Source organism: Helianthus annuus, chromosome 9 (assembly GCF_002127325.2).
Source record: "Helianthus annuus cultivar XRQ/B chromosome 9, HanXRQr2.0-SUNRISE, whole genome shotgun sequence".
Classification (NCBI taxonomy): domain Eukaryota; kingdom Viridiplantae; phylum Streptophyta; class Magnoliopsida; order Asterales; family Asteraceae; genus Helianthus; species Helianthus annuus.
The window spans coordinates 74,390,459-74,462,547 of record NC_035441.2 but is presented as its reverse complement, the minus strand read 5'-3'; the positions used below and the strand labels follow the sequence as shown (position 1 = coordinate 74,462,547).

The 72,089-nt window shown below is 37.6% G+C and overlaps 2 protein-coding genes and 4 long non-coding RNA genes across 9 annotated transcripts in view; 2 read left to right on the top strand and 4 right to left on the bottom strand.

Moving 5' to 3' along the window:
* The window catches only part of LOC118481730 (serine carboxypeptidase 1-like), a 5,843-nt gene extending 4,083 nt beyond the window's left edge, over positions 1 to 1,760 (top strand). Inside the window, exon 8 of the mRNA XM_035976948.1 lies at positions 1,441 to 1,760. Coding sequence (XP_035832841.1) covers positions 1,441 to 1,584 — 144 coding nt within the window. The 3' untranslated portion in view covers positions 1,585 to 1,760. The remainder of the gene's footprint in view (positions 1 to 1,440) is intronic.
* A 13,206-nt stretch (positions 1,761 to 14,966) lies between these two features.
* On the bottom strand, positions 14,967 to 15,828 carry LOC118482002. The gene is made up of 2 exons (XR_004866677.1): positions 15,462 to 15,828; positions 14,967 to 15,347 (listed from the first exon to the last, which is right to left on the bottom strand). It is a non-coding gene; the product is annotated as an uncharacterized LOC118482002 (long non-coding RNA).
* Positions 15,829 to 53,011: 37,183 nt separating this feature from the next.
* Positions 53,012 to 56,226, bottom strand: LOC118482001 (L-type lectin-domain containing receptor kinase IX.1-like). Its single transcript, XM_035977390.1, has 2 exons — positions 54,380 to 56,226; positions 53,012 to 54,270 (listed from the first exon to the last, which is right to left on the bottom strand). The coding sequence occupies exons 1-2, from the start codon at positions 56,224 to 56,226 to the stop codon at positions 54,264 to 54,266; spliced, it is 1,854 nt and encodes a 617-aa protein (XP_035833283.1). The 3' UTR covers positions 53,012 to 54,263.
* Positions 56,227 to 57,221: 995 nt separating this feature from the next.
* Positions 57,222 to 60,252, top strand: LOC118482000. Its single transcript, XR_004866676.1, has 2 exons — positions 57,222 to 57,584; positions 59,697 to 60,252. It is a non-coding gene; the product is annotated as an uncharacterized LOC118482000 (long non-coding RNA).
* A 914-nt stretch (positions 60,253 to 61,166) lies between these two features.
* LOC118481999 lies at positions 61,167 to 63,089 on the bottom strand. The gene is made up of 2 exons (XR_004866675.1): positions 62,518 to 63,089; positions 61,167 to 61,392 (listed from the first exon to the last, which is right to left on the bottom strand). It is a non-coding gene; the product is annotated as an uncharacterized LOC118481999 (long non-coding RNA).
* A 2,344-nt stretch (positions 63,090 to 65,433) lies between these two features.
* Positions 65,434 to 69,617, bottom strand: LOC118481997. Of its 4 annotated transcripts, XR_004866674.1 has the most exons (9): positions 68,363 to 69,617; positions 67,746 to 68,101; positions 66,795 to 66,866; positions 66,642 to 66,710; positions 66,486 to 66,551; positions 66,358 to 66,396; positions 66,147 to 66,252; positions 65,911 to 65,988; positions 65,434 to 65,634 (listed from the first exon to the last, which is right to left on the bottom strand). It is a non-coding gene; the product is annotated as an uncharacterized LOC118481997 (long non-coding RNA). The 4 variants fall into 4 exon arrangements; XR_004866671.1 differs by having other exon boundaries at positions 66,358 to 66,551; XR_004866672.1 differs by having other exon boundaries at positions 66,358 to 66,551; positions 66,819 to 66,866.
* Between the last annotated feature and the right edge of the window lie 2,472 nt (positions 69,618 to 72,089).

Sequence of the window (72,089 nt, the reverse complement as noted above, 5' to 3'; positions counted from 1 at the left end):
TAGTAGTGTACATGTTTAATCCTTCTACTTTTATTCCTTTTGGTGATTGAGCGTGACTTTTTGTATCTTGCTTTTAAAGCTTCAACTTTGCTAATATACGTGTTTAGCCCCTCTGTTTTTTAAAAAACTAATCCTTTTTATTGATTAGCTTTGTTCATATATGTGTTTAGTGCCTCTGATTTAACTTTGTTTGTTTACATGTTTAGTCCCTCTACTTTTATTTCTTTTAGTATTTCATCTTTTAGCCTTTTCCCCTTGTTACTGTGATGAACCAACCTTGGGAATAGTGACCGTTTGCTATTGGTGGACAAATGCTATTACTCCTGGACTTTAATAAAGTTACTCTATGATGAGCGCATTTTTACCTATGTCTCTATGTAATTTTTTTATTGAGATAGTGTTATGAGTAGTTATGTTCAAGTAACTAAAACATAGATATATATGTTATCAAATTGAGATATATTCTACTTACCACTCCACAAAGCGGGCGGGCCATAACACTAGTTATTGTATTAAAAAAGAAAAAATCATTTTGCAGCATCAAACCATAAAACCAGTAGCTACGTCTATTTGGGCTATCTTTAATTGTTATGTGTGATATGCATTAGTGTTCTATAAGATGTTGCCTACTATGAAAATCCACAAAGTCTCCCAGCTCATATATGTTTTAAGTGGCTTGTATATGTAAGACCCTACTGCAATATTTATGTCCCTAAATATATCTAAGACCATACTGGCAATATCTTCTAGAGGTCTTTAACCCTAATTCTATGACTCCAGATAGGACTTCATGGAGGCATAGAATTAGGGTTAAAGACTTCTGGAAGTTATTGCAGTAGGGTCTTAGGTATATTTAGGGACGTAGATTTTTTTTATCTTTTAAGTGACTTTACATGTGATTGCCTTCTTGTGTTTATACCCATACGATGTTGTATGCTATCATACATGTTATACATTATATTGTCTCACTCTCTGATCACTTTCTTGGTATGTTGGTATGTTGTGTGTTGTTATACTCTCTGACTTCTTATTTATATATTTATATATTTTTTGTGACTTGGTGCGTTGGTATGTTGATGGTTTAGAGCCGATGGTTTTAGAGCCAGGGGTCTCTCTGGAAGCAGCCTCTTTTCCTTAGGGATGGAGGCAAGGTCTGTCTACATCCCACCCTCCCCAGACCCTATAAATAGCTTTGCTATTTATGGGATATACTGGGTATGGTTGTTGTTGTTGTTGGCGGCTTGTATGTGTAAGTATGTGAGAATATCAATCTGATGTCCAACCATTATTGATAACTTTTTTGGTACTAATATGTGTGATTATAGGTAAAGATGTACATTAATAATTATAATGCAAAATATGGTTTTAACCATATAACAAAAGTTAATTTTCATAACAACATATTTTTCCATGGCCTCCTAAAGATGAAAATGTTAACAGGTTGGAGGGTATTTAGAGGAATACAAAGGATTGCTTTTGATAACCGTTAGGGGCGCAGGCCATGCTGTTCCAAGCGACCAGCCACAACGTGCATTGGCCTTGTTCTCATCGTTCCTCGAAGGAATACTCCCATCTTCCTCATAGACATGTTACTGCTTTTTTAAGGTTTTAATATACTTTTACTTTTCCCGTGAGCAAGTTTGACAAGAGCTTAGATTTCAAATGGTGTCTAAAGCTGACCGGCTTTTTTACTTGTGACTTCTAGCACCTAGCTAATGTAACGAATAATAATATGAAATTCGAGCTCCACATGAATTTAAACGGTGATACTTTCTTAAGTGTATGTTTTTTCATTTTCTTATGGTGTTGCCATCTAACTCAACTCGATTTTCACCCAGGCAGGCATTTTGAAAATTTTTCATTTTTGGTTTTGTTATTTTTCATATTTATTTTTGTTATTTTCATTTTAACTGTTGTGTTTTTTTATATTTTTATGTTATTTTTTATTTTATTATTTCTTATTGTTACATTTTTCATCATCATCATTTTAGCCTATCCTAGTCCGAAACCATCTTGATCCAAGTCCATCTCAACCAAAACCCATCTTAACCCATAATCAAGCTGCCCATTTTGTCACCTGTAAGTGGAACCCATGACTTGTAGAATACCAAACCAATGGCTTAACAAGTAAGTTTGTTATATAATTTAGATGCTTAAATCTTACCGAGTCATTACCATACCAACTTCTTCATACAAGGTTTACCCAAAACCCTAATTCACCAACCCACGTATATTCACCCGTGTTCCCGCTTGTAGAATTTAGGGCGCATTTGGTTCGCAAGAATTTAAGGGAGTTGGAATCTGAATTCCATCTCTTAGGATGTTTGGTTTACAGAATTTGATAGAATTGGAATCTCAATTCCAATTTTTATGTGTTTGATTGACTATATAATTAGAATTGGAATTGGAATTTAGCATGAATTCCTTCAAATTCCTTTAAATAAAGGAATTCAAAATTCTTCCTACATGTGAAGTAACTAAAGTAAATTCATTGGAATCTTGGACCGTTTCGACCTGCGCCGTTTTGACTCGAACGTTTTCGACCCCGTACTTTTCCGATCCAAATAGTTTCGACTCGTACTGTTTCGGCCTGTCCCGTTTCGACTCTTTGGATGATGTATGGTTTCAATCTATGCATTTTTAGTGTTATAGCTTCATGGGTCAAAATGGTTTGTAGTGTATGTTATCAAATGTATCAGCTTCTTGTATTTGACTTAATGGTTCAAAATGGCTTATAGTGTATGGTTTCAATTGTTGTATTCGTTGACTTCATTGGTCAAAAACCATACACAGTTTGTGTGTATGGTTTCAGGTTGTGTCACAATCTTTCAAATGGGTCACTTAAATGTTTTCAGGTCTTTAATGGACCCAAAATTAAACAACTCTTAAATGGGTAAACATTTCAGTCTTCAAAATAGAGCCACATACTTCATTAAAGTAAACATAGTCTTAAAGGGGTAAACATTTCAATCTTCCAAATAGAGCCACATACTTCATTAAACATAGTCTTCATACATTAGCAAAATGATTACATTATCACATTCTAATCTCAAAAATGCATACTGAAATGATTGCTGCTCAAATACAAATCAAATACAACATAAACATAACCCAGCTGCTAAATAATGCAATTTTCAGCCTTCCGTTTTGTATTGCTAGTGTTCTTGTCATTTCTTCGAGATTGTTTTGGATTGCAATAAACCATGTTGTAAGATTAAATATATTACGTATTAATATTTAATCTATAGCCATCATAATCATTTACATTATAGAGATCAAAATATATTAGAACCTATTATTTAATTAGTTGGTAATTGTTGATGGACCATATTACCCTTAGTAACTAATTAGGTTTCCTCCTGGGTGCTTATATAAGGAGAGTTATGTGGAGGTTTAGGGGTTACTCAGTTACACAATTACACCACCCCACTAGCCATAACATCATCACGAAACCTCCTCTCCTAACCGATACCCTTTTCGGTTTCTAAGTCCCCATCATCAGTTAGCACCCTAAGGAGGAACCAGATCACCTTGACAAAGATGTCGAACTCCATGTCGTCTTCTCTCACTGGATTCTCCTCTGCACTGTCTGCGGTGACAGGTATGTTTATATTGTTTTCCTTCATGCACAAACAGAACTGAACCAACATGTGGTATCAGAGCATATGTTGATTAGTCAGTTCAGTTTTCGTATCCATAATTCTGGGATTGAAACTTGGAAAACGGAATTTTGAAACCTTATGAACTTAACAGCCGTTTCGAGTCATGAACATCGACTCGAGATCTTTGTTTTCGGGAAAAAGAATTAATTGTATGTTCACCGATTTTAACTGGGTTTATGTTTTACAACCGAAATCTGTTCAGGAGTCTTAAAAGTTTCAGGTTTCGGGTTCCAGAATTTTATTTTTTATGATTAGGGTTCATCATGTTCATGTGAAAATTCGAAAATTCTGTTATATTTTGGAATATGATTCGGATTATTAAGTGTTTTTTCCTGTTTTGATCTGATTTTGTCTTCTAAAATTTCCGAAAACTGTTAAAAGATAAACAGATTATGATTTACGAAATACTTGATAAAATTAGATCATTTTAAAACAGGAAATAATATCACAAAATCCCTTAATTTCGAATTTTCGGTTATGATATCACAATTAACAGCTGTAACAGGAAGTTTCGAGATCATCAGGTTGCGACTCGAGACCGTGGTTGCGACTCGCAACCATAACGTCATTACTCGAGACCGTAGTTGCGACTCGCAACCATAACGTCATTACTCGAGACCGTAGTTGCGACTCGCAACCATAACGTCATTACTCGAGACCGTGGTTGTGACTCGCAACCATAACGTCATTACTCGAGACTGTAGTTTCGACTCGCAACCATAACGTCATTACTCGAGACCGTAGTTGCGACTCGCAACCATAACGTCATTACTCGAGACCGTGGTTGCGACTCGAAACCTCATCATTACTCGAGACCGCGCTAACGGGTGGTTTGCTATTAAATAAATGGTTTTGTAATTTACTTAGTTAACAAATCAGAATCAGATAATGTTTTTGCAAAACCAGAATAGCTTAACTTGAATGAGCTTTTGATATATCATTTCTGGCCAAAGCTGACTTGATACATCTACTTATCATTTAAGTATTACGAAAGCTATGCTAAGTGTGCATCATAAGCATGAATGTTTTAATATCTGGCCAAAGCTGATTTAAGTCTTTCATAGATGGCATACTTAGCAAGTGCATAACTAAAGTGACTGTTTCAATTTCTGGCCAAAGCTGATTTGTTACAACCACTTTGCACATATGCTTAAATGATTACACTTCTGGCCAAAGCTGTTTTGTCTTCGTTTAAGTAGAATTTTTAGTTAAGTCTATTATTTTGATGTTAGTAATAGACATTATCACAGCTTCATTATGTAAAATGGTCATTATTTTGCCTGCCTTAGTTTAACGTGCCCTTAGATCACATTAGGATTTCTTCCTTAGTATCATAACTTGCTCATCTTATTTCCACTATCAGCACCCAACTGCGGGATTCCACCTTTGACTGGTGATAACTTTGCTGCATGGAAGGATGCTCTCATGCTTACTCTCGGATTGCTTGATTTTGATTATGCTCTAAGAGAGAAAAGCCAGCGGACCTTACCACTCAAAGTACTGCTGCTGAGCAGTTAACTCATGAAAAGTGGACTAGATGTAACCGCATGTCTCTCATGTTTATGAAGCAATCCATAAGCAATGCAATCAGGGGAGCTATTCCTGATTCTGAAGATGCTAAAACCTACTTGGAACATGTGGAGGCACAGTTCAAAGGGACGTCTAAGGCGCACGCTAGTACTCTTATTCTCAAGCTGGTGACAACTAAGTATGATGGGAGGAGCAGCATTCGCGAGCACATCATGATGATGAATGACATGGCCAATAAGCTAAAGGGGCTGGAAATGGAAATCAGTGATGGTTTCCTTGTTCATTTCATCATTACTTCGCTTCCTTCATCCTTTGAAGCATTTAAGATCAACTACAACACTCAGAAGGAAAAATGGACGATGAGTGAGCTGGTCGCCATGTGCGTACAGGAGGAAGAGCGCATGAGGATGGATCGCACTACTGATGTTGCCAACTTCACCACCTCCAACTCTAAGAAAAGGAAGAACAATTATCATAGGAAGGATGCTTCAAAAGTCCAAAGGCCTAATCCCAACTCTAATACAAGTACACCTTCCAGTTCTAAGAACTCCTTAGGCAGTATCCGCTGCAAGTTCTGTAAAAAGACAGGACACATGCAGAAGGAATGCCCTGACTTTAAGGAGTGGCTGGCTAAGAAAGGTAACGATTATTTTATTATACTTGAGTCCTATAATTTAAGTGTTCCTGCTAATTCTTGGTGGTTTGATTCTGGTTCTATGGTTCATGTTACCAATTCTACTCAGGGATTCCTTTCAATCCGGAAGCTGGAAAGAAACCAAAGAACGCTTAAGGTTGGGGATGATCGAGAATTAGAAGTGAAGGCCATTGGAACATTACAATTAGTTATGAAAACTGGTTTATGTATTAAACTTTATGATACCTTATATGTTCCTGAGGTAACTCGGAACCTTGTATCAGGACCAAAGTTAGACATGGACGGTTTTATTGTTTCCCATGGTCATCGCAAACTCTCTATCCATTATGATTCTGTTCTTTATGGTACTGGTGTTCTGGATGGAGGTCTCTATAGATTAGAACTAGATGATGGCTTTTCCAAATCTTTGTTGTCATATAACATTAATGAATCACTCACAAAGATGGACGAGAAACGAGACTTAGAGACTTCATCCATGTTGTGGCATCAGCGTTTAGGCCACATTTCAAAAGAGCGATTAAATCGTCTCGTAAAGGATGAAGTCTTACCTCCTCTCGATTTCTCTGACTTTGGAACATGTGTCAAATGTCTTAAAGGTAAAATGACATTAGCGAATAAGAAAGGTGCCACTAGGAGCTCTAATTTATTAGAACTCATTCACACTGACATTAGTGGTCCCTACCAAATCGCTGGCATAACAGGACATACTTCATTTATCACTTTTATTGATGATTATTCTCGTTACATGTACTTGTATCTTATTAAGGAGAAATCTGAATCTCTAACAACTTTTAAAGATTATAAGGCTGAAGTTGAAAAGCAATTAGATCGTCAGATTAAAGTTGTGAGATCAGATAGAGGCGGTGAGTATTATGGAAGACATACTGATGTGGGTCAAGCTCCTGGTCCATTTTATGAGTTTTGTAAGGGCCAGGGGATTGTGAACCAATACACCATGCCTGGTACACCTCAGCAGAACGGTGTCGCTGAAAGAAGAAACCGTACCCTTATGAACATGGTGCGCAGTATGTTAGCCAACACTAACTTACCATTATTCCTCTGGACTGAAGCGTTAAAAGCAGCTGTTCATATACTCAATAGAGTTCCTTCTAAGTCTGTCCCTAAAACTCCTTATGAACTTTGGACAGGAAGGAAACCGAGTCTTAAATATATGAAAGTATGGGGCTGCATTGCTGAAGCAAAACTTTACAATCCTAAGGAAACTTGACCCTAAGACTACCTGTTTCTTTATCGGGTATCCTGAGAACTCTAAGGGTTATCGTTTCTATTGTCCTTCCCATGTCACCCGTATTGTTGAAACCAAGCGTGCCGCGTTCCTGGAGGATTTCAAGGTCAGTGGGAGCAGTACCAACCCTTACGAAGAATTGCAAGAAGTACAAGACGTGGGGGGGAGAGATTCGTCGCTTACCATTACTCCGATTACTCCTCTTGTACCCAATGCAACTATTGTTCCTGAAGCTACTGCACCAACTCCAAATTCACCTCTACAATCAGAACCCATTATACCTCATGACGAAGGCACATCAAACGCTCAAAACCAAGACAACGCTGAACCTGATAATCCACTCAGGAGATCATCCAGGCAAAGAAGGCCTCCTAACTGGGATGATTATGTTACCTACCTGACTGAAATGGATCCCGGAAAGCTCAATGATCCTATCTCTTACAATGAAGCCATTAGCAGTGATCAGTCTTCTGAATGGAATAAAGCAATGATTGATGAGCTTGAATCCATGAAGAAAAATGACGTTTGGGATTTGGTAGAATTACCCAACGGAGTCAAACCCGTAGGATGCAAATGGGTGTTCAAAACAAAACTGGATCCGAATGGTAACGTTGAACGCTACAAAGCAAGATTGGTTGCAAAGGGCTACACTCAGAAAGAGGGAATTGATTATCAAGAGACGTTTTCACCTGTCTCTCGTAAAGATTCATTAAGGATCGTCATGGCCCTAGTAGCTCATTTCGATTTAGAGCTGCATCAGATGGACGTTAAAACCGCTTTCCTTAACGGAGACTTGGACGAAGATGTTTACATGAAGCAACCTGAAGGCTTTGAGCCTGAAGGTCAGGAGCATCTAGTCTGTAAGCTGAAGAAATCCATTTACGGGTTAAAACAAGCATCACGTCAGTGGTACCTCAAGTTTGATGAAGTCATGAAGAAGCAAGGTTTTATGAAGAATCAAGTGGATCAATGCACCTACCTCAAGATGAGTGGGAGCGACTTTACTATACTTGTCCTTTACGTAGATGACATTCTATTGGCAAGTAATAGTTTAGACATGTTGCATGAGTCGAAGCGTTTACTCTCGCATAACTTCGACATGAAGGATCTCGGAGATGCATCTTACGTCATTGGCATCGAAATTCACCGAGATAGAAACAAAGGGATCTTAGGATTGTCCCAAAGGGCCTACATAGATCGTGTCCTTACACGATACAACATGCAACAGTGCAAACCCTCCGTCGCTCCAGTAGTTAAGGGAGATGTTTTCGGTTCGTTTCAGTGTCCGACAACAGAGGTTGAGAAGGAGCAAATGAGCCAGATACCTTACGCGTCAGTAGTTTGGAGCTTGATGTATGCTCAAGTCTGTACTCGTCCAGATATCGCTTATATTGCTGGAATGCTAGGCCGTTATCAGACTAATCCTGGCTTAGATCACTGGAAAGCAACTAAGAAGGTACTTCGATATCTGCAAGGGACGAAAGACTATAAGCTGACTTATAGAAGAAGTGATCATTTAGAAGTGGTGGGCTATTCTGATTCTGACTTTGCCAAATGCAAAGATGACAAGAAATCCACTTCGGGCTATATCTTTATGTTAGCAGGCGGCCCTATCTCTTGGAAGAGTCATAAACAACAGTTGACCACAACTTCCACAATGATGGCGGAATACATTGCTGTCTATAACGCAACCTATCATGGAATGTTGATTAGAAACCTGGTCACTGGACTCAAAATCGTTAATTCCATTTCTAGACCATTGAAGCTTTACTGTGATAATTCAGCTGCCATTAGTTTCTCGAACAGTAACAGTTCGACTGGAGCTGGTTTATATCTCGATACGAAATATCTATTTGTACGTGAACGAGTTGAGGAAAATAATCTTTGTATCGAGTATATTAGTACTAAGGATATGCTTGCGGATCCGATGACTAAAGGTCTCCCTCCTAAGGTTTATGAAGAACATGTTCGGAATATGGGATTTAGTAAAGACCTTATTTGAGCATATTGTACTAGCTTATGTTTTATGTTTAATGAAATTTCCTCAAAGTTTGATTTTGTATGTCTGTTAGAATATGTTCAACCGATATAATGGCATATAGACAAATAAAAGTTACAAATCAAACAAAGGGCTTACGCGTATCTTGATCATGATGATTAGGTTTTAAATTAAGGCTATAGTATGATTAATGGGGGTCCTGAGTCGCATAATGATTCAACGGCTGTATTTTTCTGCTATAGTACTTGTTTAAGGCTAAAATGAGTGTTAACTCTTGATCAGGCTTATCTAATACTCATAGTAAATGATTACTCGGCTAAGTGGGAGAATGTAAGATTAAATATATTACGTATTAATATTTAATCTATAGCCATCATAATCATTTACATTATAGAGATCAAAATATATTAGAACCTATTATTTAATTAGTTGGTAATTGTTGATGGACCATATTACCCTTAGTAACTAATTAGGTTTCCTCCTGGGTGCTTATATAAGGAGGGTTATGTGGAGGTTTAGGGGTTACTCAGTTACACAATTACACCACCCCATTAGCCATAACATCATCACGAAACCTCCTCTCCTAACCGATACCCTTTTCGGTTTCTAAGTCCCCATCATCAGTTAGCACCCTAAGGAGGAACCAGATCACCTTGACAAAGATGTCGAACTCCATGTCGTCTTCTCTCACTGGATTCTCCTCTGCACTGTCTGCGGTGACAGGTATGTTTATATTGTTTTCCTTCATGCACAAACAGAACTGAACCAACACATGTATGATAGTTGCTGCTCGTTCACACATCGGATAGTTGCCGCAGATTCTTGTGGAATGCGGGAGCTGAAGGTACAGTGTGAGCGAAAGTGGCTTAGAAAGACATTTGCTTACCAAAAAATGAAGGTGGTTTAGGCATTCGGAGTGTTGCTGAAGTGAACAAAGCTTTGATCGCCAATCATATATGGAGTATTATTACTAAACGGAAATCCTTATGGGTCGATTGGATTCACTCATATAAGCTGAAAGGTAAGTCTTTTTGGGATATCCCTAATCGTGGCAGCATGAGCTGGGGATGGAGAAAAATTCTCTCTATTCGGGATCTGGTGCGTCCTCATATTTGGTATTCTATTCGGAATGGGTCTCGAACCAACGCATGGAGTGATAATTGGTGTGACTTGAGCCCGTTAAGATCTTTCATTACTCCAAGACATATTGCAAATGCAGGTTTTAACCTCCAAACTTGTGTTTCGGATCTGATTGATGAGAATTCTCAATGGAAATGGCCTCAAGCTTGGTATGACTTATATCCGGTTTTAATTAACCTATCTGTTCCGAATTTGGATAATAATATGGATGATCGGCTGACTTGGAAGGACCTGGAAGGTGACACATGTAATTTCGGATCCGGAATAGTGTGGGACACTATCCGTAAGCGGGATGAGGTGGTTCTGTGGGCGAACATGGTGTGGTTTGCTTAATGTATTCCGAGGCATTCTTTTCACATGTGGCTTGTGTTCAAGAATAAGCTAAAGACTCAAGATAGATTGGCGGCTTGGGAAGCAGGAAGCGAAACTAATTTACGGCTTATGTGTTGTCCTCTTTGTAGGTACAATCGGGACTCGCGTGATCACCTTTTCTTTCAATGTTCGTTTGCGTCTACAATTTGGAGCACTGTGAAGATAATGGCGGATCTGGATGGTGTAAATGATGCTTGGAGTTCGATTATAACATGGATGGAGCAATATGCGAAGTCAAAAAAGCTGGTTCATGTTATTTGCAAGTTTCTAATTGCGGCGTCTTCGTACTTTATTTGGCAAGAGAGGAATAATCGTTTATTCTCCCAAAATTACCGAACTCCTGAACAGGTGGCGCAATTGATTATGCATACGGTTCGGCTAAAACTAATGGGATTTAAAGATGATACCAATCCGGTGAACAGAAGATTATTAGAGAAATGGAAGATCTCCACAGAGAATCAAGTTAATGATCTAGGCGAAGAGTTGTTAATTTGTTTCTTGGGTGTCTAGTTTAGTTGTGGCTGTGTTTTTTTTTTTTCGTGTTTCAGTTGTAGCTTTGGGCTGTTTGCCTTGGTTGTGTTTTGTGTCGGATTTCCTAGGCTTGGTATGCCAAGTCTAGTAGTGTGTGCCAGTTTCTTGTCACACCCTGTTTTTATTGTTGATATATAAAATTCACCGGGGTAACTCTTTACCAAAAAAAAAAAAAAAAATCCATACCGTGTGCAACAATAGAATTTGCGACTAGGATTTGCAGATGTCCATGATGTTCGAACGGTTGTTGGAGATCCACGTGAACAGAACATGATTCCGTGGTTTCTCATTATTTTTTAGGTTGGATTTTAATGCAGGTTTGAGGCTTTCATTGTTGTGTAGAAAGGAGTATTTTGGGTTTTAAAAAGATAGGTGGGGAAGGTGACAGAGAAATAAAGAACAAAATGCCCCTCATGTGAGGGGCACGTGGGGTGGGATAAACGGTAGTTAGGAACGGTGTTAAGTTACTGGATTATAATTGTTAAATTAAGCAAACTTGTGTAAACTAATGGACTTAGAGTGTTAAAACAAGCAAACCACAGGGACGAAAATTGAGGTTTACTCAATTATCTATTATGCAAATGCCCTTATAATTATTACGTAACCCAAATAGAAAAGATCTTTTATAAACCCTAACATCAACTACCATGGTCATCTGCATACCATAAGCAGCAATCGCCATTGTCATCTTCAATACACTATCAATATCCATCATCATCTCCAACACATCATCAATAGCCATTTTCATCTCCAACACCAACATATATCGTCATCTCCAACATACCAGCAACAACAATTGTAAAATCGCAAGAATCACAAACCATAGGGACGGTCATGGGAAAAAATGTTTTTGGATAAAAATAGCAAAAGTGGTCAAACCACAGGGAAAAAAATGGCAGTTTACTCAACTTTTAATTATCATCTTCGTCATCGTTGTTTCGTGGAATACCCCAAACGTGTTCAATCAAATTCGCTTAAAGGTTGTGATATATAACATTGTCATAGATCTGTGTGTTCACTTCTCACGTTTCATGAATGATTTCTTTAGTATTTGGTTAGCTCCCCTCCTCGTAGTACTCGCAAATTGTGTGTCCTTCATCCTCCAAAATCATGTTATGTAAAATAACGCATGTGTACGTCACTTTTCTAATTCTATATTTTTCCATAATCATACATGGCATCCTCAAAATGCGCCATCTTTTCTGCAAAACACCAAAGGCTCATTAGATGTCTTTTCGTGCCGCCATTTGAGCACCATTAATCTTCGTTCTCTTTTCGCCTAACGTTTTACGCTTTGTAAATGATTTTACAAACACCGCATATTCCGCGTAAATTCCATCCTAGATAATAACCGTATTTGTACTCCGTGTCGCTTACAAAAAAAAAAGCCTTCGGTCCAACACCGTTTATATAGTCATTGAAAATGAGTGATTGATTAAGAATATTTAAATCGTTATTTGAAGCAGATAGCAGGTTTAAGCATCATAGCAGGTTTTTTATGATATCCGCTAGTGTGCTGGATGCGCCACACAGCTGAACAATTTCCCCACTCTCATACCTTACATTCTAAACTACTGATCATCCCAGGGAAACCATGTTGTTCTACATGAGCGTCGAAAATTTTTTGTATGTCACAAAACGAAGGTTTTCTCAAATATTTTTTTTAAATATTGATTAACGAAATGAAGGATTTCCCTATCCACTCGTTCCAACATTTTTATATAGTCATCCATTATGTCCAAAGCCGTGCCATAAGCCAAATGTCTAATTATGGCTGGGAATTTTTGCAACGTGTTATATCCTATACTACCACACGCATTTGTTTTTTTGTTAGAAAAATTAATATTTATTTTGTAAATCGTTTCTTATTCTTAGAAATAAACATCAGCTAATATGTAAAGCTAATATGTAAACGATGCCTAAAACTCCTATCATCATATGTTGGATTGGGTCAAAATAATCACTTAAAAATAAGTCATGTGTTGAACCACTTTCTAAACCACTGATATTATTAGCTCTGGTCCCTCATCATCTTATGAGAGTAAAAGAAGCTTTTCAAGCTAAGACGATGATGATGATGAAGATGAAGATGATAAACTTGAGCCTTCCATTGTTTTAGAGAAATAAAAAATTGGCAGTGGAAAACATGTGGGTAGAGAGAAATAGGTTGCATATATTGTGTTTTTGGAATTCTCTCCATGCCATGGCATGGGCGGTGCGGCGGCATGGTGGGGGCCTCCACGCCTCCACACCGGGGAGTCTAAATTTGTATTGTTTGAGATGTTTTAGCATTTCTTTCCAGGAAGCTTATAATATTTTGAATAAATTATTAGCATTGAATACGTTGGTCAGGCTCTTAGCGGTACAATGATACAGTGTTAATATGGTATATGGATGAACTTGATAAACGAAAAAACCGTAAAGAAAATGACTCAACTTAAAATAGGGATAACTTTTGCTCAGTTTGGAGTAACATACGTGACCTATTAAAAATTCTACGCAGCCTGGTGCTTAGAGAAATCGCTTCGGGCGGTGGGCCCAAATCTTGAAACCAAATTCCTTGATCCCGGATTTTCCCAAAATATTTAGGTTATATATATATATATATATATATATATATATATATATATATATATATATATATATATATATATAGGGTCAGGATTTAGAGAAAACGGTGAAAATTGTGAGAACAGTGAAAACGGTTATGAATCGTCCGATCAAAACAATCTATGGACTAGATTGGTGCGGTGGCGTTTTCGTAAATAACACCAATTCTATTAAGTGGACGCGCTTCATTAAGGGTAAAATGGTCTTTAGACTTCTCTACCAAAAACGACAAACTCATGAATAAAACGTCGTTACGGGCCAAAACACATCCTATATAAACAAAACATCTCAGACATTCATTAAACACACCCCGAACCGCAAACGCCATATTTACTACTATATACCATTTATCTTAGAAACGCCAAAAAACCCAAAACGTCAAACACACCAAACTCAAAAACGCCATATTTTACTATATACCAATCATCTTAGAAAACGCCAAAAAACTCAAACATCAAAGATTCCAATCACGTTTCTTTTAGATACACTATTTTCTCAGTAAAACGCGAAAATGACAAACATCGTTTCTTGTATATTCAATATTGTTCTATGCGAAGTTTCGCAGAATGCATTCTTAGCTGAGGGGTGTAACTCAATAACATTTTGCTGCCTGAGATAGACAAATCTTCAAGAAAAAGATGCTGGTGTCAGACTAATGTCATTTTTTGTGCTTTGTTGTTGATGAATTTTTGAATGACATGAAGAGACGGATAACACTGATGAGTTGTTTGAAGATAAAGATGAACTTCAAACAAAAAACCCACGTCATTTTGTCCTTCCAAACGGCCACAAAAAGCAACTTCAACAACAAAAAAACAATATGAAGCATGCCAAAGTCAAACTGCCAGTGAACATGTTTCAAAGAAAAAAGAGATTGCTGACAGTGAAGATTTGGAAGATCAATTGTTTCTATTTTTTTTAATTTTCTTTTTGTCAATAGTTGTTTGTTATGTATTTTTCAGCTAAGAACAAAATACATTATTTTAACAAAAACGCCACACAGACAAAATGCTTGTGAAACCCCATCATGCCATAAAACGTCAAAAACTCACAAACTATAATAAAATTACTTTGAACAAGTATTATTAAAAACTCAAAAAAAAAAAAAAAAAAGAGGCCAAAAACTACGTAACGCCATTAAAAAAATGCCAAACTCGGAAGATGGGACATCTATCACCCTAAACTCATAAAAAGCTGAAAAAACAGTAAAAATACACACAATAACTGAAAAGACGGTTACTGTTATAAATCAGACATTTTAGGCCCAACCCAATACTTATGGGTTTTAGGGTTTACACTTGTGTTTATCTATATATTGTAATGTTGAATCGAATGAAAGAGAAAAATTCAGTTTATCTTTATTTCTCTTTGGTTCTTAACACGTTATCAGCACGAACGCTCTATTCATCAGGGAATCTACCGGCTTGGATTCAGATAATTGTCGTTCATCAAATCCGGGTACACTATCAATTTTTCTGCAATTTTCTTTTGAACTTTAGATCAAACTAGGACTGCCCTGTTTTTGTGTATTGGGAAATATCCGGCAATCCAGAAACGAAATTAATAATCACGGAATCGACATAGGGTTTTTCATTCTTCATTCTATACTCACAAAGAAGAAAAAAAAAAACCACAATCACAAAATCGATTAAATACTTTACCCTATCAATCTGCGGCTAAGAACAACAAACTAAAAAAAAAAAAAAAAAAACTTACCCGAAATTGTTTTCACCGCTACCACCGCCTCCCAAAACGTCGACGTATTGACGATATTAGGCTGTAACCTCGCTCTAGTCAACGGACCGTTGTGGATCGGAGAAAACAACACCGGCGACGGTTTCTCTCGCGTTTCACACTTCGACCACGGTGGCGGAGGTGTTGATGTGTTGTTGTGGAGATTTGACGTTTTCCGTTTCTGTGATGGTTCTTCAAGCGAAATGGCGATGGCTTGCCTGGTGGTGCTAAACCTTGGTTTGTTGTGTTATTGGATCCATCGACTTTATCGCTCCTGCTTGACTGCTTGGCAGATCGGAAAGAAACTTAAATATGACCATTCTGGTTTTTTTTTCTTTCAATAGTAAATGAATATGCCCTATAAAATATATTGTACAACTCTGCCACATCTGTCCTCCACTAATGATTACTACATTCATATTATTAGACCGTGTGTAATGGGGCGTTTTTTTTAAAAATTTTTGCCACAAAACGCTCTATAACGCCCATCCCCCCATTACAGGGGGCGTTTTGGGGCGTTTTAAATCAAAAAATTGACCCTTGGCGTTATAATGAAAACGCTGCATGCTATAATGCCCATCCAATGGTTGCTTTTTCCATGTTTGACTAGCCAATAGCATTTAGGTTGCTTTTTCTTTTTTTTTTTTTTTTAATAATTGGAAGGGGCATTATTTGGGCATTATCCCCCACTACACCACTTTAAGCTATAATGCCTCATGCTTACTGGGTTGCCACGTGTCGGATAATGCCCCATGGTGGGGGCATTATAACAAGTTACCACTACACATGGTCTTATTATTATTTAATTAATTAATATATTGTTTTTATTAGAAAGTATTACATAATATGATATAAGTTTTTTTTTAATTCAATAAAATACTTTAATGGGTGTTGTGAATAATCCATCACAAGATTCTATAGACTAAAAGTTTCATATATATTTTTTTTTCGTATATATGAACCTTAAATTCAAATTTGTTATGGAGTATGTTCTTCATTTGACTAACAGTATTAGAATGTTACAACATTAAATTTTGACACCCAGTTACAACACAATTACAAAATACAAAATTAATAAATGAGTTTGTTTTTCTTCTCTATTTTAGAAATATACTTAAAGTTTAGAACCTGCATTTCTAGCAAAATAGAACCCGAAGTTCTAATTATAAAGAACCCGAAGTTCTCCTATAGTATCCATTATAATATACACATGCTTGTTATTAAACGCATGTCTCTTTCCTTTGTAGACAAAATGTCGAACTTATCAAATATTGAATTCACTGCACTTGAAACCTCGGGCAACAACTACCCCTTGTGCGCTTTTGATGCTAAAACTCATCTGGAAGCAATGAGTCTGGGGGAGACAATCATTGATGGGAATAAAACGTCCCTTCAAGAAAAAAACTAAAGCTATGACATTCCTTCGCCTTCATCTTTCTTCATGAAGACCTAACGAGGGAAAACCGTACTGTCGAGGACCCTCTCGAGTTATGGAAAAACATTCAAGAAAGATTTGACCACCTGAAGTTGGTCTTACTCTCTAAAACTCGCTACAAGTGTGTTCATTTAAGGCTACAAAATCATAAGACTGTTAGTGAGTACAACTCTGCCCTACTTCGCATCACTTTTGAGCTTAAATTATGCGGTGAACAAATCACCGACAAAGACATGATTGAGCAAACTATCTCAACGTTCCATTTATCCAACATGCTCCTGGCGCAGCAGTACAAGGAACGTAATTTTACAAAATATTCTGAGCTAATATCATGTTTGTTGGTCGCGGAACAAAACAACAAGCTCATACTACAAAATCATTAAAGGCGTGTTATATGATGATTTTTTTAGACTATTTGAACTATTGTTATGGTTTCATTTAAAACCTAGTAATGTTTGATTTATAGTTGCATGATGTTTTTATCATACTCAAACATGCAATTTCTTATACTTAACGTGTTTTATTATTTCCAGAAGAAATATGTATACTAGCTCCAGTAGAGCTATTATTGGTGATGAATGTCTGGTAGATAGCGGTAGTACTAACACTATTCTCAAAGATATGAAATTTTTCTCTGAGTTGTCTCCGGCAGAGACACCGATTAGTACTATATCTGGTGTCAGTAACCTTATCGAAGGCTCCGGCAGAGCACACATAATATTATCTTCGGGTACCCAACTAACTATTGATAATGCATTATATTCAAGTAAATCCAGAAGAAATTTACTTAGCTTTAAAGATATTCGAAAAACCGGTTACCACCTAAAAACAATATCTGAAAATAAAATTGAATATCTTCAAATTACTTCAAACAAAAATGGCCAAGAAACAATTGTCGAACAATTAGAAGCCTTATCCTCTGGATTATATTGTACTAATATTAATCCTATCGAATCATACATGGTCAGTAACCAAAAGCTATTAGATAAAGACACATTCAATATATGGCATGACCGTCTAGGTCACCCTGGTAGCATAACGATGAGAGGAATAATCAAAAGTGAAACCGGGCACCCTCTCAAAAACTTAAAAGTTTTGTTAACACAAGACTTATCATGTGCAGCATGCTCTCTGGGCAAACTTATAACTCGGCCCTCACAAACTAAATTGATACATGAAACCCCATCATTTTTAGAAACAATCCAAGGGGATATTTAGGGGCCCATTCATCCTCCGTGTGGACCATTTCGCTATTTCTTGGTCTTAATTGACGCATCCTCAAGGTGGTCACACGTGAGCCTTTTAGCTACTCGAAATGTAGCATTTGCCTGACTTTTAGCTCAAATCATACAATTGAGAGCAAATTTCCCGGATAATCAAATTAAAAACATCCGGATGGATAATGCGGGAGAGTTCACATCTCAAGCTTTTAATGACTATTGTATGTCAATTGGGATCAATGTTGAACATTCAGTACCTCATGTTCACACACAAAACGGTTTAGCTGAATCTCTGATTAAATGATTACAAATAATCGCTAGACCACTCTTAATGAGATGTAAATTACCATCTTCTGCATGGGGTCATTCTATTTTGCATGCCGCTGCACTGATTAGATTGAGACTAACTGCTGATCATGAATACTCCCCAATGCAACTGGTCTCCGGACGAGAACCAAGTTTGTCCCACCTTTGAATTTTTGGTAATGCGGTATATGTACCAATACCGCCACCTCAATGTACTACAATGGGACCCCAAAGAAGACTGGGTATCTATATTGGTTTTAACTCCCCGTCCATAATTAAATATTTAGAACCAATGACGGGAGACATGTTTACAGCACGGTATGCTGACTGCCATTTTGATGAAACAATGTTCCCAGTCTTAGAGGGAGATGAGGAGAAAGAAAGACTGGTAACACAAGAAATAACGTGGAATGCATCATCGCTATCAAATCTCGACCCCCGAAGTGGTCAATGTGAATATGAAGTCCAAAAGATTATACATTTGCAAAGAATAGCGAATGAATTACTAGATGCATTCACAGACACGAATAGAGTGACAAAGTCACATGTACCAGCATCAAATGCACCTGCTCGAATAGAAGTAATCCCAGAAGAGATTACTATACAACGAAAGCGTGGGAGACCAATCGGTTCCAAAGACAAAAACCCACAGAAACGAAAAGAGCAAAGTAACGCAGTTAGTGATAACTCACAAAAGATTGTAAGTGAAACCCCGGTAGAGGTAACTGTCCCAGAAGAGACAACTATGAATCCAGAGGAAAATGAAGTTTCAGAAGAAACACCGGTACCGAATGAAAATGAGATCTCTATTAATTATGTACAAGATAGTACAATGTGGAACCGGAATAAAACACGTGTTGATGATATATTCACATATGCTATAGCAACGGATGTAATCAATGAAAATGATTACGTACCAAAAACTTTAGAAGAGTGCATGCACAGAAATGATTGGCCAACATGGCAAGAAGCCATAAATGCCGAATTGAATTCGCTCAATAAGCGACATGTTGTCGGACCTGTAGTCCGAACGCCCATAGACGTCAAACCAGTAGGTTATAAATGGGTGTTTGCAGTAAAGAGAAATGAAAAGAATGAGATTGTACAATATAAGGCTCGACTTGTAGCACAAGGGTTTTCCCAAATCCCAGGAGTTGATTATGAGGAAACGTATTCCCCTGTAGTGGATGCGATAACCCTTAGGTTCCTAATCGGCCTCACAATCTCTGAAGGACTTCATATGAGACTAATGGATGTCGTCACCGCATACTTATACAGGACACTTGAAAATGACATCTATATGAAAATCCCTAAAGGATTAAAATTGCCCGAAGCATTAAAATCAACACCTCAAGATATGTGTTCTATAAAGCTCCAGAGATCTTTATATGGTCTCAAACAATCTGGTCGTATGTGGTACAATCGACTTAGTGAATATCTCGAAAAAGAAGGATACAAGTCTGATGTAATCAGCCCATGTGTTTTTATAAAAAGAACACTCTCAAATTTCACTATAATAGTAGTCTATGTTGATGATATCAACATCATCGGATCTCCTGAAGAGATAGAGAAAGCTGCTCAGTTATTAAAGAAGGAATTTGAGATGAAAGATCTTGGTATAACAAAAGTATGCATCGGACTACAATTTGAGTATCTGTGCAATGGCACATTTGTCCATCAATTAAACTACATCCAGAAGATGTTAGTACGTTTCAATATGGATAAAGCACATCCGTTTAGCGTACCTATGGTTGTCCGACCGCTAGATCCACACAAGGATCCTTATCGCCTTCAAAAAGAAGGCGAAGAAGTACTTGGTCCAGAAGTACCGTACTTAAGCGCGATCGGTGCCCTTATGTATCTCGCAAATAACACAAGACCTGACATTGCATTTGCAGTACATGTACTTGCGAGATACAGTTCGAATCCAACACGTAGACACTGGAATGGCGTAAAACATATATTTATTTATGTGATTTTAGCAGCGGAAATTTTAACCCGTTTGACCCGTTTCAGGAGCCGCGGGACATAAATCCCGTGATATTTATTTATGTGATTTTAGCAGCGGAAATTTTAACATCAGGATCGTTGTAAAGCTAAAACTTTTCCCGATTATTTTATTTCACAATTCGGGATAAACCCCGATAATTTACAATACATAAGTTTTAGTGATAAATCCTTATTTCAAAACATATTTCTTTATTTTATACTGAGCCACTATTTTAAGCTTGAAATGCTCCTCAGCACTTTTCCTGATTTACAGTAGATCACCTGAAACATGTTTGAAAAAGGTTTTGTCAGCGGGGAAATACTGAGTGAATCATTCTATTTACTGAAAACGACACATTTGTTATAATTTACAGTATCAAGAGTTTTTACATATGTTTATTATCAACCAACTTTCAAGAATAGGTATTTGTCACAGACCAGCTCTGTGACTGTGGTCATATCACCATTGGCTGTCCCATGAGTGACGTATATCACTTTAGGCTCACCCACCTAATGTGAAGGAAACAATAATAATAATAATAATATTGTGCACAATACCCCACATACCGGCTGTAATTTGGTGATTACATAAACTTAATCACTGTAATTATAACTTTGAAAAATGATTTGGAGTATTGTAAAATAGTTGATAAAAAGAGAATGACTCACATTGTAGATTTAACACGGACAGAATATGATTTAGCCTGGTTAACCTAATTTCAATAATAATGCACACAAAACTGGGTTAGTGATCAATACAGCAGTCACGATAACTCACGAAATCAAATTCTCACAATGAACGACAAAGTGCAATACTTAAACATTCATCGATTTAACGACGAACGACAAAGTATAACCCAATGTGGGCGGCACTTAAACATTCTTTGGATATATTGATTTCGGAAAATGAATCGTAATAGCGATCGAGTAATTACCCTGTTTTGCGGCAGCGTTTTGATATTAGTGTGTGTTGTGAACGATTTTTATGATATCTCAGAGCATAATTCGAGTTTGAACGTAGAATGAACAGCAAATTTCAAGTGCCAACATCACCTATTTATATCTGGAAAATGCTCCCCCTCGCGCCACGCGAAAGAGATATGTGTACCCGTCGCGTGGCGCGACGGGTCTACTTCCTAGCCTAGGTTGTTTCGTGTCCCAGATAGCTTTGCTGAGTAAATGTACGAATGATTTTCATTTCTACAGCAAAATTAGAAGATAAATATCCACTAGGGTTTAACCCCCCTGAGTTTTAGGGGCCCTGATCCTGATTCCGATTGTTTCGAAAATTTTAGGGTTAGTGCAGAATTACTTGGGTGTCTCAATTAGGGTTTCCTTATTGACTAATTATCATCCTAATTATGGATTTTAATGAGAATTGTTACATCCTCCCCACCTTAAGAAAAATCTCGTCCTCGAGATTTATTGAAATAGATGAGGGTATTTCCGCTTCATTTCTGACTCCAGTTCCCAAGTATATTCTGGTCCTCTCTTTGAATTCCATTTGACTTTCACCAGTACTAGTCGCTTGTGTTTGAGGAACTTGATTTTCTTATCTTCTATTTGTAAAGGTTTCTCTATGAATTTCAGCTTTTCATTTACCTTCACATCTTGAAGAGGTACTACCAGGGATTCGTCTGATAGGCATTTCTTGAGATTGGATACATGAAATACATCATGTACTCCAGCTAATTCTTCTGGTAGTTGTAAGCGATAAGCAACTGGTCCGATTTGTTGAATCACTGGGAATGGTCCAACATATCTGGGACACAATTTTCCTTTCTTACCGAATCGTACTACTCCTTTCCAAGGAGATATTTTCAAGAGTACTTTGTCTCCCATCTGGAATTCGAGTGGCTTGCGGCGATTGTCTGCATAGCTTTTCTGGCGATCTCGAGCCGTCTTTAATCTTTCCTTGATTTGTGTTATCTTGTCAGTAGTTTCTTGCACGATTTCTGGACCTGATAATTGACTTTCTCCTATTTCTGCCCAACATACTGGAGTTCTGCACTTGCGTCCATACAGTGCTTCGAATGGAGCGGCTTCAATGCTTGAGTGATAACTATTATTATAGGAGAATTCGATTAATGGTAAATGGTTATCCCAATTACCACCAAAGTCAATTACACATGCTCGGAGCATGTCTTCTAGAGTTTGGATCGTCCTTTCACTTTGTCCGTCTGTTTGTGGATGATATGCAGTACTTAAATTGAGTCGGGTTCCCATTGATTTTTGGAAACTTGTCCAGAAACGGGAAGTGAAACAACTATCTCTATCCGATACAATGGAGAGTGGAACTCCATGTAAGGATACTATTTCATCTACGTACAACTTGGCTAACCTTTCCATGTTAAAGGTTTCCTTTATTGGTAGAAAATGAGCGGATTTGGTTAATCGGTCTACGATCACCCAAATGACATCATTACCTTTTCTGGTTTTGGGTAACTTAGTAACAAAGTCCATTGTTATGAGTTCCCATTTCCATACAGGCATTTCTAACTGTTGTAGCAGACCTGAAGGTTTCTGATGTTCGGCTTTAACTTGTGAACAAGTTAGACACTTAGATACGTATTTGGCTATATCCTTCTTCATTCCTATCCACCAGAAATTCTTTCTTAAATCTTGGTACATCTTATTGTTTCCTGGATGGACAGTATACCTAGATTTATGAGCTTCGTCTAAAATCTTTGACCTTAAATTTCCCTGTTTAGGTACCCAAATTCTGCTTTTGTGGAATTTCCAATTCCATCATTTCCTTGTTCCAATTATTTTAGGTAACCTTTCATTCCTTCGGCATCGTCCTTGATTGCCGTTTCTTGAATTTCCTTTAATTGTTCCATTAAATCTATTTGTAGATTTATTCTAAGGGCACGGACTCGCCTTTGCTTCTCATGATACTTACGACTTAAGGCGTCTGCGACTACGCTTGCCTTTCCTTCGTGATATTGAATATCACAGTCGTAATCACTCAGGATTTCCATCCATCTTCTTTGCCTCATGTTTAATTCTTTTTGCCCAAATATATCTTAAACTCTTATGATCTGTATAAACAATAAACTTACTTCCATACAGATAATGTCTCCATATCTTAAGGGCAAAAACTATAGCTCCTAATTCTAAATCATGAGTCGTATAGTTTTCTTCATGCTTTTTCAATTGTCTGGAAGCATACGCAATTACCTTCTTGCGTTGCATCAACACACATCCGTATCCTAATTTTGAAGCATCACAATATACCTCAAAATCTTCTGTTCCTTCTGGTAAGGCTAAGATTGGAGCATTGGTTAATTTCTGCTTTAGAATTCTGAAGGCTTCTTCTTGTTTATGTCCCCACTCAAACTCAGTGGCTTTACAGGTTAGCTTAGTTAATGGTATAGCTATTTTGGAAAAATCCTTAATAAACCGTCTATAATAACCGGCCAAACCTATAAAACTTCTAATTTCCATTGCAGTTTGCGGAACCTTCCAATTGGTAATTGCTTCTATCTTAGCAGGATCTACGTGAATACCTTCGTGATTCACCATGTGTCCTAAGAATTGCACTTCTTGTAGCCAAAATTCACACTTTGAGAATTTAGCGTACAACTTTTCTTTTCTTAACAAAGTTAAGAGTGCATGCAAGTGCTGGCAATGTTCGACCTGACTTTTTGAATAAATAAGTATATCGTCTATGAAAACAATTACAAATTTATCCAAATATGGTTTACAGATCCTGTTCATCATGTCCATAAATGCTGCGGGTGCATTAGTTAATCCAAAGGGCATGGCTGTAAACTCATAATGTCCATACCTAGTCCTAAATGCAGTTTTAGGTATGTCTTCTTCTTGAACCTTTAATTGATGATATCCGGAGCGCAAGTCTATCTTAGAAAAATATTTAGCGCCTTGTAATTGATCGAAAAGATCATCAATCCTAGGTAATGGGTATCGATTCTTAATTGTAACCTTATTCAATTCTCTATAATCGATACACATTCTCATCGATCCATCTTTCTTTTTCACAAACAACACCGGTGCACCCCAAGGGGATGAACTAGGTTGTATAAATCCTTTGCTTAGTAATTCATCTAATTGCTTCTTTAATTCTAACATTTCGGTAGGAGCTAATCGATAGGGTGCCTTGGCTATCGGTGTAGTTCCTGAAATTAGATGAATCCTAAATTCTACCTCCCTATCTGGTGGGAATCCAGGTAAATCTTCTGGAAATACATCTGGGTATTCTGAGACTACAGGGATTTCCTTAAGTTCTTTTCCTTTAGTACAAATGATTACTGAAATCATATATACTATTCCCTGCTTCCGTTCATAATTAGCAACTTTCATTACTGATATGAACTTCAGTGGCTTTCGAGGTTTATCTCCTGAAATCTTAATTATCTCTCCAGTAGGTGCTTGAATTTCTATAGAGTTTCTATCACAAATGATTTGAGCATGGTTGGCTATTAACCAATCCATTCCTAACACAACATCAAACTCGGCTAATTTCATAGGCAATAGGTTTGCAGTAAATTTATGACCTAAGAGTTCTATTTCTACTTTTTGCAAAACCTGATGGATTTTGACTGAATTCCCATCTGCAGTTTCGACTGTAAAAATCTGCCTAACGGTAGTTAAAGGTAACTTAAGAGCTTGACAGAACGAAGTATTTATAAAACTTTGGTTTGCACCAGAGTCAAATAATACTTTTGCATAATTGTTGTGAACTTAAAACGTACCGGCTATCACATCCGGGATGAGTTCTGCTTCTTGAGTAGTTAGCTGGAATGCTCTGGCATTCTTCTTAGTAGCTCCTTCAACTGCCTTGGGTTTGTTGTCTACTGGGTTAACTAACTTAGGACATTCTGGTTTGATATGTCCGGCTTCCCCACAATTGTAACAAATTATGGATTTCTTTCTGCAGTTTTCTTCCCGATGTCCTGTTGTTTTGCAAAAATTGCAAAGTTTGTTACATTTTCCAAAATGTTTCTTTTTGCAAATTTTGCAAAATGGCACAGTTGAAGGTTGCCCTGTTCCTCTTTTCTTGAAATTACTACTATTACACATCCTAAATCCTTGGGTAATTTTCTGAGCTAATTCCTTCTTCCTATCTTCGTCTCGTGTGCGTATCAGTTCATCAGTTAAGGTGTTAGCTAATTCTACTGCATCGTCAATAGTGCGAGGTCTCACAGCCTTAACGATATTTCGAATTTCGCTAATTAATCCCCAAATATAGCGAGAAATGAGTACCGATTCTGGCGAAGCCAGGTTAGGTACTACTCTAGCATATTCAAAGAATGTTGAAGTATAACCACGACAATCCACACCTATCATCCGATGAGTTAGGAACTTATTTGCCATTTGTTCCTTTTCATACTCAGGACAGAATTTTCTTTCTACCAAACTCTTGAATTCTTCCCAAGTCATAGCATAAGCCCTATTTCTTCCTTTAGCTTGTAACACAGTGTTCCACCATTCCAGTGCTTCTTCTTTAAACAGATTCGATGCGTACATGACCTGATCATCTTTGGCACACTTACTTATTGCAATTACTGCTTCGGTTTTCTCAAACCAACGCAGTGATGCAGTTGCCCCTTCCTTGCCTGCAAATTCAGTGGGTTTACAAGCAAGGAATTCTTTGAAAGTGCAACCAGGTGTTGTAGCTTTCTGTTTCTTAGGGAGCGGCGTGTGCTGGGATTCATTATCATGATTAATATGATTATGGCCACCGTTTATACTATTACTGAAGTTATCTTCAGTAGTACGTTTACTAGGAATGATATGTTGCGGTTCGATTGGACTTTTTACAGCAGCAACAAATGCTGGAATAGCATTGGCTATCCCTTGAGCAACAATATTTTCAATATCTTGTCTAGTTATATATTGATCCCCTGGATGTTGCTCTGACTGATTAGCTTCATTTACCGGTTCATTACCATTATTAGCCATCTGATAATATATTAATTAGTATCTTGATAAATAGCAATTTATACACAAATACTCAGAAAATTCATAATGCACATAAAGTCAAAACTATCGATTTCTCGATTCCATTTCATATCCGTTATAGTATGCATCACTACACACAGATATTTTACAAAGTTTTATTTGGAGTTATGTTACAGACTGATTTCACTATTTACTATACTATTACACAACTATAGTTTTACCATCTTCCTATCCCTCACCATTTGTTGTTCTAAAAACGCATTTCCCTTTCATCATACTTCCAAGCAATCTGTCCCCCAATCTCCCTGATTCTATTCCCTGCATCCATCAACTCTTCACCGAAATGGCGAAGTTCAGCCATATTCTCAGTGCTCATTGGTGGATTAGGTAAGGGTTCTGGATCGAATTGCGGAAAGAAGGAATAAGGGTCGTTGACAATATTTTGAAATTGCCAATCATTCGTCCACCATTCTTCCATTTCTACAGGTTGAGCGTGGACTATTGGGTCTGGGATTGCTGGTGCAAAATTCATAGGGAGTGGATTTTCACTAGGAAAGGTAAAAACATTCGTATTGACAGGCTGAATAGTTTCACAGTTTGCCAATAGAAAATCTATTTTATCCTGAAAAGTTATTCCCTGGTTTTGGTTTTGATTGGAGCTCTCTCCGATTTCTATCTGAGTTGGTCTAGAACCTTGTCCTACTTCCATTTCTATTTCCTTAGAATATTCCTCAAACTGTATTTCCATTTGCCTAGAATCTTTCCTAACTTCAGTTTCCATCTCTTGCTGTTTAGAACTCTCCTTGATTACAATTTCTTTTTCTTTTTCTAAAGGGTTGTTTATTTTAGAAAGTTTCGGAACTGGCTTTTTCCTACGAATACGACTACCCCATACATAATTCTTCTTTTTCTTTCGTTTTGGCTTTGTCAAAGGTGGAGCATGGAATTCTACATGTTGGTCCACATCAGCCAAGTATCCAGTAAACTCTTGGGAAACTTCTATATTCACCGGGTAAAGATTGAGGTTCTGAAAAGCTTCAGATATCTCGCTCATGCTGTGTAGCATATATGCAAAATGCACAGAAATGCTAGGTTAAAACTTTGGAACAAAGTTTAACAAATAAACATCGAAGTTTTATTGCACACTATTTGTACAAAATAACAGGAAAGAACACACTCAGATTTATTTATTTATTCACTGAGAAGTGTTATTACTAGACTTAGGGTATTTAAAGATTTGCATGTTCTGCTACAGTGGCTAGCATATACAAATTTGCCCATTTCTCATCTAGCTTATCTTCCCAAGGTGATTTATTGATTAACTCCTGGGTTTCTTTTTTAATCCTATTTTCTCGGATTTGCTCTTTACTTTTCTTAATAATCATACTCCTTTTTCTAGGAGAAAGCGGATTCTCATATTGTGCTTTTCGCACAAATATTCCTTCTTCAGGAATTGTAGGGAGCTTTAAAAATTTAGTTTTGGATGAACTTCCCTCTTCGTAGACTAACCTATCTAATTTAAGATAGATATCTTGCAACTTTTGCTTACCCATATTGTAACTAACAAATAGTCAATTTAATAAAACACATAATCACATAATAGTAATCAGGAAAAAAAAATTAAGTATCTGTTAAATACTTAATTAGCTTAACTCAATGGCTCTGATACCACCTCATTTCTGTCACGGCCCCCGACCTGGTTTGACCCGTTTCAGGAGCCGCGGGACAGAAATCCCGTGATATTTATTTATGTGATTTTAGCAGCGGAAATTTTAACATCAGGATCGTTGTAAAGCTAAAACTTTTCCCGATTATTTTATTTCACAATTCGGGATAAACCCCGATAATTTACAATACATAAGTTTTAGTGATAAATCCTTATTTCAAAACATATTTCTTTATTTTATACTGAGCCACTATTTTAAGCTTGAAATGCTCCTCAGCACTTTTCCTGATTTACAGTAGATCACCTGAAACATGTTTGAAAAAGGTTTTGTCAGCGGGGAAATACTGAGTGAATCATTCTATTTACTGAAAACGACACATTTGTTATAATTTACAGTATCAAGAGTTTTTACATATGTTTATTATCAACCAACTTTCAAGAATAGGTATTTGTCACAGACCAGCTCTGTGACTGTGGTCATATCACCATTGGCTGTCCCAATGAGTGACGTATATCACTTTAGGCTCGCCCACCTAATGTGAAGGAAACAATAATAATAATAATATTGTGCACAATACCCCACATACCGGCTGTAATTTGGTGATTACATAAACTTAATCACTGTAACTATAACTTTGAAAAATGATTTGGAGTATTGTAAAATAGTTGATAAAAAGAGAATGACTCACATTGCAGATTTAACACGGACAGAATATGATTTAGCCTGGTTAACCTAATTTCAATAATAATGCACACAAAACTGGGTTAGTGATCAATACAGCAGTCACGATAACTCACGAAATCAAATTCTCACAATGAACGACAAAGTGCAATACTTAAACATTCATCGATTTAACGACGAACGACAAAGTGTAACCCAATGTGGGCGGCACTTAAACATTCTTTGGATATATTGATTTCGGAAAATGAATCGTAATAGCGATCGAGTAATTACCCTGTTTTGCGGCAGCGTTTCGATATTAGTGTGTGTTGTGAACGATTTTTATGATATCTCAGAGCATAATTCGAGTTTGAACGTCGAATGAACAGCAAATTTCAAGTGCCAACATCACCTATTTATATCTGGAAAATGCTCCCCCTCGCGCCACGCGAAAGAGATATGTGTACCCGTCGCGTGGCGCGACGGGTCTACTTCCTAGCCTAGGTTGTTTCGTGTCCCAGATAGCTTTGCTGAGTAAATGTACGAATGATTTTCATTTCTACAGCAAAATTAGAAGATAAATATCCACTAGGGTTTAACCCCCCTGAGTTTTAGGGGCCCTGATCCTGATTCCGATTGTTTCGAAAATTTTAGGGTTAGTGCAGAATTACTTGGGTGTCTCAATTAGGGTTTCCTTATTGACTAATTATCATCCTAATTATGGATTTTAATGAGAATTGTTACACATACGGTGGCACAGCAATTTCTTGGAAGTCAACTAAGCAAACACTTACTGCAACATCATCAAACCATGCCGAATTGATAGCACTATATGATACTAGTCGAGAATGCGTGTGGTTGAGATCAATGATTAATCACATACAAGAAGCATGCGGATTAGAACAGATCAAGAAGGAGCCGACAATTATTTATGAAGACAATTCTGCTTGCATAGCTCAGATCAGATAAGGTTATATCAAGGGTGATCGAACAAAGCACATCTCACCAAAATTTTTCTCAACATATGACTTGCAAAAGGAAGGGGAAATTGATGTTCGCCAGATTAAGTCAAGTGAAAATCTAGCTGACCTGTTCACGAAATCTTTACCTAGAAGCAGTTTCGAGCAGCTATCACACAAGATCGGTCTTCGTAGATTGAAAGATGTTTGTTGAATTCAGGGGGAGGATTATACACGCTGTACTCTTTTTCCCTTAACTATGTTTTGTCCCACTGGGTTTTCTTAGTAAGGTTTTTAATGAGGCAGCATAGCTGATCCAGTAGTATCAGTTTATTTATTCAAGTCCTGAAGTACCTATTTAACATCATCCTGAAGTACGTTGTTAAACTGTGTATAATTCTAAATGTCTGAGGGGGAGTGTTATAAATCAGATATTTTAGGCCCAACCCAATACTTATGGGTTTTAGGGTTTACACTTGTGTTTATCTATATATTGTAATGTTGAATCGAATGAAAGAGAAAAATTCAGTTTATCTCTATTTCTCTTTGGTTCTTAACAGTTACTTTATTAATATTATTTATTATAATAATATCCCGCCTAAACTACGTGGCAAAAACATCCTATAAGAGAGACGTCTCTGCACAATCAATTGATCACACCCAAAAACAACGTCATGTTTCCTAGAAACCACCCACTTTAAAAACGCCAAAAAGATAGTTAAAAAAACCACAGATGGGAAACCTCGTTTCTTCTATATTTTGTATTGTTCTGAATGAAGTTGCACTGAATGGATTCTTCTCTGAGATGGGTATCTCTATAAGCTTTTGCTGAATGAGATGGACAAATATTCAAGAAAAAAAAGAATGATAACACTGATATGTCATCATGTCACCTTGTTCTTGATGGATATATTGATGGCATGAAGAGATCAATACCAGTGTAAAAAATGCTATTTTGGACTCCATTATTATAATAGCATTCGAGCAAGCGTTGATCTTCAAAATGTCACCAAACAAGAATATATGAAACCAAAATGCAGGATGCCAGTAAAATTAAGCTAAATAAGCTTCTTCTAAAGACGGGCATTATGTAGGAAACTTAGCTTCTAGGTAAGGTATTCAAAAAGGTTCAGAATGCCAAAAAGGTTCAAGAAGAAGAGGCTGATGACAGTGAAGATTTGGATGAGAAATTAGATTAGAATTTTTAATTTTTTTTTCATTTTCTATTGTTTATTATCTAATTCTCTGTTATTTATATCTGATTCTCTACTTATAAAAAGAATTGAGTATAAAACCTTAAAAACTAAAAACATCAAAACGCTTGATAGTATGAAAACTGTGAGAACGGATGCTAGCAAAGCACGTTATTGTTATATAAAACGCAAAAAAAAATGTCAAACAATGTATTATTAGAAAACAACACTAATTGACCGATGAAACTGAACGAAACAGTAACTGCAAACAGTAAAAATAAAGAGACAGAAACATTATCGCTAAACATTTATTATATTAAAAGACACTACATGGGAAATTGAATTTGTTTATCTTTTCAAAACGGCATAATTGTCTGTCACATTATAGGCCTCCATCCTACATGGCACAACAATTGATAAAAAAAATACATATCAAGAAAATAGGCCTCCATCCTACATGGCACAACAATTGATAAAAAAAAGAGTTAATTACACAAATGGGTCATGTGGTTTATACATAATTTCGCCTTAGGGTACTAACTTATTTTTTTAACAGGTTTAGGTTCTATGGTTTCAATTTTGTAACACCTTTGGGTACTAACACCAAAATTAGTTAATTAATGACCAAAATTAGTTAATTAACTAATTTTGGTGTTAGTACCCAAAGGTGTTACAAAATTGAAACCATAGAACCTAAACCTGTTAAAAAAATAAGTTAGTACCCAAAGGCGAAATTATGTATAAACCACAGGACCCATTCGTGTAATTAACTCTAAAAAAACAAAGTACAACAGCTAAACAAAAACCTTCACACTCCACACATTCGCTAAAAACACCCCATCTTGTCTAAAACGCCATATAATTTAAAAAACAATGGTACATGTTATTGCATGGAGGTTTGAGAGGTCAGAGGACGTTTCGTCATTAAGTTCTCTGACAGGAGAAGGGTGAAAGTCAAAACAATCAAAGCCATACTTAGTTAAACGCCAAAATATTTACTATGCTCCTGATCTAAAAAAACAATAAAAACGCCATGTATTTGTTAAACGCCAAAAAATGGAGAGATGTTGTGAGACACGTTTAAAAAAAGAATATGAAAGGACAAAAAAGCCCCTCCGCCCTTCACTATGTCGCGTGCCACGTGTTAGGCCAGGATTCGTTCTCACCGTTCTCACACTCTAGGGCGTTTTCTCCTGATCCCGTACCAATATATATATATATATATATATATATATATATATATATATATATATATATATAGGTAAAGAGTAAAATAAAAATGCGCTTATCGTACGATACGTACGCGATCATCCCAGCCGTTCGATCAGGTGCAGATCGTGCGAATTCAATACATATCGCATGTGAAAAAATGGTTAGCATGGGGTAGTGTGAAAAATGGCATGGGGTGTGTAGATGGACAAAATCGCATGTGGAAGATTTGAATATAGCATGTGAAAAAATGACATGGGGTAATGTAAAAAATGGCATGGGGTGTGTAGAATCGCATGTGGAAGATTGAATATCGCATGTGAAATAATGGCTAGCATGGGGTAATGTGAAAAATGACATGGGGTGTGTAGAATCGCATGTGGAAAATTGAATATCGCATGTGAAAAAATGGCATGGGGTAATGTGAAAAATGGCATGGGGTGTGTTGTGACAACCCTCACTAAACCAGGTATCCGTACGACTTAATTAATAATTAATTACTGCTTAATTACTGTGCTTACTTGAGATTGTGGATAAACTGCTACTTGAATTACTGATACATGTACATACCTGCATCATCCTTTATTTACTGTCACTACATTATTTACATGCTGAACTTTAGTGACAAATATGATGCACAAAAGCACAGTAGCACTATGAACGGATAACCTATCAAAACATGCTGATATAGCCAGCATCAGGCAGACACTGCCTCTAAGGCCTGTATGAGCCAGAGATAGCTACTACACTAGTAGTGAGTGTAGGGATACAAGGGTTGTAGAAATGCGTCACTAGATATAAGTTACAGTGACCGGATGTGCCTAAAACGTACTCTAAGTACAAAACTCAACACTTTAATTGAAAATTCAGCATTTGGTTAACTAATAAAGTGCCAAAACATGAGAAAAATATTACTAGACACTTTCCAAAGTGTCGGGAATAAGTTGTGCCACTAAAAATAATAATAACGACACTTTAAAGCTTTGTTAAGCGCTTTAACGGATCACTAACCAACCGAACAACCGGACTGTACCCGGAACATAAAAATATTGCCATTAACATTGTTTATCTTTTTCTGAGCCAGTTAGGGTCCCCGAATACCCTAACACCCACTGTAATGCACAACACACTAGTAACCGAGTTAACCTTAACTTAACTTAACTAGTACTTAACTAATCGTTGGAAACCAACCGGGTAACCCCCCCCCCCCCCCCAACCGAACTCGTCCCCTAGGGGGACACCCTTGTACTTTTTGTGATTAAATTAATCAAGCTTGCTTGATATCTAGCTAGCACATAATCCCTTGGTTAATGACCATGATAATTGTCTATAAGTTCTAACCTAAACACACTAACACTTTCTCACCATCTAACTCACAACACACACACTCTCTCCCTCCTTGCAAGCTCTCGGTCGAACCCCCTACACCACCCAACCATTTTTCGCTTTTGATCATCTCATTCAAAGAGCATTCAAGTGTCGAGGATCACATACGAGGAAGCTTGGTGCATTCGGAAAGCGAAGGACCTCTTCTCATTGCTTTTATCCACACATTCTTCGACTAGATTCTTCCCTAGCCACGAGCTAGTAGTAAGTTGCTATAAACGCACTCTCGATCTATTTTAAAGTGGTTAAACGATATATGACGGTTAAAACTCATGAACTTACAAATGAAGTGTTAAAAGTCTACTAAAATGATGAATATGTTGGTTAATAGCACAAGGGTTGTGTAAATCTTGTAAGATTTGTTTTGTGTAACTATTTAGTGCCGATCTATGTTGTGGTAGCTCGGATCATCGTCTAACCCGGATTGGTCATGATCATGGATCATGACATAGAGTTTGTTTAAGTGTAACAAGGGTTAAGTGATGAAACTCTACCACACACGAAACTTGAACTTGTGTAAAAACGATTCTACTTGTGAAATAGTGTTTAAAACTAGTAGATCTACGGATCTACAAGCGGTATTTTCAAAGGACCAAGTGTCAAAGAAATCTTATTTTCTAAAATCGGATCTTACATGAACAGGAATGATTTTAAACACACAAGTGTGTAAACACTTGTGTAACACTAAGTTTCGACAAAGAACTAGTTTTGTCAAATTTTACAAGAAGTTGTAAAGATGGAATTTCTTTAAAAGCGAGGCTTTTACGAAACCGGATTGATTTATGTAAAGATCCACTAAAAGTAATGAGATTTACTACATATTTTTGGAAAAACTACAAGTTCATGTGATTCTTGCGATTTACATATTTATTTACTTGTTGATGCTTCGGACATTGTTATTGTGAAATAAGAAAATTGTTGAGTTGAATTATAAAAGAAAATGATACGCTTGAAAGCGTGGCCACCTCCAGTTACAGGGGAAACTCTGGCGAAATTTTTCTAAAAACCTAACACTTAAAAGTATTTTCATCACAAGTGTTACAAATGTATTTTTGACTTGTTTTCAACATGTAAATTTCGCCACGACTTTATTTACAAAATATCGGAGGTGGGATTTTCACAAAATAAAACGGGGTAAATATATATTTGATATATATTTTTCATAACATCACTCGTATAAATGGTTATGATTATTTTGTGAACTATACAAATATTATTTTTAGGGTAAAAATAATATTAGCGTGTTAACGACTCCAAAATAATACGAACGCCTTCGCAATAATTATTTAAGTTACACAGGTAATTATTATTACCACTCGATCTTTAAAACGTAACTTACGCATTTTAAGGAAATATTTATGAGCGCGTATTTTTGTCAAGGTATTATTTTGGGAAAATCATATGTATTAAAATATAATATTTTTGGGAAGAATATCTATATTTTGGAGTTAGAAATAAAATATATATTAAGTGAGACTTAATGATATATTTCGAATTTTACGAACGCACATGTATTAAATCCCCCATCCTTGGGAAGGAAAATAATTACCAAGTGTTTACAAAATAAAAATACGAAATAGTTGTCTAACTATTTCTCAGAAACTTAAACCATTAAGCTACGGCACGGCCGTCCGTCTAATAGAGATAGTACGTGTAGGTCGTCGCACAGCTGCTTGATTAGGAGTTATACTTGGTAGAGACGCACCACTGTGAGTTCATGTCCCCCTTTTCTCTTAACTGTTTTCAGTTTTCTAAACTGCGGGGGTGAAATACATGTTACTATGATTACGAATATTTCTTACATGGTATGGTTAGCGTAAGGAGGGTTATTATTTAGATCATGTGAGTGGGTAGGGGGAAACTTGAGGCCATTAATCCTCAGGGTAGGACCGAGGGGCAGGAGCGGTAGATCTATCTGGGTGTAGCGAGCCCAGCCCCAGGCCCAGCATAACGGACCTCGGGGTGACTTTGTACCCAACACATAAATCTGCTAGGTTTGAGTCTTCCTACTTGCACTTCACACATATCAATGGCCTTGCAAACCATTGGTGATCTCTTTTTCCTTATTTGCTACATACCAGGATTTTATACATACAAAGGTTTTACTTACTCACTTACACATGAACTCGCTCAACATTATTGTTGATTTTTCCAACTTACATGTATTTCAGGGAATTAAAGATCTGGCGCGGTATGTTATGTTTTCCCGCTGCAAGGTGTTACGAGGTCATCCGGGTTTAGGGGATGTGACTTTTTCCTGGACGAGTCACAGTCCTTAAACTGCATTTATATCATGTTGATGCTTGTGTCTGTTGAACAATGTTTTATGTTATTAGGTTGTAATGTCCGTTGCATGAGCCAACGCCGTAAGACAATGTTGTGTTACGTTTGTTTTAAAACTTAATCCTGTGGATGATCTTGCATGGTTTTATTTTCATTAAGCTATGGTATTAAGGAGTCACACCAAATTAACCACGCTTCCGCAAAGCCAGGGTGTGACAGCTTGGTATCAGAGCTCTGATCATAGCGAACTAGGATTCCTTCTTGAGTCTAGACTATGATCACTAGGGCTCTCACGAAAACATTTTTACACTGCATACCACTTAAGTCCAGATCCAAAACGTTTTTACAAACAAATGTTGAGCACATTTTATTTATTATTTATAGGCTCAGTCTGGGAGGCTGAGGCTCAGTCTGAGAGGCTGAGGCTCGGTCTGGAAGGCTGAGGAAGTAGGCTAGTGGGACTAGGAAGAACAATCCGAAAGGCTGGGAAGGTAGTTTGAGAGACTAGGAGATTCAGTCTGGAAGACTGGGAGGCTAGTGGGACTAGGAGAACTATATGATTGCTTATTGGTGACTAATATGTTTATTTGACTATATGATTGATTATTTGTGCATATGTGTGTTTGTATTACAAAGCGTCATGCCTTCATCAGATACTGGAGAATCGGACACTACAGATTCCATGGCCATAGTATCAGGCGACATAGTTTCATCAAAGCACGAGGTGTACGTTTCCGATACTACCAGCACAGACGATGACGACTTTCATCCCTTTGCGCTGCCCGATGTCGTAGCAGAGCCTGCTGATGGCCATCTTGTTGGGGATTGCCACTCGTGGTGATCCCTGCTCCTGTGCCCCTTGCCACTTATCCCATTGTTGGTATGCCCCCCGACGTTGTCTCCAACGACGATGTCGAACTATTAGAGGAGGACCCACTTGAGGGCGAGGCCCTATTGCTGCTGGTAATAGCCTACTGCTTGCGGACGCTCCTGCAGAGGAAGCTCATACCCATTCCCCTGTCCCAGACTCATTTGAGTTTCTGACGTCCGCATCTTCGCATATACAGGGAGTGCAGCACCACTCACACGACGCCGACCCTGATATGGCGTCATCAGCTGCACCAGTTCCCGCACACAGCTTTGAGTTTGATCACGATATTGAGGATGATCCTGTGTTTCCACCTGGTTTTGATCCAGACCATGACATTGAGTTCATACACTTAGACCAGCCCTTGGAGGATCCTGTAACCCCTGTGTTTGTGGATCCAGCTGGTTTTGGGATGGAGTTTGTTGATCCGGAGCCAGCCGTGGCCCCTGAGCCAGGCGTTGCTCCTAACACCGCATTGGAGCATAACCCTGTTCATGCCGATGCACCTGTTGTTGCTCCTTGATTGACCATCTGCTTGGACGAGAGAAAATTGGGGTAACTGTGCAAGACAATTTATTATTACGGGGGCCCACGTAATAACGACTTGTAGTGCACAGAAATCCTGGTGGACTCTGCGGGTCAAGCTAATGAAAACCAATGTAGCAGGAAATAACTAAAACACGAATGACCAAGGCGATGTAGCCTCGAGTTCATTCTATTTCAAGCAACGAGCCAAATTGGCAAACTTATGTGAAGGCTCAGAATTTATTTCCTCACTCATACATTGAGTATATTTACGTGTGAAATTGGGTGATTACATGATGGCTTATGGTGCTATGTATCTCATAGACAATTGAAATGTTGTCTAACCCACTTCATGCCACTTCGGTAGAAGAGAATGCCACCCAGGCGTAACACAAGCACCAGTACGTTGCCAAGGATAGAAGCCGAGCTGCAAAAACGCATCTCACAGGCAATTGCACGACATGAAGCCCTCCGCTTTAAGCACAGTAATGGCACTACTGGAAATAACCCTCCAACTGACTGCACCTATAAGCAGTTCCTGAACTGCAAGCCTTTGAACTTCGACGGAACAGGAGGCACCGTTGCATTTGTTCGTTGGTCTGAAAAGATTGACTCCATTATAAGAATGACTAATTGTTCGCCCCAACAGAGTGTTACCTTTACCTCGGGGTCATTTCTAGATGGCACACTCTCATGGTGGGACCATCAGGTTCAGGCCCTTGGCACAGATGCTGCTTATGCACTGAGCTGGGACGAGCTCAAGGGAATGATTGAGAAGAAATCTTGTTCTAGGACTAGAATCCAGAAGCTTGAGGTGGAGTTCTGGAATTTGAAAATGGACGAACCAAGGATTCCTGAATACGTCCAGCGATCTCACGGCTTGTCTAGGGTCGTCCCCTACTAAGTCATTGAGGTTGTATGATTCAGTTGTGTACTTTACATTGTGGTCTCGATTTATGGCAATGCAATCGCAGTATTCTCATTGCTTGTGATGTTTGATCTACTGTTTATGTTCTATGACATGAGATGTTATGTGGTTGATTTATTTTTAGCCTGTGATGTTATGTGTTGATATTGATGAATACATACGTGCACTTGACTTGCTATGACCTAATCTACGTGAAACATCTTTTAGAAGATGCCACCAAGACGCGAAATGCGCATGCCCACCTCTGAGGTAGAACTTCAAGAGATAATTGCTGCAGCTATAGCACAGCATGAGACCCTACGCTCCGAACCTAGCAGAGGCACCTCAGAAAATAACGGTTGTCCCTACTGGCACTTCCTCAACTACAAGCCTCCGAAGTTCGACGGCACTGGGGGTGCCATAGCTTTTGTGAAATGGATTGAAAGTATGGAATCCATCTTTCGAATGAGTGGTTGTACGCCAGAACAACAAGTCCCATACGTTACTGAGTTGTTTCAAGATGGAGCTCGATTATGGTGGAATCTTCAGGTTCGAATAATGGGCCTAACTACAGCATACGCGTTAACTTGGGATGAGTTGAAAGGAATAATGCGTAAGAAGTATTGCACCCAAACAGAAACACAGAGGTTGGAAGGTGAATTCCAGAGCCTGATAATGGAAGGTCCGAAAATGTGGAATACATGCAAAGACTTCATGATTTGGCACGAGTCGTTCCGTACTTGGTGGAACCAGAATTGAGGAAATTAGGACATTTCATTTGGGAACTGGCACCTCAAGTCCTGAGCTTAATGACAGCATTTACGCCACCAACAACTATGGCTGCAAGTAAGATGGGCTTGGCACTCGTTACGGAAGCCATTAGACTAGAAAAACTTGCAAACCCTGACAAGGAGACTCAGGTAGAGTCGTCCGGAAAGAACAAAAGGAAGCTCACCGAAGATACCCGAACGAATAATGATGAACAAAGATCTATTCGAGGTTGTTTTGACTGCGGAGACAAAGGGCATTTCAAGAAAGATTGCCCTAACAACAAACAGGCCAATGATAAGATTTACTTAGAAACTAAACCAAGACGTGCTGGGTGTAAGTATCACCATGAATGTGGATGTCGGAAGCCTAGGTGCGGGAGGAAAGGACACAACAAGGATGGTTGTGGGATGAAGAGTCCCAGACAAGGAGAAAACAGTAACAACGCTCAAGGTGGAAATGGCAGAGGAAATGGCCGAGTGCCAGGATGCTTCCATTGTGGGGACGTTGGACATCTTAAGAGGGAATGCCCGAAGTTGAAACAAGACCGTGAAAGAACATCCAGCATCGGAGTTTGTGAAGCATGCCAGGATCCAGGCATGATTACTGGTACGTTCTCTAACAACCAAAACTTTTGCATCTATTTTGTTTGATACTGGTGCCGATTATAGCTTCGTGTCATTAGAATTTAAGAATATTATTGGTTTGACGCCTAGTAAGTTAGACGTCCCATATTCGATCGAATTAACAAATGGGAAACTAGTTGAGACCAGTGAAGTTGTCCAAGGATGTGTGATGGAATTTGGAGGGCACGAGTTTACTACCTGTCGAGTTGGGAAGCTTTGATGTGGTAGTGGGAACGGATTGGCTATCGAGTAACAAGGCCGAGATTGTTTGTCACGAAAAGGTCATTCGTATTCCAACCGAAGATGGTGAAACAATTGTGGTTCATGGAGAGAAGCGTGATACGCCGTTAAGAATTATCAGCTGCCTCAAAGCACGAAAGTGCTTGCAAAAGGGATGTGCTGCCTTCCTGGCACACATTGTAGACAAGAAAGCTACAGAAACAAGAATCGAAGACATCCTTGTCGTGAGGGAATATCCAGAAGTCTTCCCAGAGGACTTGCCTGGACTACCACCTCAGAGGCAAGTGGAGTTTCACATCGATTTAGTCCCAGGCGCCGCACCTGTGGCTAAGGCACCCTATAGACTTGCCCCGTCTGAGATGCAAGAATTGTCGACACAACTTCAAGAGTTGTTAGACAAGGGATTTATCCGACTAAGCTTCTCGCCGTGGGGAGCACCGGTCCTGTTTGGCAAAAAGAAAGACGGTAGTTTTCGAATGTGTATCGACTACCGGGAGTTGAACAAGCTGACGATCAAGAATAGATACCCTCTGCCAAGAATCGACGATCTATTCGACCAACTCCCACGATCAAGCTTTTACTCTAAGATCGACCTTCGATCTGGATACCATCAGCTAAGGATACAAGAGGAAAGTGTTCCTAAGACAGCCTTCAGAACTCGTTATGGACACTATGAGTTCCTAGTTATGCCGTTTGGGTTGACAAACGCGCCTGCAGTTTTCATGGATCTAATGAACAGAGTTTGCAAGCCGTACTTTTATAAGTTCGTGATTGTGTTTATCGACGAAATTTTGATTTACTCAAAGACAAAGACTGAGCACGAACATCATCTAAGAGCTATTTTGGAGCTGCTAAAGAAAGAACAACTGTATGCCAAATTCTCTAAGTGTGAGTTTTGGCTACGTGAAGTCCAGTTTCTTTGACATGTGGTAAATGGAGATGGAATTCATGTGGATCCCACCACGATCGAAGCGATCAAGAATTGGGAAACTCCAAAGACGCCAACCGAGATTCGACAATTCTTGGGTTTGGCTGGCTACTATCGAAGGTTTATTGAGGATTTTTCAAAAAAATCGCTCAACCAATGACGCTCCTCACGCAGAAGGATAAGAAGTTTGATTGGGGAATCAAACAGGAAGAAGCGTTTCAGCTGTTGAAAGATAAGCTCTGCAATGCGCCAATCTTAGCACTACCGGAAGGTACAGATGATTTCGTGGTATACTCTGACGCCTCACGTCAAGGTTTGGGTTGCGTGTTGATGCAACGCCAGAAGGTTATAGCTTACGCATCGCGTCAACTGAAGGTACAAGAAAAGAACTATACCACGCATGATTTGGAACTCGGCGCAGTGATATTTGCTTTAAAGATCTGGAGACACTACCTTTATGGTACGAAATGTACGATCTTCACCGATCACAAGAGCCTACAGCACATATTCAACCAGAAGGAGTTGAATATGAGACAGAGACGATGGGTTGAGTTGTTGAATGATTACGACTGCGAGATAAAGTATCATCCAGGGAAGGCGAATGTGGTCGCCGACGCCCTAAGTCGAAAAGAAAGGATCAAGCCCATAAGGGTTAGGGCTTTGGAGATGATTATTCAAACCGATCTTTCCTTGCGCATTTGTGCCGCGCAGAAAGAGGCTCTTAAGGAAAGAAACCTTGAAGAAGAATATCTCTGTGGGATGGAGAAGCAATTGGTGCCAAACAAGGAAGGAACGTTATGTTTTGAGAAAAGGATTTGGGTTCCTCTGTTTGGTGGTTTGAGGAAAGTTATTTTCGATAAAGCTCACAAATCGCGGTACTCTATCCATCCAGGAGCGGATAAGATTTACCAAGATCTTAAGGATTATTATTGGTGGCCTAGGATGAAAGGCGATGTTGCTGTTTATGTGAGCAAATGTTTAACATGCGCTAAAGTGAAAGCGGAATACCAGAAGCCTTCGGGACTTCTGCAACAACCAGAAATTCCCAAGTGGAAATGGGAACAAATCTCCATGGATTTTATTACAAAGTTGCCAAGAACGCCAAGAGGTCATGACACTATTTGGGTAATAGTGGACCGATTAACGAAGTCAGTGCACTTCTTACCTGATGTGCGTGAAGTGTGTTATATTTTTGATGAGTATTCAAGCCCCTTTTTTACACTTTTAGCCAAGTTTTAAATTTATAAAACACGATATTCACTAACACTAAACACACATATGGGCAAGTGCACCCATCGTGGACGTAGTATAGTGTTGGTAAGATACCGAGGTCGTCCAAGGACACAAGAGCTTTTAATACCGGTTTATCATCAACGTCTAATCAAATCAAAAAGTTAGAAAAATATTTTAAACTAAGAAAAATAAAAACTAACTAAATGCTGAAAATAAAAATAAAATAAAAACAGATAGACAAAATGAATCACTTGGATCCGACACGTGTATTAGTATAACCTTTGATTATTTTTGCACTTTTGCACTTGTTTAAGAGATTATCTTAGTTATTGTAGTAGGCCCCTCTTTTGAAGGCGACGTTACCCTCAACCCAGTAGTTTGAGTCAGCAAGGATACAATCCTAAAGGGTCGGATTATTGAAAGATAATGAATTAAGTTATTAATGCAAATTGTGGTAGGCCCCGCTTTTGGCGGTGACGTTACCCTCGGCTAAGTAGTCTGAGTCAGCAGGGATACAGTCCTAAATAGCCGGGTTATAGTATTAATAGTAGTTAACTTATGAGGGGGTCAAAGAGTTTGAATCCCCGCCATCCAATACCTATGGGCATTGAAGGAGATCCTACTAAATTTGACCCAGGTCCCAAGCAGGACCTCTAAACGCTGAACAAGGGCAAGACCCTTACCAAACCGTTCCCTTAACCCCTGACCAGGTAGCCAACATACCTCCATATAGACCGCGGAGATATGAATGGTGAAAATCTTTTATTTTATATAGACAGTAAAATAATGCCAAGACACCACGGACAAACGATAAGGAAAGATCACCTTCAACATAAGTAACTAGTTATTAAAGTCATTAATACAAAACCAAATAAAAAGTGCAAAAGATTAAAAATAAAAAGTATTATACTAAACACTTGTCTTCACCAAGTGATGTAAGAGACTTAGGCAAACATGGCCTTGATTGTCAAGAACTCTTACGATCAATCTTGGATCCCGAGACGACTCACACACTCTACGATGGACAATGGATGATGGTGGTGGATGATGGTGTTATGGTGGTGGTGGGTGGTGGATGAAGTGTGAGAGAGGTGGTGTGCCAAGGGATGAGTTGAAATAAAGCCAAGCACTCCTATTTATAGGCTGAACAGAAGCCTGGGCACGGCCCCGTGTCCGCTGGACACGGCCCCGTGCCCGTCTGACACTCTCTCTCTTCATTAATTGTAATTCGCAATTACAATAAATGCACCTGCAGCACTCTGACCACACCCCCGTGTCCGCTGGGCACGGCCTCGTGGTGGGCAATAGAAGCTTCTATCACTTTGTCTTTTCTGCCAGGGCTGACCATCCTGGACACTGCCCCGTGCTCGCTGAGCACGGCCCCGTGTTGAGCTGGACACGCCCCGTGTTCAGCTGGGCACAGCCCCATGCTCAGCTTTCTTCTTGTTTTTGCTTTGGGAGATGCTGTCGAGGAGTCGGGCATGCCACGTTTCTTCCTTTTCTTTGTATTTATGTTGGATTTGGCTGCATTTTTGCTTCTTTTGTTCATTTAAGCTCTTTTAACCCTGAAAATACAAAAGGAAGACAAAAGTACACTTTTTCCAACATTAGTACTTAAAAAGGGTTAGTTTTATGGCTCATTTGATGTAATTTATATGTTGCATTTTACTCACATCAAATACCCCCACACTTGAATCTTTGCTTGTCCTCAAGCAAAACTCTTTAATATGTGGCTTACACTCCCAAATGGAATGGGTAGAAGAGAAGGTTTTGGGCTTGTCTTGAGTGTCGGGAATCCAAGATCTTTATTGGGTTTTATTTTTATACTATTTACAATCCTATTCGTTATGATTTATTTAGAACGTTTCATAAGAGAAATTACTTATTTGGGCATAACATGCCTTTTTAAAATTTCATTTATATACAAGTTCACATACCTCACGGGGGATCACTCAACACTCGGCCGAAGGTGTATTTTTAGTGAATCACTCGAGAGCGGCATGGAACTTATTCCTACCATAAGCTTGCCAAGCAATCAATCCTCCTCCTTTTTAACTTTATACCATTGTAAATATCAAGAGGACTTTTTGGGTGAAGGGTTAGGCTTGGGCTAAAGGTGGGTGGTTGGGTTAGTGGTTAGTAAAAGGGCGAAAAGCGTAAAAAGCGTCGGTTTTCGTAAAACACTTTGTTTTTTTTTTCTTCTTTTTTTTCTTCATTTTTTTTAATGAAGCATTTTTCAAACAAGGTTTCTTTTGATGAGCTTGTTTGTTTATTGCTAACTTCATCTCTTTTTTTTTCTTTTTTTTTTGTGTCACAAGAAAACCGAGCTTTGTTACTAAAATAAAGGGTTTAAAATGAAAAAGGTTTTGGTAGGTAAAGGGTGTTTGTTTTGGGGAAAGAAACGAAAAGGTTTAGGCTCAAAGGGGTTAACTAGGGGGATTTTTGGGTAGGTGGTAAAAAAAAGGAAAATTAATGGTGTAGAAATAAAAAGGGGTTAGTCCTAATGCCTCCATCATTTACTTACTCGGGTTTAAGTTGGTAAGGACCGGGAATGTATCGTCGTGGCAAGTTCTAGAGTCGTAAGAACCAAGCGGCTATTCACACAAGAAACGAAAAATGAGCATTTAGTTTAAAGATGTATATTTGTATGCTCAATAAAGGCTCAAAACTCACTTTTGTGGGAATGGGTTTTTATGTGATCAAGTATATATAATCAAATTTTAACTAAGATTGTCATGCCGTTTCATAATCTTCTTATTTGGTTCTTTTTATCACGACGCTATCGGTTGTAAATTTATAAAAATATAACCTTTTTAGAACTTGTTATTCCCAAATTAAACCAAGACAAGTAAAAAAAAATGAAAAGTTTTTGAAAAATTTTGGGGTGATTAGAGGTTCCAATAGAGTTTTGTGTAAGGCTTGTTATTAGGAATTGCAAAATTCAAGGTTTTAGCATCCCCCCACACTTAAATTACACATTGTCCTCAATGTGTCCCAAAAATAAGTTTTTCGGTTGATTAAAATGTGTAAAAGTGGGTTAAAAACAAGATTTTATGTTACTGGGTAGCTGAACACGGGGTGGTGTTGGTTGAGCACGGCCCTGTGTCCAGACTGCCAGTACCAAAAGTAAGCAGAAGGCTGGGCACGGGGGCGTGTTCAGTGAGCACGGCCCCGTGTCCAGGTACCTGAACTGGGCATTTCTGCAGATTTTTGGGCACGGGGGCGTGTTGGGTGAGCACGGCCCCGTGCTGAACTTGCAGTAATGAAGAAAAATTGTCGAGAGGCTCTGTTTTTGCGCATGGGGTGTTGGTTCAAGCTTCCCTTAGTATCCTTCACCATCCCGAGTGTGTTTTATTCCTGCAAATTAAAACTAAACTAGAAAACATAAAAGTTAATCTAAACTAAACTACGGATAGTTCCGCGGAATGCCTCCGTGGTGCGCCACGTTTATAAGGGTCCTTGGCTAGACCCTCCTTATCGGGTGGTTCTGGCTCATCTTCAATTAGGGGGTCATTATTGCCAAAAGGATATTTCATTGAGCGTTCAAGATCTATGCTCCTTTTGAATGCCCCTAATTGAAGAGGTAGATTGTTGAACTTCCGGTTTTTCAAAGCTTTATGAGTTTGTACAAAAGGTTTTCCCAAGACTAGAGGAGCGTCATCAAGGATGACAAAGTCGGTTGGGACTACCATTTGATTTGTTTGAACCAAAACATCCTCAACTACACCGATTGATTTTATCACTTTCCGATCGGATATAAAAATGGGTATTTGAAGTGGAGCAAAATCACTAATACTTAATTTTTCAAAAATGTAGTTAGGCATTATGTTAACACAAAGATCTTTATCAATGGTGATATTACTAATAAATGAATTTTGAAAGAAACATGGAACCGGTGTAATGTTAATTTCAAAAGGATCTTCTTTTATTAGCGAGGTTTGATCATTAGTTAACTTAACACTTACTAAGTCTTTGATTTTAGCACTAGTGTTTAACTCTTTTAAAAACTTGGCATGAGGGGTTATTAAACAATGATTTTCGAAAGTAGGTGATAAGAGAATAATTTCCTCAAAATTAGACTCTTCTTGAATTTTGACATTATTGGACTCACCTTTTTCGTTGTTTAACTCATGTGTCGGTTTTTCACTTTCTTGTTCTTCCATTTCTACACTTTCAACTACCTCTACGTTAGCTCTTCTCTTGTGCGGGATTCCTCTTCCCTTGCGCGAGATTCTTTTATATAACGTTCGATAGTTTTAAGTTGTTCCAATATCCTATTAGTTACTTCGGTGAGAGAAAAAGAATTTGGATCCTCAAAGCTTGAATCCGGTTGTTCGATCCTTGGTTCCTCATAATACTCATATGAAGTAGATGGTTCACACCATTGTTCTTCATTGTAAGTATATGATGGATAAGGGTTTTTGTTCTTCATAGTACTCATATGAGGTGGGTTGTTCACGCCATGGTTCCTCATAATAAGAGTATGAAGGTGGTGGCTCATATCTTGAATCTTCAAAGTATGAGTATGAAGGTTCATACCTTGGTTCATCAAAATATGAGTATGAGGGAGTAGGTTCATACCTTTGGTCTTCATAGGATGTGTATGAAGTTGATGGCTCATACCTGGGCTCCTCATAATGGTTGTATGAATTGGATGGTTGATATGAGTTATTATATTGAACCGAGCGTGCGTTACGACAATTAGTGCAATAATTACCCCTATAATCATCCTCATCATAGGTGAAGTTGTAACCTCTTGAGTATTGATCCATAAGAATCACTCAACAGACCACAACTGAGTCTCGGGACCAGAAAACAAAAATAAGACTGAAACAGAAGCTGGACACGGCCCCGTGTTGAGTGAACACGGCCCCGTGTTCAGGGTCTGTATCTGGGCGTTTTAATTAAATTTACTGGTCACGTTGAACACGGGGGCGTGTTCAGTGAGCACGGCCCCGTGTTCAGACTCTGTATCTGGGTATCTAACTAAAAATATGCAGCACGGGGGCGTGTTCAGCGAGCACGGCCCCGTGTTCAGGCTACTGTAAATGCAAACTAAACTAAAATGCAGAAAAATGTGCGCGCGTTTTTGAAAAAGTTTTGAAAAACTGATTAGGCCGTCGATTTTAAGCTTTCTTAAAATCCTTTTGTCCCCGGCAGCGGCGCCAAAAACTTGATGTGCGTGAAGTGTGTTATATTTTGTATGAGTATTTAAGCCCCTTTTTTACACTTTTAGCCAAGTTTTAAATTTATAAAACACGATATTCACTAACACTAAACACACATATGGGCAAGTGCACCCATCGTGGACGTAGTATAGTGTTGGTAAGATACCGAGGTCGTCCAAGGACACAAGAGCTTTTAATACCGGTTTATCCTCAACGTCTAATCAAATCAAAAAGTTAGAAAAATATTTTAAACTAAGAAAAATAAAAACTAACTAAATGCAGAAAATAAAAATAAAATAAAAACAGATAGACAAGATGAATCACTTGGATCCGACACGTGTATTAGTATAACCTTTGATTATTTTTGCACTTTTGCACTTGTTTAAGAGATTATCTTAGTTATTGTAGTAGGCCCCTCTTTTGAAGGCGACGTTACCCTCAACCCAGTAGTTTGAGTCAGCAAGGATACAATCCTAAAGGGTCGGATTATTGAAAGATAATGAATTAAGTTATTAATGCAAATTGTGGTAGGCCCCGCTTTTGGCGGTGACGTTACCCTCGGCTAAGTAGTCTGAGTCAGCAGGGATACAGTCCTAAATAGCCGGGTTATAGTATTAATAGTAGTTAACTTATGAGGGGGTCAAAGAGTTTGAATCCCCGCCATCCAATACCTATGGGCATTGAAGGAGATCCTACTAAATTTGACCCAGGTCCCAAGCAGGACCTCTAAACGCTGAACAAGGGCAAGACCCTCACCAAACCGTTCCCTTAACCCCCGACCAGGTAGCCAACATACCTCCATATAGACCGTGGAGATATGAATGGTGAAAATCTTTTATTTTATATAGACAGTAAAATAATGCCAAAACACCACGGACAAACGATAAGGAAAGATCACCTTCAACATAAGTAACTAGTTATTAAAGTCATTAATACAAAACCAAATAAAAAGTGCAAAAGATTAAAAATAAAAAGTATTATACTAAACACTTGTCTTCACCAAGTGATGTAAGAGACTTAGGCAAACATGGCCTTGATTGTCAAGAACTCTTACGATCAATCTTGGATCCCGAGACGACTCACACACTCTACGATGGACAATGGATGATGGTGGTGGATGATGGTGTTATGGTGGTGGTGGGTGGTGGATGAAGTGTGAGAGAGGTGGTGTGCCAAGGGATGAGTTGAAATGAAGCCAAGCACTCCTATTTATAGGCTGAACAGAAGCCTGGGCACGGCCCCGTGTCCGCTGGGCACGGCCCCGTGCCCGTCTGACACACACTCTCTCTCTTCATTAATTGTAATTCGCAATTACAATAAATGCACCTGCAGCACTCTGACCACGCCCCCGTGTCCACTGGGCACGGCCCCGTGGTGGGCAATAGAAGCTTCTATCACTTTGTCTTTTCTGCCAGGGCTGACCATCCTGGACACTGCCCCGTGCTCGCTGAGCACGGCCCCGTGTTGAGCTGGACACGCCCCGTGTTCAGCTGGGCACAGCCCCATGCTCAGCTGGGCACAACCCCATGCTCAGCTTTCTTCTTGTTTTTGCTTTGGGAGATGCTGTCGAGGAGTCGGGCATGCCACGTTTCTTCCTTTTCTTTGTATTTATGTTGGATTTGGCTGCATTTTTGCTTCTTTTGTTCATTTAAGCTCTTTTAACCCTGAAAATACAAAAGGAAGACAAAAGTACACTTTTTCCAACATTAGTACTTAAAAAGGGTTAGTTTTATGGCTCATTTGATGTAATTTATATGTTGCATTTTACTCACATCATTACCTATCAGAGAGAAGGATAATACGGGCAAGTTGGCTGAAATTTACATGAGAGAAATCGTTACACGCCATGGAGTACCTCTCTCGATCATCTCTGATAGAGACGGAAGGTTCGTATCAAGGATTTGGCAATCCTTCCAAGAAGCTTTTGGCTCACAATTGAATTTGAGCACTGCTTTTCACCCACAGACCGACGGACAAAGCGAGAGAACGATACAGACGCTGGAAGATATGCTGAGGGCATGTGTTATGGATTTGGGCGGTAGCTGGGATAAACATTTGCCATTGGTCGAGTTTTCATACAACAACAGCTACCACACCAGTATTGGTGCCGCGCCATTTGAAGCTCTATATGGCCGCAAGTGTAGATCACCACTTTGTTGGTCTGATGCAGGTGATAGGCAATTGGTTGGTCCTGATATGGTCCAGGAAACCACAGATAAGATCGCACAGATCCGAGATCGCATCAAGGCGGCTCGTGATCGTCAGAAGTGTTATGCGGACCGAAGAAGGAAACCTCTAGAGTTTGAGGTAGGTGATGTGGTTTTTTTGAAGGTATCACCCTGGAAGGGTGTGGCACGCTTTGGGAAGCGTGGAAAGTTGAATCCGCAGTATATTGGTCCGTTTAGGATCTTGGAAAGAATCGGGTTAGTAGCGTACAAGCTGGACTTACCTGCTGAATTAAATGGTGTTCATGATACATTTCATGTATCAAACTTGAAGAAAAGTCCAACTCAAGATACCGTTGTCATTCCCACCGACGAAATTTATGTTGACGACACGCTCCATTTCGTTGAAGAACCTGTTGAGGTTACGGATTGGAAAGTCAACAAGACCCGCCGGAGCAGTGTCAAGCTCGTCAAGGTTCGTTGGAATGCCAGACATGGTCCTGAATACACCTGGGAGCGTGAGGACCGAATGAAAGAGAAATACCCCCACTTATTTCCCTGGAACCCTGCAACTAGAAGCAGAACTTAAAATTTCGGGACGAAATTTTTCTAACGGGGGGAGAATGTGACAACCCTCACTAAATCAGGTATCCGTACGACTTAATTAATAATTAATTACTGCTTAATTACTGTGCTTACTTGAGATTGTGGATAAACTGCTACTTGAATTACTGATACATGTACATACCTGCATCATCCTTTATTTACTGTCACTACATTATTTACATGCTGAACTTTAGTGACAAATATGATGCACAAAAGCACAGTAGCACTATGAACGGATAACCTATCAAAACATGCTGATATAGCCAGCATCAGGCAGACACTGCCTCTAAGGCCTGTATGAGCCAGAGATAGCTACTACACGAGTAGTGAGTGTAGGGATACAAGGGTTGTAGAAATGCGTCACTAAATATAAGTTACAGTGACCGGATGTGCCTAAAACGTACTCTAAGTACAAAACTCAACACTTTAATTGAAAATTCAGCATTTGGTTAACTAATAAAGTGCCAAAACATGAGAAAAATATTACTAGACACTTTCCAAAGTGTCGGGAATAAGTTGTGCCACTAAAAATAATAATAACGACACTTTAAAGCTTTGTTAAGCGCTTTAACGGATCACTATCCAACCGAACAACCGGACTATACCCGGAACATAAAAATATTGCCATTAACATTGTTTATCTTTTTCTGAGCCAGTTAGGGTCCCTGAATACCCTAACACCCATTGTAATGCACAACACACTAGTAACCGAGTTAACCTTAACTTAACTAATCGTTAGAAACCAACCGGGTAACCCCCCCCCCCAACCGAACTCGTCCCCTAGGGGGACACCCTTGTACTTTTTGTGATTAAATTAATCAAGCTTGCTTGATATCTAGCTAGCACATAATCCCTTGGTTAATGACCATGATAATTGTCTATAAGTTCTAACCTAAACACACTAACACTTTCTCACCATCTAACTCACAACACACACACTCTCTCCCTCCTTGCAAGCTCTCGGCCGAACCCCCCTCACCACCCATCCATTTTTCGGTTTTGATCATCTCATTCAAAGAGCATTCAAGTGTCGAGGATCACATACGAGGAAGCTTGGTGCATTCGGAAAGCGAAGGACCTCTTCTCATTGCTTTTATCCACACATTCTTCGATTAGATTCTTCCCTAGCCACGAGCTAGTAGTAAGTTGCTATAAACGCACTCTCGATCTATTTTAAAGTGGTTAAAACGATATATGACGGTTAAAACTCATGAACTTACAAATGAAGTGTTAAAAGTCTACTAAAATGATGAATATGTTGGTTAATAGCACAAGGGTTGTGTAAATCTTGTAAGATTTGTTTTGTGTAACTATTTAGTGCCAATCTATGTTGTGGTAGCTCGGATCATCGTCTAACCCGGATTGGTCATGATCATGGATCATGACATAGAGTTTGTTTAAGTGTAACAAGGGTTAAGTGATGAAACTCTACCACACACGAAACTTGAACTTGTGTAAAAACGATTCTACTTGTGAAATAGTGTTTAAAACTAGTAGATCTACGGATCTACAAGCGGTATTTTCAAAGGACCAAGTGTCAAAGAAATCTTATTTTCTAAAACCGGATCTTACATGAACAAGAATGATTTTAAACACACAAGTGTGTAAACACTTGTGTAACACTAAGTTTCGACAACAAACTAGTTTTGTCAAATTTTACAAGAAGTTGTAAAGATGGAATTTCTTTAAAAGCGAGGTTTTTACGAAACCGGATTGATTTATGTAAAGATCCACTAAAAGTAATGAGATTTACTACATATTTTTGGAAAAACTACAAGTTCATGTGATTCTTGCGATTTACATATTTATTTACTTGTTGATGCTTCGGACATTGTTGTTGTGAAATAAGAAAATTGTTGAGTTGAATTATAAAAGAAAATGATACGCTTGAAAGCGTGGCCACCTCCAGTTACAGGGGAAACTCTGGCGAAATTTTTCTAAAAACCTAACACTTAAAAGTATTTTCATCACAAGTGTTACAAATGTATTTTGTACTTGTTTTCAACATGTAAATTTTGCCACGACTTTATTTACAAAATATCGGAGGTGGGATTTTCACAAAATAAAACGGGGTAAATATATATTTGATATATATTTTTCATAACATCACTCGTATAAATGGTTATGATTATTTTGTGAACTATACAAATATTATTTTTAGGGTAAAAATAATATTACCGTGTTAACGACTCCAAAATAATACGAACGCCTTCGCAATAATTATTTAAGTTACACCGGTAATTATTATTACCACTCGATCTTTAAAACGTAACTTACGCATTTTAAGGAAATATTTATGAGCGCGTATTTTTGTCAAGGTATTACTTTGGGAAAATCATATGTATTAAAATATAATATTTTTGGGAAGAATATCTATATTTTGGAGTTAGAAATAAAATATATATTAAGTGAGACTTAATGATATATTTCGAATTTTACGAACGCACATGTATTAAATCCCCCATCCTTGGGAAGGAAAATAATTACCAAGTGTTTACAAAATAAAAACACGAAATAGTTGTCTAACTATTTCTCAGAAACTTAAACCATTAAGCTAAGGCACGGCCGTCCGTCTAATAGAGATAGTACGTGTAGGTCGTCGCACAGCTGCTTGATCAGGAGTTATACTTGGTAGAGACGCACCACTGTGAGTTCATGTCCCCCTTTTCTCTTAACTGTTCTCAGTTTTCTAAACTGCGGGGGTGAAATACATGTTACTATGATTATGAATATTTCTTACATGGTATGGTTAGCGTAAGGAGGGTTATTATTTAGATCATGTGAGTGGGTAGGCGGAAACTTGAGGCCATTAATCCTCAGGGTAGGACCAAGGGGCAGGAGCGGTAGATCTATCTGGGTGTAGCGAGCCCAGCCCCAGGCCCAGCATAACGGACCTCGGGGTGACTTTGTACCCAACGCATAAATCTGCTAGGTTTGAGTCTTCCTACTTGCATTTCACACATATCAATGGCCTTGCAAACCATTGGTGATCTCTTTTTCCTTATTTGCTACATACCAGGATTTTATACATACAAAGGTTTTACTTACTCACTTACACATGAACTCGCTCAACATTATTGTTGATTTTTCCAACTTACATGTATTTCAGGGAATTAAAGATCTGGCGCGGTATGTTATGTTTTCCCGCTGCAAGGTGTTACGAGCCACACATGACATACTTGCTACACGGAAATTATTTAAAGTGGTAATGCATTCAAGGAAATTATAGTCATATGCATTGTCACGTATCTTATAAACTAACCAAGCAAACATATGAAAAATGGTCATACATTCGAACTCGTTCTCTCTTGCTACGAGCCACACATGACATACTTGCTACACGAACCTCTTAGGTTCGCTCTAGTTTCGGTCTTCTCTTTCTTTCTAACGTGAACTCTTTCGGTCTTTGGTTCACGACTCGGTCTAAAGTGAACTCTTGGTCTTTGTTCACAATTTCGGTCTTGCGGTCTAAGCTTTCTTCATTAAAAGCTTCTTTCGGTCTACGGTCTATCTTGGTGTGAACCTTCGGTCACTATCACACCCACAGTCTCGGTCACACCATTCGGTCTTTTGCGGCTTGTCGGCCGCCTTCTCGATCTTACGCCAGAAAAAAATTGCTGGCAACGGTCTTCTTTTCGCCGGTATCTCTTTCCGACGGTGGTCACGGTCTTTGGTCTTCTTTGTCTCCCGTCGGAACAAGCTTTCCAACGACGGTCTTCTTATCACCGGTTCCTCTTCCGGCAACGACGGTCTTTCTCGCGTTCTTTCTGGCAACGAATCTTCTTTCTCACGTTGTTTGCGACTCTTTCTTCTTACTTTACTGATTTCAATCAGCCTTTCTTCTTTCTTTCTTTCTGTTTCGCTGACCTAGATCAGCCCTTTCTTTCTGAGGATTGAATCGCCTCTTTCTTCTTTTTTTTCGTTCTTCAGCCCTATGTATTTCTTTCTCTTCAGTTTAGAGGGCTGCACCCCCTTCTCCGAACACGACTCTCAAACCAGCACTCATAGCTTGACGACCTTGTTCTGATACCAAATGTTGGTTCAGGCCCCACTCTTTTCTCACTCAACAAACTCACACTTCCATTCAATAAAAATAAACCATATATATAGATAAAGACTCACGTAGACCTCCTAAAAAATGAGAATTAATCAAATAAATCACATGCAAAATAAACCCCACTACTTCCTTATTTTCAGCAAAACTCCAACTTGGACAGGTTCTCACCCATGACCCATTAGCTGATGGATGACCCATTTACCTGCTGGCCCGTGACCCGTTAAACCAACCGATTAACCCAATAACACTTGCAGTAAAACTCCACTGATGCCAAGACGGTTTCCTACAAAAGCGTCATTCTGGCCATAATGACGAGAGCACAGAAACCGATTGTGTCCTAACTGTGAAGAAGAAAAGCGAACAGGAACATTCTTTGTTTCATGTGAAAATAAAGTTCAGATATTTTCCAGCAAAAGCTTTTAGATCAAGACACTAATTCATGTCTTGGTTCACCTCAATCTTTAGCCCCTACAATTCAAAAAAAAAAAAAAAAAAAAACAGTAACTTATGTTAATTTAAATGAATTCAAAACTAAATGCTAACATGTCATCGTGTCAAAGATAGAATGAACTTTTACAATTTCACCAACTGATCTTGTATGATGGAAGTGACACCATATATCCAAGACATAGGAGGTGCAGAATAAGTAGCCACTGGCATGTGTGATGGTAGCTTAGGCAGGGGCGCTTCACACTTGAGTACTTGTATAGCTTGCCTCATTGATGGACGAAGATCAGGGTCAGGGTGTGCACACCATAACCCAACAACTATCAATCGCTTCAGTTCTTCCTCGTCAAAATCCGAGCCAAGACGTGGATCTGCAGCTTCGACTAGAGTTCTAGTCCCATAGAGCTCCCAAACCCATTCTACTAGTCTTGTTTGTCTTTCTTCCGCTGTGTACACGATAGTTCTCCTCCCACTAGCTATTTCCAAAGTAACAACACCAAAGCTATACACATCTGATTCCTTGCTTACTTTTCCTGTTACTACACATTCTGGGGCCATGTAACCCATGGTTCCAGCTAACATTGTGGTCTGTGTGCCTTTTTCGTGTTCAACCAACTTTGCTAACCCAAAATCACCAAGCTTTGGGTTGAAATGTGAGTCCAACATCACATTGCTCGATTTGATATCTCTATGCAAAACACATTGCTCCCATTCTTCATGAAGATACAGCAAAGCAGAACCCAAGCCATGGGCAATTTTGTTCCTTGTGTCCCATGCCAACAAGCTCTTTTCCTTGAAAAGGTGTAAATCCAAACTTCCATTTTCCATAAACTCGTAAACAAGTAGGAGTTCTCTATTCTCATGACACCAACCAATGAGTTGCACCAGATTTCTATGCCTCAATCGACTAATGATCATGACTTCTGATGCATACTCCTTGATCCCTTGTCTGGAACTTGTTGATACCCTTTTAACTGCAACGTGTGTGCTCGATTCTTTAAAGAAACCTTTGTAAACACCACCAAAACCTCCCTCACCAAGCTTCTGGTTCTCTGCAAAGTTACATGTGGACCGAACTAATTTTTGGTAGGAAATTCTTTTAGGTCCGGTGCCCATTTCAAAGACTTTGTTCATCTCTACATCAAATTCATGTTCGTCCTCTTCATTTTCCCAGCTTTTCTTCCTCTTCCATCTCCGCATAACAAAAATAAGCACCGCCATAAACATAATGGCGACCCACATTCCTACTATCAATCTCACCTTCATATTTTTAACTTTTGTAGGAAAATCCGAACTAAGGAAACTCCAAGATATCACCAAATTGCTCTGGTAATAAGGACTTCCAGATGCACTTCCTGAGAATCCGAAAATAACCCATTCAGGCAACTCATTCCTCATATCAACAGTGTAAACAAGTCCATCTTGACGTACAGCTGTATTATTTTGAAAACCAGTGAAGGAAACAGTGAGATTTTTTGAAACAGAATCATATGTAATCCAAGCTTGAGACAATCCCCCACCAGGTACATTGCTTAACCAATTTTTATAACCAACAGAAGTAGGAGAGTTAATGCTAATACCCACATGATCACTGCTAGGTATTACACCAGTAACAAACTCCACTGCAACAAATGGGCTCATGGATTTATTATTACTAAGAGGAAGCCCCAAAGCCGACCCACCAGTTATAACAGAATTATTCTGAGCAAGAAAGAATGTGAGGCCACCGCCGTAAATCTTTCCCTGATGTGAATTAATCACAAAGGTGAAATTGGTAGAGAAGCTTGCCAACTGACCAGATTTTCGGTCCCATAGATGGAGTGGTCTGATATATGTTGCCCGTCCAGCTATCTTCTCAAAGAACACGTACCCCGCAGGCGTCAGTTGGATTCCATCGCTAGTGATATAAGCAGCACCTTCAGTAACTATTTCCAGATTCTCACTTCGGGGACCAATATCAGTCAAATTGAACGTCATTGAAGCCACACATAGGATCAAATGTACAAGGAAATAAATGATCAAACAAGTCCTGGAGAATGCCATTAATGGGCTGATAGTATATTCAACATATATATTATATCCATACAGACGGGTGTAATATTTCTGATTAAAGTCAGGACATTCCGTAAAGCCGAACCAAGATCTGGCTAACATATTATATTTTCCTAGTAAAGTGCCAACTCTTCTTCGTCTATTAGCTAGCTAGCTGTTCATTTTATATAATTCTCTTCATTTTTATATGTAATTATCTTCCTAGCGGCTTAAAAGAATATCGTTTAGCAATGAGGTTGAAACGTTTGATGACAAAAGACAATGACTACGAATATGGTTTAGCAATGAGGTTGAAACGTTTGATGACAAAAGACAATGACTAAATCATGTTAGAAACATTAAATATATTATATTAACATTTTAGACACTAATAAATTCTTGGATGAAAACAAATTTAATGTCCGTTTGTAGCCTGTGATGCGTATACCATTGTTTATTTAACCACTTAATAAACTCGGTTACATGTATTTAAACTTTTGTTATAGAAATAACTTTCTAGAAAAGTGGTACGTTTAGTGGGAAAAGAAAACTATTTTTAAATTTTTCAAAAAATCAGATATTATATATATATATATATATATATATATATTATATAGGGCATGGATCTACAGAAAACTTATTTCTACTAAGAAAACCTAGGAAACCCAATCTAGACCATTGATCATGATCATCCAATGGCTCATAAAATTTGAAGCATTTTTGAATTAAATTAAATAGAGTGGTAAAGTCAAAAAGGTACTTCAAGGGCATATGGGTAAAATTACCTATGATATTATGACATTTTATATATTATATTCATATTGATTAGACATTCATGATATGAAAAGGAGAGAAGCACAATTACCTATAACCAAGATTCCCATTTCTCTCTTTCTCTCTCAGACCTTCATTCTCTCTCTTCTCATCATCATCCCTTCTCTCATCCTCTCTCTTTTCTTCATGTTTCAATCACCAAGAACACACACAAGTGTGTGTGAGAGAATCGTTATTGTTAAAACCCCTTCGTGTTCATGAAGAACACCAAGAACACACACACAAGTGTGTGAGAAAGAAGCAGGCCTGAATCATTCGGTTGCATGTGTTTCTAGAGAGAGAAAGTTATTAGAACACCAAGACCAAGAACACACACAAGTGTGTGAGAGAGAAGCATGTCAGAAATCATTTGGTTCATGGGTTTTAGAGAGAGAAAGTTGTTAGAACGCCAAGAACACACACACACAAGTGTGTGTGAGAGAATCATTTTTGAAGATCTTCATCGTGTTCATCAGACGGGTCTAGATCCGGTTAGTGTTCTACTAATTGCAAGAACACACTTGATTTTTTTGTTAAAAAGGTTGTCAATAACTTTTTGTGTGCTCAAAGTGTTCTAGTAATGGGTTAATGTTCATGTATTTTGCAGGTTTTTGTTTTTATGTTAAAATGATTTTTAGTTTTTTGATATTTTCAGTTTGTTGACCAATAATTTATGGGTTGGGTTTGTGTTAGGTTTTATAAATTGGATTTGCTTTATTTTGTTTTCTGTTTTTTGTTTAAATTGGGCATCCCAATTATTGGTAGATAATTAGTTTGAAAATCCATAATTGTTACAGTAAAGGTTTCAAAATGTTGTTGGTTAAGTTGTTCTTTTTTTATAATTAGTGTTAAATGTTTCAAATTTTTGCAGGCATAACTAGTTACGTATGTTACATTTCTGCCAGCTAGATTCTAAACTGTTTGTCCTGTATGTTGTAACATATGTTACACTTTCGGACAATATATGGTGCATACATTGTGTTACACATTTTGTTTTGATATGAGTGGATATTGAAATGGTGAACGGTAATTGTTGTATCCTCATCTTAGCAAGTACTCTTTTGCTGACTACTAATATTTGTGTTTTTCATTTCTTGGGCAGGACTGGGACTGGGAAGAAACCTAACAAAACATTATGTGTTTACAAATCTATATCTTTTTAAATGGGTTGAAATGTTATTTTAAATGGGTTGTTAGTTGAAATGTCTTGCTGGCATAATTAGCTACATATGTTGTAATAAGGTTACACGTGTTACTTATGTTAAAACCAGCCCTTTCTTGGACATAAAAAGGAGCTACACATATGTAACACATGTTTGTAACGTGTGTTACACTGGAGGGTACCTTTGATGTTGTACAGAAGTTACCCTCCAGTGTAACACATGTTACAAACATGTGTTACATATGTTCAACCTCTTTGTTACCAAAAATCGGGGCTGCACATATGTAACACGTGTTACAACAGGTTTTTACCTACTTGCACGTCTCTATTACAAATGGATGAAAAACAGTTTTTTTAAAACATCCACGGTGTATATATGGTGCATACATTGTGTTACACATTTTGTTTTGATATGAGTGGATATTGAAATGGTGAATGGTAATTGTTGTATCCTCATCTTAGCAAGTACTCTTTTGCTGACTACTAATATTTGTGTTTTTCATTTCTTGGGCAGGACTGGGACTGGGAAGAAACCTAACAAAACATTATGTGTTTACAAATCTATATCTTTTTAAATGGGTTGAAATGTTATTTTAAATGGGTTGTTAGTTGAAATGTCTTGCTGGCATAATTAGCTACATATGTTGTAATAAGGTTACACGTGTTACTTATGTTAAAACCAGCCCTTTCTTGGACATAAAAAGGAGCTACACATATGTAACACATGTTTGTAACGTGTGTTACACTGGAGGGTACCTTTGATGTTGTACAGAAGTTACCCTCCAGTGTAACACATGTTACAAACATGTGTTACATATGTTCAACCTCTTTGTTACCAAAAATCGGGGCTGCACATATGTAACACGTGTTACAACAGGTTTTTACCTACTTGCACGTCTCTATTACAAATGGATGAAAAACAGTTTTTTTAAAACATCCACGGTGTAACACTTGTTTATTTGAAAGTTCTTAAAACAACCGTTGTAACACGTGTTATAATCCCATCTTCAATGTAAAGATACATCCAATGTAACACGTGTTACAAAAGGAAATTACCTACTTACACATCTCTATTACGTTGATTTAAACAGTTATTTAAAAACATCCACTTTGCAACACTTGTTTATTTGAAAGTTCTTAAAACAACCGTTGTAACACGTGTTACAACTTTTTTAGTGTTGTGCATTTTCCTTTTTATTATCTCATCTTCAGCTTGAAGATACATCCAATGCAACACGTGTTAGGTTTGTTACGTGTTACAAAAGGTTTTTACTTAATGTAATAGTAAGTTTAAATGTTAAAATGTTTTTTAAAGATTGGCTGTTAAATGTTAAAATATATAAACTTCATAATTCATTCGGAATATCTCGTTTATTTTACAAATAACTCCGGAAATATTACTTGTGCTATTATGTATTTACTATGGCGGTTGTATTTGCAGGAGTGAGGAGAATGACCAGGTCCGTGACGGGTAGGCTGGCTAATAAGCGAAAGCAGAACGATAAAGAAACAGAACGATAACGAAAGAAGGTAGATGGAGAAACCGATGAAGAATGGGAACAAGAAGTCGATGAAGGGCAGGTGGCGGGTACCTTTGACGTTGTACAGAAGTTACCCTCCAGTGTAACACATGTTACAAACATGTGTTACATATGTTCAACCCCTTTGTTACCAAAAATCGGGGCTGCACATATGTAAGACATGTTTGTAACTTATGTTACACTAGAGGGTAACACATGTATGATCATTTTTGGATCATTTGTATATATTTAAGTCTGTATAAACCTACAACATTGATACCCCCAAAAAGGTTACACATGTTACGATAGAATGGGAAATGTGTAGCAACGTTCAATACTGTTGTTTCACTCTATAGTGTGTAACATGTGTGAAATGGCGTTTGTCAGTAAAACATATAACTTGTAAGGTGATACGACTGTATCTTTAAAACATGTTTACCTATAAGTACTTACATGTTACAGGTTGTATCTTTAAAACATGTTTAAACTGGAAACAGGAAACACTTGCAATGTATAAAGCAGAGTTACAGAAGATGTAACATGTGTAAAACTGGAAACACTTGTGTAACATTTTGGTGTAACACATTTTACAGGTTGTATCTTTAAAACATGTTTACCTATAAGTACTTACAAAATATAAAGCAGAGTAGGAACACAACTTTTAAGGATGTTACATACATTGTAGAGAAGATGTTACATGTGCACACACAATTAAGATGTGTAACATCACGACAAGTGTCATGTGTGATCTTTTTTTGTTACCCTAGGGTGCTAAACGTATTACAACGTTCATAACACACGTAAACTTATACTAACATCCGTCCCTATGTCCACAGATGATATAGAACATACTCCACATTACCATATTTACTAGTATTCTAATGGCACTAAATTGTGGACACCGAATGTCAACGAGCAATATCATCCTATTATTGTTAAATCATACGTCACACTGGAAGAACTTCTTGCCATGTGTAAGGCTTATAACCAAGAAGCTGGGTTCAATGTAAAAAATATACGTTAATGCAGTTTTTTTATCTACTAATAACATTGTTAATAACAAGTCTAGGTACTTATGTAACATGAAGTGTATCGTTTGTCCCTTTAATTTGTTACACTAGTCTCATATACTTATAGTTACATATATTACTTGTTTGTTCATTGATATGACATTTTGGATGATGTAATGTTGTTACATATGTAATTTGCTAAGTTTAAATTGACACCAAAGGGGCTGACATATGTAACACATGTTTATAACATATGTTACAATATGGGTATATATGTAACACATGTATAGCAATCTTACACATATTACATATAGGTGTTACATGTGTTACAACGTCAAGGTTACACATGTTACATATAGTTGTTGCATCCAAAAAAAAAAATTGCCTTCACAACAACATCCGTATTCATCCAAATATTGGCATACTAACAATGAAAATAAAAATAAATTTTATATCAATAGTTGTAATGCTTCTAAAATGGTCTTCTAAAAATTGCCTTCACAACAACACCATCGTCACCACGAAAACCTGATGATGCGTTGTAATCCTTCCGCGGGTTTCGCTTCTTGATAACCATCTTCATCTTGAACACAAAACATCTTTCCACCTATGAACAAAACAAGTACATCAATATTAAATATTCTATAGTTAAAACTTATTAATCTTCTATGTAACATGTGTAACGTGGCTATACATGTGTTACCTCTCTAGTGTAACACATGTTACAAACATGTGTTACATATGTGCACCCCCCCCCCCTTTGTGTCCAAAAAAGGGTTGGGGTATCTATAAGTAACTTGCATAATGTTGTTACTACATATGTAGCTAATTATCCCACAAAAAAAACACGACTTTTTATTTGTAAAATAAACGAGATATTCCGAATAAATTATGAAGTTTGTACGTTTTAACATTTAACAGCCAATCTAAAAAAAACAATAAGCTGGTCTCATATACTGGGTGTAACACATGTAACACCCTATATGCAACATATGTAACCCGCAGTGTAACACGTGTTACAACATATATGACAAACAGTTTAGAAATTTTAGCATTAATCTTCGTAAAAATAACAATATACTCTGTACAAACAATTTAGAAAGTCAACATTAATCTTCGTAAAAAATATCAATATACTCTTCGCATAAATGTAGCTGATAGAAATGTAACATATGTAACAAATTATGCCAGTAAAAAAACACGAATTTCTATTTGTAAAACAAAACCGATATCCGATTAAATTATGAACTTTCTAAAGGTAATGAAAATGTAATATCGGAGTGAATTTATTCAAAAAAACAACTAAAAAACAAAGAAATTTGAAACATACATCGTAAAAATTATGGATTTTCAAACTAATTATCTACCATCAATGGTGATGCTGAATTTAAACAAAACTAGAACACAAATCAAACCAAATCCAATTCATAAACCCTAAAAAAAACCCAGCTCGCCCACATCCCCCCCCCCCACACACACACACACAAAAATCCAACTAAAAGCAATCATTAACTCAAAATCGCTGGACAAACAATTTAGAAATTTAACTTTAATCTTCATAAAAAAAATCAATACACTTTGAAGAGAGAAATACAACATACAAAAATTTCTTATAGATCTTGATTTAAAAAATAAAATAAACAAACTAGCTCTGATTTTAAATCTACCAAACGTTATACAAAGTATAAATCTAAACAAATTACATAAATTAACAAAAGTAAGATCTTTAAACCTGTTTCTCTCTCACACACTTGTGCGTGTGTTCTTGGTGTCTAGGTGAACAACATGAAAATTGTTATCTCTCCTTCCAAAACATTAGCTTTCTCTCTCTAAAAAACAGAAACAAAGATGTGATTAAAATGACACCGAGCTTCCTTTTCTTTGAGAGCTTTGATGGTGGCTTCGATCTTCAATGGTGGCTTCGATCTTCAGATTTCAAGGTTGGAAGGGATGGTGGCTTTGATCTTCGATCTTTGAGAGCTTTGATGGTGGCAGAGCATTGATGGTGGCTTCGATCTTCATATTTCAAAGGTTGGAAGGAATGGGGTGAAAGCAATGGAGTTAGGGTTTTGAAGAGAAAGGAATGGGGTATGAAGAAGAAAGAAAGAGATGGATTCTGTATGTATTTTTTTGTTTAAAAAGGGAAGAAATGATGGGTAATAAATGAGTTGATGTGATGGTGAAGAGAGTGAAATGATATCTTGATCAAATGACCAATATGCCCTTTTAACATGTGTTTTAAAAAGATGATGTGGATCAATCTTGGCCACACAATTAAGGTTTGCCAAGTTTTCTTGATTAAATGGGTTTTTCATAGATACTTACACTATATATATATATATATATTGTATACAATCTTTAGGAGAAAGTCGGTGCGTAACACCGACACCCTCTAAACATTCTTGTATCCATGCACAATAATTACGTTTTGAATATTCTATCAAATAGTTTGACATTTTAAATACTTTTATATCATTTACTATAACAAATTAAAAAATCAAATAATACAATAATATATTATTAAAAAGGTATTCTTTTCCCCTGTATTTTTACGATATTGTAATTTTATCCCCTTAACTTTGGTACCTTCAAAGCTTCATAAAATGACAAATTTGGTCCCTAAACTACTACTTCATTTTACAAATACTTTGCTTTTGACACCTCAACTTTGTCGTAGTTTCCTTTTCAGTCCCAACTTTGTTATAGTTTCTTTCTTAACCCAAAACTTTATTAAATTTTATCTTTACCCTTTCTTAGCCCTTAAGTTTAGGAAATGCAATTTTTAACCACTTAACTTTTTATGAACTTTGTTAGTGGCACTTTGACCCCCTCAAGAGTTTTTGGCTTGACGATATAAATTCAAGTTAGTCGGGTCGCTTATAATACATTATGTACGATATAAATTCGATTTACGTTACATTTTGATCCAATCGCAATGCAACTATAAGATACACTGAGTTCAATCGGACACGTCAAAACGTGCGTTTTCGTATGGTTAACACATCACATAACGCTTAGACTAATCCATTCGATATTTACGAAGTACCCGCGCCGCAACGCGCGCTGGTCTTATTACTAGTTGTATTTACACGTAATACATGTTATCACTGGGGTATCATGGACGAAAAATACAACCGTCACAAAATATGTAGGAAATATACTAACGGATAAGAAAATACTTTTTTTAAACTTAATAGAATGGTTGATGATCCTTCTAAATTTCTGAGTGTACCGGTCAGTGTTAGGAGACCAATAATTGTCTCTATCAGCCTTTTTGATTCTGGATAAATTGTCTCATATGGGTTTCAGACACCTCATCCGTAGGAAACTGAGCACTTTCGAAAAACATATTCTTTCATATGGTTAGGATATACTAGGAAGTTTATTTGGGTAGTAATGATATGAAATAATCTTGACCATTAATTGAGTAATCAAGAGCTTGGATTAAATAGATAACATTGAACAAAAACTAGGAGGCGCCTGAGATTCTAAGGGTATTCTAGTCCATCCAAATTAATAGTTTCTCTCTTCTCTAATTCTCCATCGTTTTTAAAACGTTAATAACTTTTTTATACGACATTTTATAAAAATTGCACCATAAAAACGAGTGTTTTATTATTTTTAAAACGAGCATACTATTGCTATACTTTTGAAAAAAATAGTTTTCGATAACCCAGATACGTAAAACGCAATGGACAAAAAACACAAAAAAAAAATTCTTTTTTTCTAAAACGCAATAGACTAAAAACATAAAAAATGATTTTTTTTTCTTTTATCACTACTAGAGAATAAGGTATTTGCTACCACATTTTCGGTCGCAAAACGGTCACAATTGCTCTTTTGTCACCGTTTTGCCACCAAAAACTCGGTGGCAAAAGTACACGTAGCTACCGTTTTATTTTTTACCGTTTTGCTACCGCTTTTTGTCACCGTTTTGCTACCACATTTTGTTTGTCACCGTTTTGCTCCCGCTATTTTGCCACGTTTTTGCTACCGCTATTTTGCCACGTTTTTGCTACCACTATTTTGCCACCGTTTTGCTACCACATTTGTTTTGTCACCATTTTGCTACCGCTATTTTGCCACCTTTTTGCTACCGCTTTATCACATTTTACCACCGTTTTGCTACCATTTATGGTATTCCATTTGCATTCGGCTATTCCATTTCATAAAAACATAATAATTTATAACGTGTTGCCATTTTTTTTTTGGGTAAAGGGTTACCCCGGTGAAATTTTATATCAACCAACAATCAAAAACAGGGTGTGCTAAGACAATAACACACACTTCTAGGCTTGACATACCAAACCTAGTAACAAACAAAAAGAAACAAACCCGACTAACGTCAAAACCAACGAAAAACTAAAACAGCAAGGGATCACAACCCAAAACAAGACACACAACCGAACTAGAAACTCCTCTTTAGCCCGGCTCCAAAGTCATATTCTTCGAGATCAGCCACCTTTCCAGAATACTGTCATACTTTGGCTCCCCACTCACCTTGAATCCCATAATTCTAAGCCGAACCGTATCAACAATGATCTTTGAGAGAGCCTCAGCATTTCGAACAAGAGTAGAAAAAAGACGGTTGTTTCTTTCCTGCCAAATAAAATAAGTGGTAGCCGCAACCAGAATCTTGCAGATGATATGCTCAAGCGTTCTAGAATCAGAAACGCGTTCCATTAAAATGTAAAAGTTTATACATCCAATGGTCCTCAAATAAACATCCAAATCAAAACATCATATAACTCAAATTAAATTATTCAAATCCAAACATCCAAACTAAAAGTGCGTGTTTGTATAAGGGTGATCCGTATCAGCCCATGTTTCCCATACAAATGCACCTGATCTGCAAAACATTAATCATGTTTTAGCATAACTTATGGTGTGACTGTGTTCTATTTAGGGGTGTTCATGGTCCATTTTAGTTGGTTTTGACAAAAATTATGGGCCAAACTGCAAACAACGGTTTTGGGAAATGACACACCAAATCGGCTGGTTAGGCGGTTTGAACTGGCTTTTTTTTTCTCTTTTCAAATTGTGAATATGTATTAAAATATATATAATGATAAAGATGGTTCGCGAGTATGGCACATATACAACAAATGGTGCGTTTGGTAGTTACCTCAAGATACTCATCTAATCCGTAATTAGAACATTCCCGACCTAAATCAGACTGCTTAACACCTCCAAAGGGTGCTACCTGTGTGTGATCCAAACAAGAAACGAAACTGAATGATAACTTCCGCAATTAAAATGATAATAATACTAATTCATTAATTAACTTAGAGTCTTCTCAGAAAAAAAAAAAAAAAAAAAAAAAAAAAAAAAAAAACCCTAAATAGAAAGACCCTCTTCTACCTGTGAAAAGACGCATGATTATTTACTCCAACAAGACCATATTCAAGAGCTTCAGACACGCGCCATAAACACTGAATATTGTTTGTGAACAAGTAAGCAGCTAATCCTGCACAATTTATATAAAAAAAATTTGTCATAATCTTAACTAGTTAATAACAAGATGCAAATGATCAGACACCAATATATGGATCATATATATAATAATAAAAACCTGAATCAGTGTCATTAGCAATCTGTATAGCCTCTTCTTCTGTTTTAAACCGTATAACAGGTGTAACAGGTCCAAAAAGTAAGTATGCACATGAAGTTTCAACATAATTTTTCTAGAAACAAACTTACATGCTAGCTCTAGTTACCAAAAGTTTATCCGGAAAGTCTCCACTTAGCATATTACCAGTCAAAATCCTATTCAAAACCACATTAAGATGCTTAATTAGTGGCATGTGGTTTCATAATAGTCAACAAAGCACAAGGTCAAAATTTACCAACACTTACACTAATCTCACCCTACTGATTAGGATGTTATAAGATATCCTCCCTACTAGCCTATTGAAACATAAATCCCTGCCATATGCACATGGGAAATGATGTCATTAAACGTGTAAATCATGAAGGATTAGTATAACGGTCTGTTTTGTGTATACTTACAGTAGTTCAAGTTCTCTCACTTACCAGATATATTCCGGTATTTCTCCAGATATGTTGCAATTTCTCAAGATCCTAAATTTATGAATGAAATATCAGAGCTCAAGCGAGTCAACGCAAAATAACCAGAGTTAAATTCATGAATAAAACTCCCAAAAAACAGCGCCTTGCGCCTAGACTGTGGGCGAGGCCTATGTGCCTTTGACATAATAGGTTTATTGTAACATGGCTACATCCACAGATCAGTAATATAAAATGTAACTACTCTTATCCTCTTAAGCCCTTGTTTGGCTACACTTTTTTTTATAATTTTGACGTTACACATTATCTAAAATGAAAGATTGATAGAAAATGGTGTAGGGCAACCATTAATATTTTTTGAAAGAAAGACTGGTAAACAACGGTTCTAATAAACACTTCTAAAAAGGCACATTTCTTCCTAAATAGTTAGAACAAAACGCTTATGATCTTCTCACTGATGTAATTGTGCTAACTGTTGACACTTATAATTGCCAACCATCAACTAAACATTGTCATTCTCTATAAATCATCAGAATAAAACTTTTGAGATCAACGTACAAATAATTCAACCCGATTGTAACATCTACACGATTCATAAGAGATATCCCGCACTACGAATTCTTAAACGCAACTAAAATTTCAACACACAAACTAAAAGAGTCACCAACAGTTACTACAATAGTACAATTCATGTCAAATCATACATTTCTCCTAATTCCTTCAACCAAAAACCTAGCATTACAAATGCCGATCACAAACAAACACCACCAGTTTTCATTTCAATTTTCATATTGCAATTTTAACCTTAATCGCCAAATAAGAACATAAATTCCTGTAGAAAACAATATGCAGAACAATCAAATAACCGTTTAAACTTATCACCAACAATAAACAAGCATCAAGCAATCATAAACTACGAGAATTTGAACAAACCGATTCAAACTAAATCCAGGCGGTTGAGATAGATCTTGATAAATTTCCTTCAATTGATTTCTGAAAACGAGGAATAGATTTAGTTGTGATGTTGATTCCCTAACCAGAGCTTCACTATTCGAATCGATTCGGTTGTGATGTTGAACTAAATCCGTCATGTATGCAATTGATTCGGTTGTGATGTTGAACTAAATCCGTCGAACACTTGAAGCGCTAATTAAGCCCTAATCGATTCGGTTGTGGTGTTGAATTCAATGAAATATGTATGCAATCTTCACGATCTCTGATGACACTGAACGACGATGTTGTGATTTAGGGTTGAACGACGTGTGAATCGTTAGATTTACGCTGTGTTCCTGAGTTTAATAAAGGAAAAAAAAGGAAGGATAAATTACAATTTTCGTCATTTATGTTTGTAGCGAATTGCAATGGATAGCCTTTAAGTTTACTAATTACAGTCACAATCCTTTATTTGAAAAACACGTTACACCCTAGGTCCTTTAGCATTAACCTTGTTAAAATTTTCAGTTAAATTTTATTATTTCTCATGAAATGACTAAACTACCCCATTATAACTTTAAATACAAAATACAAATATTTAATTTAAATAGACCAACCAGCATATTAATGGACTAATGGACCTGAATCTAATATTATAAACCCATCAGTTTGATGGACTGAATATGAGTGTTAAATTTCTGCAACCATCTTCAGCCACCGCACCACCACCAGTGCCAAAATACCCTAGTTATATCCACTTTATCAAATCCACCACCACTGCCAAAATACCCTAGCTATAACACTTTATCATATTCGGTGATGAAAACGGCACACGAAAAGGAATTGTTCGAGTTTTTGACGGTAGATATAGACACCGTGAAGGATCAGAACGATCAGATAGAGAAGGAGGTTTAAGATCGATAGGTAGTCAGTGACGTGTGGTCATCAGAATCAATGATGGAAACGACGCACGATAAGGAGTTATTCGAGTTTTTGATTGTAGATCTGGACGGCTTGACGGATCAGAGAGAAAAAGAGGTTCAAAATTACCGGGAGTAGTTGTCTGTTGCCGGCGGCACCCTTTGAATACCCAACCTGGACTTTAATTGGAATTCGAATAGCCAAAAGTTTTTCCAATAAATACTTTGCCTTCACTCCCAAATATATTTAATATTTTATTCCAACCTACACCGTTACCGGAGTTTCAGCGGAAACTCTCTCTTGCCGGAAAAACGCACAGCACAGTTTTGGTAAGTGAGTCTTGTATTGTTTGAAGCGGGTTTGAACGTAGATCAAAACCTCTAATATAATTTATATAAACACAGCGTGATGATTGAGTAATTTGGAAATGATTAAGCTAGGGATTAGATGTAGATATGCTGTGAAGAAGATGACACCATCAGGTTTGAGAAATATGAAGATGAGAGATTCTAGGGTTAGGGTGGGAATTGGGGAAGATGTGTTTATTTATTAATAAACATGTAAAATAAAAACATGAAATAACTAGAATACCTTTAAGTGTATAGACATAACTGAAAATTTTAACTTGGTTAGTGCTAAAGGACAAAAAGTGTAATGCGTTTTCCAAATAAAGGATTGTAACTGTAATTATTAAAGTTAAAGGCTATTCATTGCAACCAACTACAAACATAAAGGACGAAAAGTGTAATTTACCTAAAAAGGAAATAAAGAAAGTTTAGGAGAGAAAGGAAAGAAATATAAAGGAAAAATTAAAAATTTATTTGTGTTCCCAAGGGATGGAAAGAAAATGAGACGAAAATAAACATTTTGTATGTTCTCGAGTAGAGAAGAAAAGAAAGAAAAGTAACAATTTTACTATTATACCCTTCTAAGCAAAATTAAAATAAAAAAAATAACCCTGACAATCCTTGGTACCGTCACCGAGTTTCTTATCTTCTTTAAAACATTCGCTCTTCTTCAATAACAAATTAAACTCTATTTCAACCAACCTAAACTTGTGGAATAATATAGAAAAGATTCTTGCAGTCACCAGCATCCTCAATTTAACATAGTTCTTTAAGTTTGACCATCTTATATGATATTGCATTTTCATAAAAAAAGCATCAGTAGTTGATAATAATTTAGCACAGTTCAGCTCTTTAAAGGCATCACAAGATCATATGTTACAGAAGACGATAGAATAAGCAATTTACCGTTTCGACGCAAACCGTATCGACCCATACCGTTTCAACGCGTACCATTTCGACGCGAAGCGTTTCGACGCGTACCGTTTCGACGTGAACCGTATCGACCCATACCGTTTCAACGCGTACCATTTCGACGCGAACCGTTTCGACCCCTACCGTTTCGACGCGAACCGTTTCGACCCGATCTTGAGTAGCTCACGATGCGTTCGACTTGTTTGCACCCCTACAAGCTACACATTCATAGGTTATATGAAGGTTAGATTACCTACACATGTGTAGGCTAATACGCAGGTGAAAACACAAATGTAAAAAACATAAGAAAAAACTAGTTCAATGGTTTTTTTAGACATCAAATAAAAATACGTTTATTATACGTACGAATAGCAGGATCCTCTCTGTGCCGCGTAACGCGCGTAACCCAGCTTTGATACACACTTAACCTAGCACTCGACGCGCAACCGGTGCGGGTTACGCGCGTTTAAGCGTTAGTTTTGAATGCTTAATGCAGGTTACTCGCATTACGGTGCTGATTACGCATGGGTTACGCTTGTACCGAGTTTTGAACAATTATGCTGTCAATAGTTATTATAAAAAAGGGTCAAGTTCAATGGAGTTGTGATTTCTCAGGCTCTGCTATTGTTTCCCAAACACCTCCTTCAGGTAAGTCCTATGTTAATTTACCATCTTACCCCCCTCAAGAATCAAGATTTCATTATTCTTATTTTTTTGTGTGTTTCTTGATTGTTTACAGGTGCGAAATCTGTTTATTATTCTAGGTATGATCACTACCCATCTTAGTTGGATATTGTCTTTTTTAGTTTACTGTTGTCATAGTATTAAAAGATGTATAAGGATCTGAGTTTTATTGCTATTATGTTGGTTAATTAATATATGAACTGAATTTTAAAATAAAGGTTCGATCTTTTTAAATTTTACAATGTCAAAATGGTAGTTTTTGCATTAAAGGTAGTTTTATGTCTTTAATCACTTGTACATTAAGCATTAACACTATGTTCTGTGTTCCTGTGTTCCTGAGTTTAATAAGAACACAGAGTAAATCAAACAACCAACCAAAAACTAAGCAAATTAAACCAAATAACTAATTATCCACCAATTAAACACAAATAAAACTCATATAATCTAAAATTACCTAAAAATCTAAACAAACTAAACCTAATTATTCACAAATCAAACACAATTAAAACTAAAAGAAGCTGAACTACCTAAATTACCATCCATTCAATCACAAAATAACATCAAACTTACCCTAAAATTGCGACACACTCATCTTATACAAAACTCATGTATATGATAAATTGAATGTAGGTGTGTTACCTGGAAGATGAATTGCTAAGCGTTGTTGGATAGTAGTAGCAACGATTATGAATAGTTGAATCAAGATATGGGAAATATGGTGATGAAAACTGAAGATACGAGATTCTGGGGGAGATGATGGAAGGTGGGTTGAAGATATGGCGGGTAGTGGGAGAAATACCCGCCATTTTTTGATGAGGGTAAAATTGGAAATAGTGAACTTACAATATTTTGTTCTCTCCCAATCTTTCCGATTTGGAGAGAAACAATTGAACTCCAAAATACCTTCTTTTTCTCTCCTTCCCTCTTTCTTTCTCCCCATAAAAAAAACTCTGGAACATCATAATTCTTTTCTTTATTTCCAAATCCCTTCTCTTCTCTTAAAATTAAAACTCTGGAACTCAGTTACGGTTCTTCGTGCTGGAATGTGTGAACGTGTGAATAGGCGTGATGATTTGGAGGTGAATGTGATTATAGGGTAAAATAAATACAGAGTACAATTGCCCCCAATAAATATGGTAGGAAATTTGAAGGTATAGCGTATCCAGTGTAAAACTGTTACTTATTTACTACCTATTTTTTCCGTAGCAAAATTTGGTGGCAAATGCCTCTTTTTGTAGTAGTGTATGTATCCTTTTGATGATTTCCACACTTTGGACATTTTAAGAGATTGTCTTTAAGTTATAGTAGTATGGCATCTTTATGCAACGTTACCCTCAACCTATTGGTCTGAGTCTGCAAGGATACAGTCCCGTAAGGTCGGATTATTGAAAGATAATTAAGTAAGTTATTAATGCGAAAAGTGGTAGGCCCCTTCTAGGCATCGGCATCGATTACCCTCAACCCTTTGGTCTGAGTCAGT

Excerpts from the sequence above, each read along its gene's own strand:
- LOC118482001 (XM_035977390.1), bottom strand. The coding sequence starts at position 56,226 with ATGACGTTCAATTTGACTGATATTGGTCCCCGAAGTGAGAATCTGGAA.